Source organism: Alosa alosa, chromosome 17 (genome assembly GCF_017589495.1).
Source record: "Alosa alosa isolate M-15738 ecotype Scorff River chromosome 17, AALO_Geno_1.1, whole genome shotgun sequence".
NCBI classification, from domain to species: Eukaryota; Metazoa; Chordata; class Actinopteri; order Clupeiformes; family Clupeidae; genus Alosa; species Alosa alosa.
The window spans coordinates 16,369,167-16,441,255 of record NC_063205.1 but is presented as its reverse complement, the minus strand read 5'-3'; the positions used below and the strand labels follow the sequence as shown (position 1 = coordinate 16,441,255).

At 40.3% G+C, this 72,089-nt stretch overlaps 1 protein-coding gene, 1 long non-coding RNA gene and 1 pseudogene across 2 annotated transcripts in view; 2 read left to right on the top strand and 1 right to left on the bottom strand.

Moving 5' to 3' along the window:
- The first annotated feature begins 16,573 nt into the window (after positions 1–16,573).
- LOC125310524 lies at positions 16,574–34,484 on the top strand. The gene is made up of 3 exons (XR_007196312.1): positions 16,574–16,790; positions 23,052–23,242; positions 34,389–34,484. It is a non-coding gene; the product is annotated as an uncharacterized LOC125310524 (long non-coding RNA).
- Positions 34,485–42,324: 7,840 nt separating this feature from the next.
- On the top strand, positions 42,325–55,578 carry LOC125310502 (annotated as a pseudogene).
- Positions 55,579–71,106: 15,528 nt separating this feature from the next.
- Positions 71,107–72,089, bottom strand: part of LOC125311012 (kyphoscoliosis peptidase-like) — a 13,991-nt gene continuing 13,008 nt past the window's right edge. The window contains exon 7 of the mRNA XM_048268815.1: positions 71,107–72,089. This exon is cut by the window's right edge and continues 726 nt beyond it. Coding sequence (XP_048124772.1) covers positions 71,497–72,089 — 593 coding nt within the window. The 3' untranslated portion in view covers positions 71,107–71,496.

Genomic DNA, 72,089 nt, shown 5'->3' with positions numbered 1-72,089 from the left:
GTGTGCTGCACTGTGTGTTGTGTGGGCTGCACTGTGTGAGGTGTGAGGGGGTGGGCTGCACTGTGTGTTGTGTGGGCTGCACTGTGTGTTGCGTGGGCTGCACTGTGTGTTGTGTGGGCTGCCCTGTGTGTTGTGTGGGCTGCACTGTGTGTTGTGTGGGCTGCACTGTGTGTTGTGTGGGCTGCCCTGTGTGTTGTGTGTGCTGCACTGTGTGTTGTGTGGGCTGCCCTGTGTGTTGTGTGAGCTGCACTGTGTGTTGTGTGAGGTGATGGTGTGTTGTGTGAGGTGATGGGGCTGCACTGTGTGTTGTGTGAGGTGATGGTGTGTTGTGTGAGGTGATGGGCTGCACTGTGTGTTGTGTGGGCTGCACTGTGTGTTGTGTGAGGTGATGGTGTGTTGTGTGAGGTGATGGGCTGCACTGTGTGTTGTGTGAGGTGATGGTGTGTTGTGTGAGGTGATGGGCTGCACTGTGTGTTGTGTGAGGTGATGGTGTGTTGTGTGTGAGGTGATGGGGCTGCACTGTGTGTTGTGTGAGGTGATGGTGTGTTGTGTGTGGTGATGGGCTGCACTGTGTGTTGTGTGAGGTGATGGTGTGTTGTGTGTTGTGATGGGCTGCACTGTGTGTTGTGTGAGGTGATGGTGTGTTGTATGTTGTGATGGGTGTGTTGTGTGAGGTGATGGGTGTGTTGTGTGAGGTGTGAGGTGATGGTGTGTGAGGGGATGGTGTGTTGTGTGGGCTGCATTGTGTGTTGTGTGAGGTGATGGTGTGTTGTGTGAGGTGATGGGTGTGCTGTGTGTTGTGTGAGGTGATGGTGTGTTGTGTGTGGTGATGGGTGTGTTGTGTGTTATGTGAGGTGATGGGGTGTGTTGTGTGTGGTGATGGGTGTGTTGTGTGTGAGGTGATGGGGTGTGTTGTGTGTGGTTATGGGTGTGTTGTGTGAGGTGATGGGTGTGTTGTGTGAGGTGATGGGTGTGTTGTGTGTTGTGTGAGGTGATGGGGTGTGTTGTGTGAGGTGATGGGGTGTGTTGTGTGTTATGTGAGGTGATGGTGTGTTGTGTGTGGTGATGGGGTGTGTTGTGTTTGGTGATGGGGTGTGTTGTGTGTTATGCGAGGTGATGGTGTGTTGTGTGTGTTGATGGGGTGTGTTGTGTGTGGTGATGGGTGTGTTGTGTGTTATGTGAGGTGATGGTGTGTTTTGTGTGGTGATGGGGTGTGTTGTGTGTTGTGTGAGGTGATGAAGTGTGTTGTGCGAGGTGATGGGTGTGTTGTGTGTTGTGTTTGGTGATGGGGTGTATTATGTTTGGTGATGGGGTGTGTTATGTGAGGTGATGTGTTTTGTGTGGTGATGGGGTGTGTTGTGTGAGGTGATGAAGTGTGTTGTGTGAGGTGATGGGTGTGTTGTGTGTTGTGTTTGGTGATGGGGTGTATTGTGTGTTATGTGAGGTGATGGTGTGTTGTGTGTGGTGATGGGGTGTGTTGCGTGAGTGTGACGATGTGCCGCCTCAGCAGCACATCGCACTATGATTATTTGAATCATTTCATGAATGATTTGTGCGTGTTCTATATGTTGGGCGCGTTTCTTTGCGCGCGAGGAATGTTGCTTAATATTTGATCATGTGTTTTGGGGGTTGTGCTATGGGTAACTTTTGATGTCATGATGTATGCTTTAGATGTCTGCCAGGTAGGGGTGGTGTGCCCGTTTTGGGTGTTTAGACTGCGCCGGTTTCAGCGGAAGTAATTACTTAATTGGCCATTTAAACGCCAGCTTTTCTCTATGCAGGGGTCAAAGTTTTGTGACTGAATGTGCTCAGAGAGATTGACAGACACCAAAATGGCAATAGTGCGTTTGTGTGTGTGTGTGTTTGTGTGCGCGTGCAAAGAGCTCTATAACTGACAAGAGCTTGAATACACCAATACACCAAAGTGCCTTAGTATGATCCCTCTGACAGTTCATAGTGCCCAAAGTCAGAGTTTGAGAACCTTAGCAAATTCCATGACAGGACTCAAACAGAAACTAGGATTCACACTGATCTTGTATGAAATGGCATTTCTAAATTTTAACTAAAACTTGGAATAAGCATTAAATCATGCAGTAGGAACCACTCATTACACTTATGTAGCATCACATATTTGTTTTTTATATATAAAATATTAAACATATAGAGATCAGTGTACAGTATATTGTTGATTGACACAAATGGATGTCATCTGACTAAGCACAGTAGCACAAGGTCAGCCTCTGTTGGTGAAACACTGTCACTACACTTTCATTCAGCGATCCCTCCACACCACTGCTGAAGAGGCTTCATGATCCTCATATCAACCTGACTCATCTCATAGCATGTCTGAATGGGACTGAGGAAATGTATGCACGCACACACACACACACACACACACACACACACATTCTTAATCTTACACACAAAGCTCACAACAATGCTGCATCAGGGAGGGAGGAATGTATGCCGTCTCCTAGCAACAGATGCCCGCTGAAACAATGTTTCCCCTCAGCCAATGGGGAGAGAGCAGACAGCCACGACAGCATAATAACAACACTGCCAAATTAATGACTGCTTCCTGGTGCATCTGAGACCTTATAAGAAAACTAATTTAATCAGCCCACCTGTGTCTAGCCAAAAAAGAAAAAGGAATGTGTGAATGTCTATTTTAGAACCCAACAAGTTAAATGAAAAAGAAAGGCAACAGATGTATAGGCATAACATTGTGAAGACACCATTTTCTACAGTGTGTTGCAGTTGATGTGGTTGTGCTTCTTTAGTGAAGTGCAGTTGATGTGGTTGTGCTTCTTTAGTGAAGCAGTTCAGTTAACGTGCACTCCAACTAGGCCGAGTTTGCTGCTGATATTCTGGGGATAGGCTACAACATAGCAACATAGCATGTATGACTTTAGCCTTTTAATATATTTGCTGCATTGGATCAGTCTTTCTAGAACAGGCAAGGGCTTTCTAGCCTCACGTCAGCAGCGCTGCATCACCCATATAGCCTACATTAAAACAACCGGATGATGGGTAGTGCGGTTTGAAAATTGGTCAAAAACTTGGTGCTGATGGATGGCTGATGGATGATAAGTTTTGCTATGCAGTTATGGTTAAAATAATAGCCCATCAGCGCATCTCTAGTGTGTGTGCCTCTCTCTCGCTCAGAGGGAGGGGGAGGCTGAGGGGTCGATCAAGCATGGATTCTAAACTCTGGTAGGATCTACAATTAGGTGTTAACAATATTACCACACTAGGTCAAAGTACTCCCAAGTGCTATTGCGCCACACATTGTAGTTCTCCTGTTTATTCGCTTGGAAAATCGCCACGTTTCATGTTGTGTGGCCGTAGACATTTCTATCAACTACTGCGTGCAACTGTATTTAAATCGGGAAAAGCGTGGATGTTTTGATTACTTCTGACTGGCTCGTCAAAAGCCAGCTAGCATAGCAACATGCTAACACATTCGCGCCGCGCACAAGAGCGTTTGAGTGCACGTACTGACACGGGAAAGGTATGACTCAACTCGTGAAAGTTAAGGTAAGAACATATACTGTATTACTACTGACATTGGGTGGCGTGATCCTTTAAGGGGCCATGTCAACTCATCCCATTACCACCTATTTCATGTATAGCGCCATCTAGTTAAAAATTAAAAAGCAAAAAATTAGGTGTTTTAATCACAATATCTCTGGCTGACATGGTCAAAACTGCACGAAATTGAAAGTGTAGGATTATTATGACACCCTCCGAATGCATACCAAGTTTCGTGAACTTTCGTTCTCGGGGGGCCTTACAATAAAATAATTTATGAGTACATTTAGTGACCGTACACCAACTGAGTTTTCTGTGAATATCTTGAGAACCATAGGGCCTAGGATGACCAATTTTTTGCGTATGTTTGCCTCCAGGGGTCATGTTAACCCATTCCATATGCACACATGTGCATAAACAGATACACACGCACACACATACATTCACAGTAATCATACGTATGACACATACTCACACAGTAGACATATGTACGCATGCATGCACATGCACAAACACAGGCACATACGCAGGCACACACACAAGCACGCACACACACACCCACACACATAAACATAAACATGTACACGCACACATGCACACAATTCAAGAATTTCTCAGAATTATGAACAGGCAAGATGGGGGTGGGGTTGTATAAAATTAATTTTACATGTGAAATCTATGAACTAATCATGTTTTGGTACATGTTGTCTAGCAGATACCAGTGAGAATTGAGTGTGCACAATGCAATTTAGTGAGACAGTTAGAATCAAATATGCCTTTCAGCTAGATTTATTTTTGTGGAAAAAATGTGCTGGACTGGGTGGCGGTCATATTTTGTACTGCTCTGCGGTACATCTAGTTATTATACACAAAAGTTCTATACATATGATACTGTATTCATTGTTATTAACTAGTTTAAGGATTAATTTAGCAGGGGGATTGAAGACATTTCCAAGGTAGCAAAATCAGATTGGTAGATAGCGGACCGCTGGTGGTATGCAGGCGGTGGCATGCCACTTGTGGTCCGCTGTTGGACCACTATCTCTTTAAATTTAACTTGTCATGGTTATTAAGAAAAGTTAATCACATGATATATGGAGTATAACTGAACAAATTAAAAAGATTTTAGACCAATAGTGGCAATTTTTCTGCAACCCGCCAGCGGACTGCCAGAGAACCGATGAGCAAAATGCCAGCAGACCGCCAGCTATGCCTCCAATGGACAGTGGTCTGCCAGCCTCTTGATATCTGGGTTGTAAGACACTGCATATCAGTGGGGCACATCCAAATGGGTCGAAGGGACAGTGCCCTACCAAAAGATTTATTCATATCAGGTTTTATTTGTTTATGTAGGCCCATTCTGAAAGATCTTAAAGACTCAGTTAATCTTAGTAGACCCATTTCTTGGCTTGTAAACCACTGTCAGCTTCTCATTAGGGGCTGAGTCCCCATAAAGGTTTGACTCTAGAATGGCCCTGCAGTGCATGCATGCCTGCTATCAGAGCCTGAAAGGCAAAGAAAACAGAAACTGCTCTGCATGCGGAACAGATATATCAACCTTTGGAAGAAAACAATAAGACCTGAGACTGTGCAGGCTGCACGTTCTGAACAGACACGCCCACTTCAGCCCTGCACAGCTTCCCCAGAGTTTTAGCTACACCTGGGACTAATGACCAATTAACCTCACCCTTTATATTCACTTGAAGCACCTCACACCAACGTGAGGAATTGTTGTTTGTGACTCTACTAAGCCTGTATAGCCTACGATTTGATTCTGATCTCTCGTTTTTTGACCTGTTTGCCTGAACTTGGATTACTCTTTGGATTCTCCCTTGGATTGTTTATTGGATTTGTGACCAGCTACGTGAACTTTATTAAATTAATTTGCTTGCTGCATTTGAGTCTGAGGTTCATTCGTTACATGTATGACTTCATGAGATATGATATGACATAATAACAATAACTATGTTTGAAATAATTATATTTAAAAAATAATCAAAAGAGACATTACAAAAATGGCAGTAGCCTATACAGTAATTAAAAGAGCATTTTAATGAGTCAAAGTTCTTAAAGATCTGTGTGGACATGCCCAGTTAACTTCAGAGGCACTACACCTAATACGGCAATAGCATTTGATCTCACCCAGATTTAATATTGTGATGCCCCAGCCACTGATTTTGCAACTGTTGCAGCTGTCAGAAATAAATATAGCAGCCACAGCAAAAATGTTGTTGCCAAAGCTGCCATGTTTAGATGTGTGTGTGTGTGAATAAGTAACTTGATCAGACACAGCCCATATTACCTTGTATGGGACAGGGTCTTAGTGCTGAAGTTACAATCTGGCTAGGAGCTGCTGGCAGTCAAAGCGGGATAGCTTTCCGATCCAAGGGGTAAGTAAATGTTTCTTTTTTTAATATCTTTAATTATTTATATACTTTGAAATAATTTGGCAAAGTCTGTGGGACATTTCAATGAGTACTTGTGTAAAGGTTGCTACATGTTGAAAATATGACGTTGAATTGAGCTACAGTAATCCAGTAATGGGGCTTATATGATGTCTTGTATCAGATTAATACATTTCAAACTTTGCAATCTTAGTAGCCATATGTTTGCACAAATTATTAACAAACTGGCTCAGAGAGCTACTAGGAGACTATTGTCAGTAATAACTTCAAACAAGTGCTCTTTTGAAGTGGGTGTGAGTTCAGTCAAAAAATGAAAGGCACTCTGTTGGAAAAATGAAAAAGCCTTCAGTTAAACATGACAACATATTTGTACTAATTGCCATGTTTAAATAAAGACTTTTTGGTAACACTTTACTTGACGGGTGAGTTCATAACACATTCATAGCAGCTGTCATAAACTGCACATAAAGCATTCATGACTGTTTCATGAGACATGGCTCAACATTCATACCAAACCTTTCATGAATGTGGAAGATAGAACGACGACAACTTGTCAAAATAAAAAGTCCAACAATCATAAAAGCAGCATTGTCGTTTTTTGTTCCAAACCTCTTACCTGATCACGTCACATCTGAGTCAATGGGCTACTCCAGTACCAAAAAGACAGAACATGGTCAAGCAAATAATTTTTGTTTTATAAAAAATATTTGTTTTATGATGTAACCTTTGCAGATAATTTCTCATCATTTGCTACTGGGAATGTCCATTGTCCAACCATTCCAGGTTAGCAAATAAGGGTCAGCTGAATGTAGGCTAGTTTAGGCTACCTCCCAGTGTTAAACTCAGTGATTACGAATACTTCACAACTTGTATAGTAAAGTGACATTCGTTGTAGACTTCATAAGATACTCATGAAATATTTACAAAGGCTGAAGAGAAAAACGGCAAATGCTGCTTTGCAACTTGTTGGACTTTTATTTTGACAAGTTGTCATCATTCTGTCTTCCACATTCATGAAAGGTTTGTTATGAATGTTGAGTCATGTCTCATGAAACAGTTATGAATGCTTTATGTGCAGTTTATGACAGCTGCTATGAATGTGTTATGAACTCACCCGTCAAGTAAAGTGTTAACGACTTTTTCATACATTTTTGCTTCTTAATATCAATATTATGTTTTAACAGCAAAGTATTTATTGTATTTTCCTGTATTTTAACAGCACAGTATTTTTGTATTTTCAGGCCACCATTTAGATGCTGCTTTGTACATTTGTTTGGTTTGACCCATAACATATAACACTGTAAGAATACATTTTGGTTTGGTCAGATGCATAGGAAAAAGGATTGCCATATTGGTACAGCTCAATTTATATGTAAATCATATATTACTAATCTAGAGGGGAACATTATTTTAAAAATGTAGGATCTACTTATAATAACTTATTTGGGAACATGATACATGCCAGTAGTAAATGTACAATAGTAAGATAGTGTATATATATATAGGGTCCATTTCTGTCAGAATTAGATGTCAAATAAACTAAAGAATAGATATTATTGTTACCATTATACCGTTTTGGTATGCAGACTTGCATGTACAAAACTACAAAACTAGGTACCAGATATTATGTGCTGCTAGGTACCAGATACTATGTGCTGCTAGTGGTGAATATTGTGACTACTACATGGTGTTGCGTCCTGCTAGCTGAAGAACATAAAGCATGTTTCCAACTCGACATCCCTTACTCCTCTTAGCAAGTCACGTGTACATGCACTCCCCTTGGTAAATCAATGATAGTTTAACAATCAAATACAACAACACACACAGTCTGACTGATCTGAAATGCTTGAACTAACTGCAAAACAAAATAACAGTCACATTGAATTATATGTGTACCAAACACACAATATGCTTAAAGGTTGTATCAAAAGGCCCAAACATAAATGATCACATTCATCTAATCTTTCCTAACGATCTGCTAGCTGCCTGCCCAATAAGTAGGCCATCAAAAAACTACATCTCTGTAGGCAGCCTAGGCTCCGAGATCTGTACACAAAAACAATTGGTAACACTTTACATGACGGGTGAGTTCATAACACATTCATAGCAGCGGTCATAAACTGCACATAAAGCATTCATGACTGTTTCATGAGACATGACTCAACATTCATACCAAACCTTTCATGAATGTGGAAGACAGAACAACGACAACTTGTCAAAATAAAAGTCCAACAATCGCAACGCAGCTTTGCCGTTTTTGTTCCAAACCTCTTACCTGATCATCACGTCATATCTGAGTCAATAGGCTACTCCAGTGCCAAAAAGACAGAACATGGTCAAACAAATAATTTTTGTTTGATAAAAATGTATTTGTTTTATGATGTAAACTTTGCAGATGATTTCTCATATTTTACTACTGGGAATGTCCAACCATTCCAGGTTACACAAATACGGGTCAGCTGAATGTACAGTAGGCTAGTTTACCTCCCAGTGTTAAACTTAGTGATTACGAATACTTCACAACTTGTATAGTAAAGTGACATTCGATGTAGACTTCTTAAGATATTCATGAAATATTTACAAAGGCTAGTGAGGTTAAATGAATGGTATCCAGGTTACACAAATATGGGTCGGCTGAATGTAGGCTAGTTTACAAAAACGGCAATGCTGCTTTGCAATTGTTGGACTTTTATTTTGACAAGTTGTTGTCATTCTGTCTTCCACATTCATGAAAGGTTTGGTATGAATGTTGAGTCATGTCTCATAAAACAGTCATGAATGCTTTATGTGCAGTTTATGACAGCTGCTATGAATGTGTTATGAACTCACCTGTCAAGTAAAGTGTTACCAAACAATTGCAACCAACAAGTGTTGCCAACCACTCAAAGGCAAAATAAAGTGTTCAACCAATAACTGACATGATGCGCATTTAGGAGAGTTTCAATTGCATGGGAGGGAGGGGGAGGGAGTAGCGAGCTAGCTCTGTGTTTTGTTTGAACATCAACAGAAGTGACGTTACCCCTCCATCGATGGTACAACCTTTAAGCAGTGATTAATTTGACAAAAACTAAACTAAAGCATGTTACATTGTCCATGTTATTTTTATTGTGTACATGCACTAACAAGTGAAAAGTGATATTATGATATTTATCAAATGATGCATACAGTATAATATCTGGTAACACTTTACTTGAAGGCATGTACATAAAAGTGACATGACACTGTCATGACACATGAACCCTAACCCCAGACCCGGCGGCAGACACAAATTCACGGACGGGCATTACACCTTTCAAGGGGGGGCACTGGAACTTAAATTGATTACGGTAGTTTAAGCTTACACTTGACAAAACATTCCAATATGAAAATGTAGATGCAATTGTTGTAAAATGGTGCAGCTCCTTTAAGAGAGCCCTGTGCGCAGGAATGGAGAGAGAGAAAGCGAGAGGGGATATGTGTGTTAGAACTGAGATGCGTGTGGAAAAAGTAGACGTGCTGTTGAGACTGGAGATAGTCATATTCAAAATAATGCAAAAATAAATCCGCAGATAAAACCAAATTCCTCGTTCATTTGCTAACCACTTTCAGATAGAGTGTTAGGGAGTTAGCCCCGAAGTTACGGATAACTTCGGCCCTGGAGTGGTAAGCTCCCTGTTCTCCGACTAGGTCAGAAGAAAAAAACTGTAAAGGTTAACACTATCAAACAAACCCAGAAACTACTAGGCATACTTCTACTAACTACGATATGAGATATAGCCTACCTGCGAGCCGATAAGATATATTTGTCATCGGATGACAGGGGTTAGTGCAGAAGTGAAGTAGCCTAGACTGCGCCACGTAACCTCCTCTCCATTTAGGTGATGGGCTTACCTAATGTTCCTGATTGATTAGCTACGGAATAATACAGATTTTACCAGTTTTATTTGCTACTTGCTAGATTGACAAACGTATAGGCTAGGCCTACATTTAATAAGTGTTCAAAATCAATCTATGGGATTGGGGTGGTTGGTTGGAGCAGCCAAGCTCGTTCAGGGTGGGCACAGATGACTTCCAGGACGGGCCTGGCCCCCCAAAGCCCCCCCATGCCGCCGGGACTGCCTAACCCTAACTTGTCATTACAAAAATCGAATGACACTTAAAGCAACACCAAAGAACTTTTCCTCTGTCGCAGGCACTATTTGTTTATCCAGCACCAGCTTTGCAAATAACAATGTCCACAGACAATGTAGAATATGTTGCATGATTTTATGAAAGTATGATGTATTGCGACATCAGATGCAAGTCAAATATGTAGTTTCTCATGTCTCATTCCACCGAACTACAGATCCGCTACCCGATCCGGCAAACTTACATAGTGCGGTTTTAGCCGCTAGAGAGCCGCGAAGCGAATGCAGAAAGTGCCGTTCACCCTATTACGAGTTGATGAACCACTGAAATGATTTTGGAAACATTATTTTAAGGTACAAAAAACTTTTTGGTGTTGCTTTAATGACAGAAGAGTTATGTAGATATTTTCAAGTAAAGTGTAACCTAATATCTTAATCATTACATAAACAACAACTAAGGTGTTGTACAAGGTAACAAACAATTTTTTTTTTTATGGACAATTGAACCATCATATAACATCCAACTTTTTAAAACATTGCAACATTATGATTCCTTTATCTCTATGGATTGTTTTTAAACAACACAAAAGCCTGGTCAGACAGCCAGTCTCTTTGCCCTCCTGCCATCTAGAAGGTACAAGAACATTCAGACCTGTTCCAGCAGATTCAGATCCACAACCCATCAGGATGCTGAACAGTCACTACACTTCCTCATAATGTGTTCAACTTTCACACCTCCTCAGTGTTTATTGCACTTACCACTTAGTTTTTAATCTTGTTATCTTCTTCATACTCAGTCACACTGTAGTCTTGTTTAGTAATTAATATGAATTTTCAATACTACTATTTAATGTATTCTTTAAAGTTGAGATGGCTTTTGAGCATAAGAAATGTCATTACTGATAAATATTTATTTATGAGCACATGACAATAAACTTGAACTTGAAAATGAATTGAATCTACTTACTCACATTGAATAGTTATTATGACCGCCGCTAGCGAAGCTAGCGAAGCGGTCATATAGGGATTGTCAAAGTTTTTTTTTTTTTTTTTTTTTCCGTCATCTACTTCCTGAATTTTTGGTCAAAGATACCCGGGACACATGAAATTTGGTGGGTATGTAGCCCCACTAGACTTTTACGGAAAAATTTTGTTTCGTCCCCGAGGTCCACTCCCCCCCGTGCTGGGCCCCCCGAACCGCAAAAAAAGCAGTTTTTCCTAAATAACTACCTGAACCGTGGCACCGAGGATGAAGAATCTTTTATGGTATGTTGGTCTCAAGGGCCCACATCAATCTGGCCCATAATCACTCATTTGTGATTTGCACCCCCCCGGTAAAAAATGAAAATGCAATATTATTCTGCTTTAATCGCCCCTATCTTCAGTTAAGATGTTCAGAACTGCACCAAATTTTATTTGTATGATTGACCTGGCATTCTCTGGGGGTATGCCAAGTTTCGTAGAATTTCATCCATGGGGGTCTTAAAAAAAATAGATTATGTGTACATTTAGTGACTGTACACTCATTGGCCTGTAGATGGCGGTGCACACATATACACATGCACACACACACAGGCACCCACATACTATCGGTATTAGAACGGCCGATACATAATTACAAATTCAGTAGGATTAAAAGAAAGCCAAAATATATATTCATCATCATCATCATGGCTGCATTTCCAGTATTGGCGATAAGTAAGTCGTTTGTCCACTAGATGGCGTATCGTTGCAGTGAGACGTAATTTTGTTGGAAGTTAAACGTGGGTTGGAATAACAATGGACGCCTTCCTACAAGGACTATAGTTTACCGCAGAGAACGCCTAATAAGGATAGGATGATGTTCACATGAAATGTAATTCCCATTTCTTCTTGAAGCCGAAATAAATCTGAGGATGTTTATCGGACATGCTTGGTTTTACTGCAGGAATGCGTTAATCTTATAATATCAATAAGGACCTAGGTAATGTTACCGTTAAGCGTTGGTTGAGTGATGATGGAGGCCAATTTGATTGATTGCATTTGTAGAAAACTATAAATGCGGTTATACCAAGCAAATTGATAGCAGCACTGTAATTGTATCTTTCGACTGTCATTTGTTGCATGTGCTACAAAAATCATTCTGTGCAATGGAAGATTTACCAACGTTACACCGTCTGATAGGCTACAGTTTTGCCTATACATAAGTGAGACTGAGACGCCTGTTTATTTTGTTTTAAGTGCGTGCAGGGTGTGAGAGGGGAATCGATGTGCTTTGATTCCAGCTTGGTAGTTGTAGTCTGTGAAATTAAAAGCTGCGTGTGTGTGAAGTATCCAAACAATGACACCTTCATTTCATTATGGCTGCTTTAGCAACACACCTTAAGCTACTGTGTAGTGGGTCCCATTTAGAAGTGGCTACTTCATTCGCGCTTTCCTTGACTCATGGAGCTGATACGTAAGCCATTGCATTTTATTACAACTTTGACAATTTATGTTGTAAATAGGCCTACGCGATATATGGCAGTTTAAGTCCGCTTGTTACTTAATTTGTGCATTGACAATAAAGTATTACATGAACTAAAGATGACTAAAATCTTATGTAGAAGAAGAAACATTCACAAAAAATCCATCCATCCAAAATGACCTTTGTTTTTGATAGCTGTTGAAAACAGCACAGAACTGACGGAGATGACTACTTTTTAATTTTATAAATAAATAAATAAATAAATAACATTATGCTGATACCTTTTGCTTTTCCCAAATACAATGTAGCCTACAGGTGTAAGTGACCTTTCATCAATCCAGTTGCAATGGATGAACTGTGATGAACTGCCCTACTTGTGATTGTTTAGAGATGTTAAAGGTTTTATAACAATGCTACATCTTCTTTGGCTATTCTACAATCTATTCACCTTTTCAGCACCAGTAGGCTACTCTCTGTGCAGCCGCACACACACACTCAGGCATGCCAAACAAGCATACACAAAAGTTTCAAGAGTGGGGGATGGAGTAAAATATAGAGACAAATTGAAGTGTGATTTATTTTCGAGGAACGGATGTACAGGACTGAGCGGCGGTCATATTTTGTACCGCTATGCGGTACATCTAGTTTCCCAAATAGTTGATTATGTATACATGTGAATTTCACATGTATAAAAGTTTTGTACAAAAAAGTGTTCAGAGGCACATCACACTCACTCATTCTCACTCATATTCACTACAAGATCACACAATTGTAACCCAAGGTAAGGACTGACACTATTTTAATCAACTTAGCTTGGCTACTTGCACTCATCTCCACCAAATTTCAAGAAGTTTAATATGAACACGGTACCAATGTAGCATGTCAAATGTTGAGGATGTGTCTTTGAACCTTTATATCACAAGATATTAGCACAAGCTTGATTTGGTTTCGAATTTTGATTGGCGTTTGGTAGGCAATTTGTTTAGCAACCCAAGTCAATCTTTAGGAAATGTGAGCAAATCAAGTCTGTCGCATGCCACTTTTACAAACAAAATGTAAAGCTGTTCTGTTCTTCACTCACAGAAATGAAAACAAATGTAAGGGAGAGAGCTGTTTTTACAACACAACATCCAGGCAGGGTTGGACTGGTAATCTGGCAAACTGTAGCAGTTGTTTTCAAAAGATATTTTGTTTCTCTGAAAGTCAAAGGGGACAGAGTCAGAGGAGGAGGACACTTTGTTAAAATTTGTGGGGAGGGATAGTCTGACAGTCATACTCAATTCTAGTCAGAATTTGAGTCTGATACTGCTTGATTGGGACAAGATTACGGGGCGTGTTTCAACCGACACCAGGGGAAAAATGCCTCTGCACTCAATTGGTTAGACCTAACCAATCAGAGCAACGAAATAGCCTACCGAGAATCCTGAACCAAAATGTTATTTTTCTCACTGTTTAGTTTCATTTAGTTTTTGATCATTTTTTAAAGTCAATAGGCTATCTTGTACAACAGACGTGATAGTGACATCTAAATGTAGGCTAAAGCTTCTCCAGTGGCAACAACATTTTTTGTGTAAACAAAATAATCAACCGAAGCACACTCAGTTGATGTGATAGACTAGGCATTGTTGCTCATCCATCCATCATCGAACAAAGCCAGCCCATACAATTTGATTGGTTCGAACTGCTCGTGTTCGGGCATAGTTGCTTCTCAATGGAACAAGTCTAGACTCTGAGAACTTCCCGACCTCAAATTTTGTGGGCGGGATTAAGTTGGGGCTGGCTTTCCAGGCTAGATCACCTAAACCTAAAATAAATGTTTTATTTATAAATGAGGTCAAGCATTGGTCTGAAACTAAGCACCAGGTCTGCTGACCACTCTGGTGTCCCTTACACCTGTTCTGGAGTTTGAGATTAGTAAGCAGGGAAATATCCCCTGGGTTGTTGATGTCTGCATCTGTGTCTACTTTGTGATTGCTAAGCTATCTTCAGGGAAATATCCCCTGAAGATAGCTTAGCAATCACAAAGTAGACACAGATGCGGACATCAACTAAGCCCACAACATGTCTATTGGATCCAATACCTACTACTCTTTGTTGCCTGTTTTACTGATTTAGCTCCTGTCTCCACATTTTTGGTGAATCATTTGCATTAGACTCTGTACCATCTGCTTTAAAACAATTATCAAACCACTACGCAAATCTAACCCACAAGTTCTGCTAGAAACTGCTAGAAAAGAGAAGAAATTGCTGACCCAATTATTTTAGTAAATATTCAAAAAGGCCTAAATGTACTACTGATTGGTACATGTATGTTCCAAAAATATTTAAATGAGTTTATTTCCTATCTGTCATGGACATAGTATTATAGCTAAAAATGAATATAAAGAAGTAAAAAGATTCTCTGTAGAGAAGGATAATCTGAACACAGCAAGTGTTTGCGGTCAGAGAAACATTAGCTTGTCCATCAGCTATTTTTCCTCATTATTTTAAAAATAATGCATTAAGGATCCAAAGATTATTTTTTTATTCCTCTTTTTAGTCAACTTAAGCATTCACACCCTTTGACATAACAACAAAAAAGAAGTTGCTCACATGCACAAAAAACATGGCGGATTTTCGTTTTTTCTTCAGCAGAAAGTGAAGAATTCTGAAAGGTTTCGGCACTAATATCTGTTCAGATTAAGTTTTAGATTGAAAAGTTGTGTTTCATTTTCATAATCTTGGTTCAGTGAACACATACAACCGTCAGTTTATTAGTTAACAGAAATGTTGTGAATATGACGTTCAGGCCTATAAACTATAAGTTTTCCTGCAAACGCCATTTGCTTGTGGAAGAAGATAGTGCAGTGGTCACAGATATGCATTAGCAGGTGGGACACCGGGGTTCACATCCAGTGTGATGCATTTTGGCAGTGTGTGTGTGCATGTGTACCAACGTCTCTGGAGAGAAGGCACGCAATTTGAACAAGAAATCGGTTCTCAAACGGAAGTTTTGATTGCAACAATTAGCTAGTTCATGCACCAGGGTGTAAATAGCATACAGTACTATATACATCAGGGTACGAATAGCATCCACTTCTAACTATACATTGATGCAAACAGCATGAGACCCTATTCAGAGTGTCTATTACACAGCTGAGCAATTCACACCCTGTTACGTAACAACAAAAAAACATGTTGCTTGTTTTTTTTTATTATTATTACATTGTGTGATCAATATGCCAGAATAAATGCACAGGGGTGCAAATAGCATACACTGATTTGTACCAGATGGGGTATTACTAGAACACATTGCTGTGTGCACCAGGGTACAAATAGCATACACTGCTAATTGTACCAGGGGTGCAAATAGCCTTACCCTTTAATTTTTATTCTCGGGATCTACTGGGCAAGTCCTAAAGAACTGGTCTGTCGCGATCGACAGGTTGGCGACCACTGATTTAAGCTATTATTTTTATATTAAGCTGCCTGCTTTTGAAAAGATACTATTTCATCTGATCACTGATGAGTGTGTCTCCATCACTCCAGGATAGTTCACAGAATAGTTATGAAAAAAAAAAAACAGTCGGTTTTACCTAGCTTGAGTTGCTGCAGCCAACCGTTAGAGCTTCCAGATAGCTACAGTGCTACACTCAGGGAGCATGCTCATGAGCCCCCATGTTCATGCCCCCAGAATGTAGCGCTGTAGCTGCCTGGTTGCTTTAGCTGTTGGCTGCATGAACTCAAGCTCAGCTGACCTAGTACTCGGTGATCTCGAGAAATAGAGGTCTCTGTGAAAAATCACCAGATTTTTCCTTTAAGAAAGAGGAGCTATATACTGACATGTTGAGTTGAAGAATGCACTTGGAGTGCATTCAGGAGTAAAGTGAATGTTTGTATATTAATTGATTTTATGCCTGCAAAATAAGAAAACACTTCCCTTGAATGACAAAATTAAGTATTTTGTCCTCGATGAATTCACTACTTTGATGGTGTCCACGAGAAAGATAGAGAATTTGTGAATTGATTTTCAGATACATTAAATCAAATTATTTCACAAAAATGCACATTTAAGCAAGGCTTTCCATCTCTTAGACAATATTGAAACACATGAGACAAGAGAAGATGGGTGTTCTCAACACAAAGTTGAGGAGTGGGAGGGGAAACATAAGGAACAATGGTGTTCCATGCAGTCAAAACCGACAGAGAATGCCAAGGGGAGCCTTAAGAGAGAGGCAGAAGAGCAGCAGGAAAAAGCACCTGTTTCCAAGCCCAGCAGTCTTCAGCCAGATTGATGCTCATGCCATCAAGGCTGGAGAGGAGGTGAGATAATTGCATTATCATTTGACTGTTATCTTGATAACTGATAAGAAAATATAATAAAGTGGTGCTCAGAGGTCCAAAGTGCCACACCTTCCCAAGCCTCTCGAAGCAAGGCCAGCGGTAACATTACTCCTTTCTATACTATCTGAACTGGGAATTTCTGGAAAAGTTCTTGACTGGTTTGAATCTTACCTTAAAGTGCCCATATTATGAAAAAAAGACTTTTTCTGGGATTTGATGTGTTATTGTGTGTCTCTGGTGCTTCCACACGCATACAAACTTGGGGAAAATCCATGCTGTTTTGAGTGAGATAAGGGTTTCTGGATGTATCCTGCCTTCAGCCTCCAGGGTGAGCTGGTCAAATCGGCAAGGCTTTTGACGTCACAAGCCGGAAAAGGATTTATACTATTCAAATCGTTGAACAAACGTGAATAAAAGGCACACAATAAGGTTGGTGTAAGAGCTATCTGTTTCTATCTGATTCATTCTAATTCCATCACTTACATATTTCCTACAACTAGGTGAGATAGCTAAGCTTATGTTGTAGGCTACTGAAGTTCCACTGTTAGATAGCTAGCTAGCAAGCTAACCGTTTTACATAGAGATTATGGTAAGTGTTAGCTACGGGCTATACTATGTAAAACGAAGGTGTAGTACATGTAGATGTTAGGGGATTTTGAATTGGTGTGTTTCAGACGTTGCATGATCAACACCCCATCTCTCCACACCAAGCCTGCGAGTTCAACTGTTTTTTAAGCCTACATATCTCAGAAAATAATGTAGATACAAGCTTAAACCTTTGCACAGTAGTTGTTGGGTAATATTTAGCATTATTGACATTAAGTATGAAGCAAAGCCAAGATGGTCAGGCAAGGCTGGAGGCATTTGTTGATTTGGCACGAATTACCCTGGTAACAGTTGGAGTGGGGCGTGGGTAAGTGAGCAGCAGCTCATTAATATGTAATGAGCAGCAGAAACAGCACACTTTGAAAGGGACTGAAAAAGAGTGTAATAGAGGTAGGTAAGAATCTTTTCCTACAAGCTATTTCCAGCAAAGAACTTCAGAAACATGTTTTCTTGAACTCATAGCTATTTTAACTTGTTGAAAAATAGTCATAATATGGGCACTTTAAAGGGCGTTCTTTCTATGTGTCTTGGCAGGGACAGCTATCTAAGTCTCATGACCTAACCACCGGTGTGCCTCAGGGATCAGTATTAGGACCCTTGCTTTTCTCTATTTACACCACTTCCTTAGGTGAGACCATTCGCTCCCATGGATTTGACTATCACTGTTATGCAGACGACACCCAACTTTACCTGTCTTTCCCACCTGATGACTTTAGCGTTTCCCATCGGATTTCTGCATGCCTTAAGGATATTTCAGCCTGGATGAAAGATCGGCACCTTCAGCTTAAAGTGATGGTTCAGAGTAATTTCACCCTAGGGTCCTTTGCACAATGACCCCGAGCCAAACACCCTCCCAGGACCTGTTTTCCCTTGGTTGAACCCTGGTCAAGTAGCGCTGTCAGAAACGAATGAGTTTCTGCAGTCGTAATGGTACCAACTTTTATCTCGTAAATTACCCCACTAATAATGCCCTGAATGGTACGAAACTTCTACAGTAGTACAACTATGCTCTTGGATGCTACTATCTGCTACTATATTACATTACTTCCCGGAAAAGTCCTGGCAGGAAGTAGCCTATGCATAAGGATGTAGATCCAGGAATGCACTAATATTTTGTTCGTAGTACCAGTTTGCAACAATTATTAGTTTACATTAAGTTGTAAACACTTCAGAAAAAAAATATAAAAAACTTGATATACCAAAAAACGATGTAATCGCTTCCTACCAGGACTTTTACAGGCTTTTCCCAAATCACGGAAGTAACGTTGACGCAGCGGTATAATAGCAGATAGTAGCATCCATCAGGCAAGTGTTATTTAAATAAACTGGTGTATTTACAAACTTTTCAATGCCTCGTTTTATGAGTAAAGAACCAACACAGTCCTCAATGATCACACACTATTGCTGCCAGTTCCACACTGCTGTGATAAATAAAAAACACATTTGTAAAAAACAAATTTTAGGAAATAGCATGTACTAGATTTTTGGCCAGGCATTGTTCGCGTCGGGCCGTTTTACAACCTCGTCCCTGCATTAACTTCTGTGAACAGACCACCATGTCGTCCATTACCCCTTACTTGGATACTTCACACACACACGTTTTTTAATCGCATAGACTACAACCCAGACGGCACACATAAATCTTACCGATGTCGGGCCGATGAATGCCGTTACAGTCTAGAAGACATCGCATAGGAAGCGTTTGCTCATTGGCAAGACATCGCCGCGATGTCGGCAAATCATTGAAAACGACAATGAGCCAATGTTTCAACGACTCATCAAAGCTATGCCCACCCCCGGCTTATACGACCTTTATTTATTTAGGTCGGAACTTGAGATTGCACATTTTACACTAGGCTATAAATGATTAGATCTATAAAGACACAAGAAAGATGCCAGAAATATTTTCAATTCATTTTATTGAATGTTTAAAAATGTCTGAATGATGAAAAAATGCTGTTAGAAAATGTTCCCCCAAAAATCAGGTTCTTCTCCTGCAAAAGACAAAAACAACAATTAATTCACCGCAACACTTTCATCTTTAAAGTCTACCCTTACCGATTGCTGTTAATGAATTTTCATAGATGCAGAGAACCACTACCGAGCTTGGAGAAATAGATTTCAAACCCATTAGCATTACCTCAGCTGATATTTCAATCAAGCAGAGGTGAGCTAATGCCATTACTTGGCTAGCACGCTAACGCCGGCCAAAACACGAACTCTGGAAGTTCGTGTGAAAGTTGGGACTGAAACGTAGCCTACATTTGCTTTGGGAACTTTGGCTGATGCATATATCTGTGCATTTCCTCTGTGCAAAGGCGTTATGATGACACGACCAGCAAGTTAGCTCAGCCAAGACTGTAACGTTAGCTAATAGCCTAGCTCCCACTCCTCTCCGTACAAAAATGACAGCCTTTCCTGGGTTCTCACGGTCAAATAATAACTTGCTATTCTTACACCCAAGCATATTGCTGTCCTTGTACCGGTAATCATGGATGCTGTAGTGTTAACATTTCGCCATAGCCGCTAGCTAGGTTTAACATATTTTCCAGTGTTAGCTCAACTAGCATGCTAGCTAACGTGAATTAGTTCACAACGAAGTTGTAATTACCCCAAAACAGCTCTTTATAAAGTAATGTACACCAAGTTATGGCTTAGCCTAGCAGACAAATATATAAACCATAGACTGTATATAGAACTGGACAGTGTGCCGTCTGTTAAGAGTGATGCGAGCGTTAGTCCAGAGCCCCCTGGTGGCTGGCTGCAGTACAATGTGTAACTCCGCCCATCCCCATGTATTTCAATGGCCAAGAAGTCAACTTTCCGTGTCACTTTTCTTACCTAAAACTATTTTTGTATCTACAACTTTTTATTCGAAAAAATAGTTTTCAAGATGCTTCAATACACACAATTTTTCTTTTCTCGCTGAAATAATTTTTTTTAATGTTATATTAACAAATCTAAAAAGGGCGTGTTTACACCTATGATTGACAGCTGGCTGGCTGCAGACACGTCCATTATGTTTTACCGTCTATGCTGCAGACACGACCACGTCATCACTCCCTTATTTTAACGACACCAGATTTCGACACATAATCTAACCTAAGCGTTGCTGTTATTATCATTAGGCTATATCTTATCAGAGTCTGACTAAATACATATTGATAGTCATACATTGTGTAATTGTTTGTAAGAGACATCGTTGTTAGTTGTGATAGATTCTTTGTGAAAAAAAGATATGTGCTGTTCTTTCGTAGAAAGTATATTAGCTCATAGCATGCTAAATCATGCTAGCATTAGCCAGTTGATAGGTAAAGAAAAAGGGCTCTGCTATATTGATCCGAAGTTACATTAGCCATACTTACCATCATTTAGGCTACAGTCCTACTTATTTCAAATGGTTTAACGTAACCAGTGATTGCCGCCATCATCATCATCGCAACTTCATTTGAATACACTTAAGTCACTGGGAGAAGGCAATGTTACGTTTCATTAACGTTAACTCTTGCTTAGTTTTGCTCGAATGGCAACAAACGTCACCTAGCCTGCTAGGTCGACATCCTCGGTTTGACCACTTATTAATTAGCCGACAAATAACGTTATTTGGTTTTTAGTGAACATATATTAGACCATAGCTTAACGTGAGGAGGGATTCAAAGTTACAAATGGCCAATTTGCTTAGTATGCTCAGAACAGCGGTATCTGTGAAGGTATCGTTGTTACCTGCGATTGCACTGCTGGAGAAGCATTTTGCATTGGTATGATTTGATCAGGTCTTGCCAGTGATGTGTAAATCCTCCCGTAGACGTACCCCATTTCAAAATACGTCTAAATTGAAAATTTAGTATTGAATATCAATAATACACAATGTCAAATTAATTAACAGCCTAATGAAAATAAAACATACAAACCACGCATAAGTGCTTAAAAGACCAAAAACTATCACAAGAACGAAGAGCACTGGGCAACTCATTCCACCAACATTGAACCACTGAGGAAAAGAGTCTTGAATTTGACCTAGCGTTTAAGATTGGTCGACACAACAGAGGCTCATCAGAAGACCGCAGTGGGCGGTTGGGGATTTCCATGTTCTGCTTGATGAGGGGTCAATTCGGATATCTTTTCTTCATTTCCTCGACTAATTCTTTGCGAGCATCCTCAAGGCCATCATCATTACATCCTTCAGGAAAGTTTGGAAGATAGTTCAATTCTCCCTTCTTTGCCTTCTTTATGTTCTTGTTCGCCGTTTCCCTGCATTTATCGCCACATCAAGTCATCCAGACGTCTGCGTTTGGTTCTGTAATTGGCCATTTTATATTTAAGGCTATTTTTCCAGCCACAATAACGACTGGCTGAGCCTCGCTCCTGAAGACAGGGGTGCTTGCTAATCAGTGCTGAAGCAACACTTTCAAATTGTGCATTATTTGGGTAAGCTGTGTACTGATAAATGCACTCAGCAATTCTTTCAAGGATGTCATGCTTAAGATCTTTGCCAACCCTTAGATGTGTTCCATCCTTCATGTACAATAGATCAGCCTGTCTAAGTCTGTATTCCACATCTACAGAAAAGCTTGGAATTTCAAACTGCTCTGGCCACTGTGTCTGTCTACCCTGAGGGGATAGTGGGAGTGGGAGGATCTCAGTATCTGCAGTTCTAAGTGTGTCACTACAGATTTCACTTAACACAGAGGTTTCCAACACAAGGATAGGGATGATTTTCACGGTAGCTTTATCTGGGAGATCTCCCATATCGGTCAGGTTAAATAGCTGGTAATTGAATCCAGGATCTTCATATTGCAGACAGCAATTGTAATTAATGCCTAGCGATTCTTTAAGTTTGATTATCAAATCATCCACCGTAGCAGGCCTTGTATTTAGTACGAACTTTCTGATTTTTTTCTCGTTGCCTATCTATGAATCACTGTAGTACACAACGCAGTAGTCTTTTAAAAATAACTTGATAAGTTGGTTATGTAATTTCATTGCTCAATGTGAACTTGTGTCAATGTGAGCAACGGTTATCCTGATAGAGTTTATGGTAAACATAGGCTTTTAAAACATAACTATTGCCAAAATGCAACCAAGGGTCTTTTTGTAAATGGGTCAAACTCTCGTTTAAAAGCGGAAATAGGACAGAATCGCCACTTTTAATACTGACTGTGTTGTTGTTTTCAGGTCAAATGGCCTTTTGAATGAGAGCGCTAGGGGCACTACTATTTTAATGCGATCATACTATGATCCATCAAAATATGTAATGAATATTTTTAAAACACAATTAGCCATTTTAATGCAATCATAGTACAACACAGTCAGTATTAAAAATGCTGATTCTGTCCTATTTCCACTTTTAAACGAGAGTTTGACTCACTCACAAAATGACCCTAAGGTGCATTTTGGCAATAGTTATGTTTTAAAAGCTTATGTTTACCATAAACTGTCAGGACAACCGTTGCTTTCTTTAACACAGAATGTAACGCTTGAGAGTCACAATTAAATTGTCCCCAAATTTGTATCCTGGCAGAGGGAAAACATGATTCAGCTCTTGCACTGTCACCACACACTGAGAGGAACCAGGGATGTCACAGAGTTCAAATGACCTAATGTTCGTGGTACCATGTGATTTTATCTTTGCAGACAAACAGGATCTCTGTGTTAATTGCCAGAATCTGTTGGATTTGCTTAAATGTGGGGAGGCCTGAGCATGAACCGACTGAGACTATCATATCAGGGCAGTATCTTACTCCATCTATAGAGACGGATGAGGCAACAAGAACTGCTGTGAGACCAGGAACTCTCTGAGAGATGACCTGTTGGACATTCTCTGGGTAAGATGTAATCAATGCTGTGGTCACCTTGTCCATTTCAACTGAGGGTTTAAAAAATGAACTTGCATCTAAATGGTAAGCAATCATTTTCTGGTGGTTTTCAGCCAGTGTGAGAGCTACGTTTCTGAAATTGTGAGCATTACGAATTACAACTTTGAAAAACTTGTGCTTGCCCTCAAAGTGCATTGTCCAAACATCAGAAAGTGGGCCAAATGCCTTTATCATTTCAGGATAATGCTCCACAAAATGGTGTTTAGGGCATAATCTGAAATTTGGGAATGTTGCTTGCAACACTTCTCTATGCTCTGACACTTTACAGTCAAGGATGTGTATTGATTCGTCAGTGTGTCTATTTGCTACAGCCAATTCCACAATCTCTTTGAGAAGCATCAAAACGTGCCACGCATTGTCTCCCTCTGGAACTTTATGTCCAATGAGAAGCGGGAGTAGTCTGATTAGAGCCCAATTCTCATGCCCATTTCCACCTCCCTTTGGTCCCTTTGGAAAAGGCATGGGGAATAAGTTGAGGCTGGTCAGTTTTATCATTTGAAGCATAGGGAAATGTTCGAATGGCATTGTTTAATGCTTCCAGCGTAAAATATTTCTTGGAAATCAAGTCTGAAATGCAGAGCGACAACTCTACTGGAACAATACCTTCGAAAAGGTCATGCAGGACATCAGGGGGGTAGCCCTGAACAACATGGAAGTGCTCTAGACTGTCTGTTAAGACACACCCTCTTTTAACACCATACAGCCTGAACAGAGTGGGATCTTGCTGTACCTCCTGAACCTGCTGGTTGTGAGTATGTTTTGTGCGGGCTGCAAAAGTGCCTGAACTTACCTCGTTCTCTTGTACTTCACTCCTCTTCACCATGCAGAACCTGCAGAACCTATCCACGACAAAACTCTCATAGAATCCTGCAAGTGAATGAGCACCCAAGTTGTCAGCAGCCACATATGACAATGTTCCTTTGACACATTCTCCTAACTTATCAACATAAACACCATGTGTTGTCATGCACAACTTGCCTCGTTGCCATGGCGCCGCCGCGTTCGGACGCCTTTTTGGTTGCTCTGCCTAACTTGTGCTTATATTTACTCTTTTACCTTTTATTAACCCCTAATTTTTTGCACTTTTCCACTGCACTGATTACGTATGATGGCGTTACACTCCAAACATCGGAAATTAATTGCCTTTTTGTTTCGGGATGTTTTAATTGACGATTCTACCTGGTCGATTGAGATTCTCGAGATGCATCAGGGAACCATGGAGACGATCTCGGTAGAAGAAAAAAAACACAGAGGAAAACGAGCGGGGCCCGTAACAGATTGAGGAATAGAGCTCATAGGCCTCCACTGCCTAGCATTCTCCTAGCCAATGTCCAGTCTCTTGTGAACAAGATGGATGAACTAAGAGCGAGGATACAGTTTCAAAGAGACATCAGGGACTGTAACATTCTATGCTTTACTGAGACATGGCTAACTGAACTTGTACCGGACAGTGCCATCACTGGAGTTTTTCTCTGCTGCTCGCTCTGACAGGACTGAGGAATCTGGAAAATCGAAAGATGGCTGTGTTTGCATCATGACGAACAGCAAGTGGTGTGATCCTAGAAATGTCACCGTTCTCTCAAAGTCCTGCTCGCCTCATCTAGAACATCTAGCGATCGTCTGTCGACCCTTCTACCTGCCCTGTGAGTTTACTTCGGTAATATTCAACGCTGTCTACATTCCTCCACAAGCCAACACAGATGCTGCGGTTTCAGAATTGCAAGTGTTAAATAGACAAAAACACACGCACCCTGAAGCTGTGCTTATTGTGGCCGGTGATTTCAATCAAGTACATCTGAACCGGTCCATGCCTGAATTTACTCAACACATTCACTTCCCTACACGTGGTGACAACACACTGGATCACTGCTACACACAGTTCAAGAACAGTTACAAAGCGAAGTCTCTACCAGCTTTCGGAAAATCAGATCATGCCGCTGTTTTCCTACTGCCTATGTACAAACAGAGAAGTCGGAGGGACCCCCCAGTGACGAAGGAGGTCAAGCGCTGGACTGACCAATCGGAAGCCAGGCTACAGGACGCCCTTAGCAACGTTGACTGGGAGATGTTCAAGACGAACTCTGCTGACATCAATGAGTTTCACGGAAGTATCATTGAGTTACATCAATATGCTAACTGATTCCATCATCCCAACTGTAAAGATCCGAAGCTTCCCTAACCAGAAGCCATGGGTGGATAGAGAAGTGAGAACGGCATTAAAGACACGCACCATGACTTATAATGCTGGGCTTATTTCAGGGGAAATGACGGATTACAAAGCAGCATCTTATAGTTTACGTAGAGCTATTAAAGATGCTAAGCGGCGCTATAGAGACAGAGTTGAAGCTGATTTCTTGGAGGGTGATCCAGCACGAGTGTGGAAAGGACTCCGAACCATCACTGGCTTTGAAAGAAAGTCCCTCCTATGATGAATGTGAGTAAAGCCCTCCCTGATGAACTTAATGCTTTTTATGCTCGCTTTGACATGAAAACACAGACTATATTGGACTAGCTGCAGCATGTGAAGCAAATGAGGATGCACCTTTCTGTGTCTCTGAGGTCGATGTGAGCAATGCCTTTAGGAGGGTAAATTGTAGAAAAGCTACTGGACCGGATGGAATTTCTAACAGGGTTTTGAAATCCTGCGCTGCTCAGTTAGCTCCTGTGTTCACTTATATCTTTAACACATCATTGGCTCAAGAGACAGTTCCTACTTGCCTCAAGCAGTCTGTTATTGTTCCAGTACCGAAAAACAAAAGTCCATCATGTCTGAATGACTACCGCCCAGTAGCCCTGACGTCTACAATGATTAAGTGTTTTGAGAAGCTTGTGAAAACATTATCTGCTCATCCCTCCCTGCCTCCTTCGACCCCCTCCAATTTGCTTACAGAGCCAACAGGTCTACAGAGGATGCCATCTCAAACCTCATGCACACAACCTTAACTCACCTGGAGGAGGGGAATGGGAATTATGTGAGGATGCTGTTCAGCTGATGATGCTGATGACTTTAGTTCAGCATTCAACACGATAGTACCTCTCACCTTGGTCACAAAGATGAAGCCCTTAGGACTGAACACCACCCTGTGTCACTGGATATTTGACTTCCTCACCAACCGTTCACAAGTGGTTAGAGTGGGGGGTCTGACATCTGACTCATTAACCATCAGCACTGGTGCTCCCCAAGGCTGTGTTTTGAGTCCACTGCTGTACAACATCTACACACATGACTGCAAAGCCAACAGTAGTCATACCTCCATCATCAAGTTTGCAGATGACACAGTGATCTTGGGCCTGATTAGTAACAACAATGAACAGCTCTACTTGAGGTTGATGAGGTGGCACAGTGGTGTCAATCTAACAGCTTGACACTGAATATCAATAAAACCAAGGAAATGGTAGTGGATTACAGAAGGCAGCAGCAGAACTACAGTTACACCCCACTAATGATCAGCGGGCAACCTGTAGAGAGAGTCACAAGTTTTAAATACCTTGGTGTCCACATTACTGAAGACTTAACATGGACTGTTAACACTCAATATGTTCTGAAGAAGTCCAGACAACGACTCTACTTCCTTCGTCAGCTAAGGAAATTCAAAGTTTCTACATCCATCATGAAGGCCTTCTACACTTCAGCGGTTGAGAGTGTTCTTACTGGTAGCATCATCACCTGGTATGGGAACTCCACAGTTAGAGATTGTAGTACTCTGCAGAGAGTAGTGCGCTCAGCTGAACGTACTATAAGAACTCCTCCCTGCTCTACAAGATATTTATTCCAGAAGAGTACTCCTAAGAGCCCAAAAGATTCTGAAGGACTCTTCTCATCCTAACAATGGATTATTCCTACTGCTGAAATCAAGAAGACGCCTATGTAGTCACAAAGCCAGAACTGAGAGACTCAGGAGAAGTTTTTATCCCCAGGCCATCCGAACTCTGAACTCACACTATACTGACTTTGCACACATTCACTCCACAGCACTCTCAAACATTTCCCAACTCTGAACTCACACTATACTGACTTTGCACTCATTCACTCCTCAGCACTCATGACCCCACACACACACACACACACACACCTACAAGACTTTTAGCACTTTTACATCCCTCTCCCTATGCTACAGACCTTTTATTTATTTTCTTATTTCACCACACGTCAAAACACACACACACACACATATATCTGACTTTCTCCAACTTTTGCACATCTCCATAGAACTTTTTATTTATTATTTTTCATTTCTCCTCCATCTACCCATGTCCTTGATTGCCTAGCCTTTCTGCCCCCACCCCCATCCCCAACACACACACTTACATCATCACTGTCATCACTTCACATACATACAGCACACTGCTTGCTACAGTAAGCCTCCTCTACATACAGTACTTGCTGCACACTGCCCCCCACACATACACAGCACATTGTCTTCAGGATCTTCTCCAACACACATCCTCTACATACTTACAGCACACTGCCCCCACCTACCCACACACACACTACACACACATACACACAGTCACTGCTCCACTCCCCTCCCGCCCACACACACATCTTCACGGTCATCACTCACATACATTACATACAGTACTCTGCTTGCAATAGTAAGTCCCTGCCCCACCCCCTACATACACAGCACATTATTTCATCAGGAAGCTTCTCCAACACACATCCCCAACATACTTACAGCACACTGCCCCCAATACACAGCACATTGTCTCATGATGAAGCTTATCCAACACACATATTGCACACTGCCCTCTCCCCACATACACAGCACACTATCCCATCTCCCCTGTCATCCCCCAACACACACACCAAGACCCCTGGCAGTTGGGTTAGCCCCTTGAGCCGTGGATCTGCCCAAGGTTTCTTCCTTGGTAAGGGAGTTTTTCCTTGCCCCTGTTGCTCTTGGGTGCTCCTTGTTGGTGCCCCCCACCCAATCCCAATCCTCCCCCACCCTTTTTTATGCAGCCCTTGCCACTTAATCTACTAAACCCCTCTTCTACTGCACTTTTTACCCCCCCCATTAATGCACAAATAGGCACCAGACACCAGACATAATTTCACTGCATTTCTTACTTCCAGTAACTATATGCATGTGACAATAAACTTCCTTGTATCCTTGTATGTCTCTCCATATAAACCAGATCCTGGAGGAGAGGATGGAGAATTTTTGCGTACCCAAATTCTTTCACATCAGAGACTTTACACAGAAGAGCATGAATAGAATGAAGTGTGGACCTATATTTTGATGGCACATTAGCGAGCACCCAATATACTGCATTCATTTTGTGCTTTTTTCTAGAGGTCCCTAAAGGATTTGAGATCTCAAAATCATCCGTGTAAAGTCCGATGGCAATTTTAGAACCCTCTCCACTGAGGAGGACATTTTCTTTATAGTTTGACCCATCTCTGTATGTACTGTATCCACAAGCTACTGTACATTCTGTTGAACTGAAAGAGCCTTTTCTAAAATGTCTGCCCTACTCAGCATTTTCTGCAGCATTGGAATTATTGGAACGTACACTACACTAGACTTCTTGTCATTGTTAATGACATACTCCACTGGTCTAACAACCTCAAATTTTTTGTTGATATATGCTGCTCTTCTTTTTGTTGTTGACAATGAGCAACCCCTGGCACAAAACCTCATTAGTACACTGCTTTCTGAGGCAGCCCTAACTACCTCTCTAACCGTGTCTTCATCTACATCAGTGTGTTGTTTGAGGACCTCCTTGACTGAACTGTGCAAAAGTGGCTGGGACAATTCACAAATTTGTACAAGCTCTTGTATAAATTCTTGCACAGATGTTGCTGGGATGTGAAGGATCATTTGCATCTTTAAAAACAAAGCGGCCAAATTGTGTTCCAGCTGTTTCTGTAAATCAAGTTCATCATCATCACTGGAACCCTCACTACTGTCTAAATCAAAGGTGTCAGTTAAAGGCACATCTTCTACTACTTCAAACATGTCAGCATTTAGACTAGCAGAGATTATTTGAGGCTTAAACATTCTCCAATTGTCTGCTCTGTGCTCTTTACATATGTGTGCATTAAACGTGGAGTACACATTGGTACTAAAGCCACATCCTTGGTATGGACACTGAACTCTGTGATTGACTCTTAAAGGAATTATCCGGAGTAAAATGCACTTTAGATCAATTTACGGATGATTGGGAGTACATACGTTGAGTTGACATCAAAATCATGTCATTCGGATGTGTTTTGAGAAAGTTCGATTTTACCGTTTTTAGTCAAAACTCGTTAGCCTGTTAGTGACCAGGGCATGTCATTTTGCCGCTACAAAACGCTATTTTTATACCTCTTCTACAGTTCCAAACAACATTACACTTACATGGTAGTGAGTAGAGGGTCCCTAAAGCCAAACCGAAGTATCCCGAGGTCTTTATGTGGTCGTATAGAGAGTCCAGAATGAATTTCATCAAGCCAGTACCTTTCCGGAAATGTTGCTGCTGCAGCTGGCATCTTTAGGGGAAAGTCCATAGGTGTGGAGTAACACGCTCTGGAAATTCACAATTTCATCGCCGTTTTTCTTTTTTTTTTAAAAAAACATAGTCCAGTATTTCTTTCGAAATTGAAATGAAGTTGTATGCAACAGCAAACCCTAGCTTACTAACAGGTTGGAATTTTGAAATGACGTGACGTGATGTCGTGCAACGACGTGATACAATCGACTCCTAAAGATGCTAGCTGCAGCAGCAACATTTCCGGAAAGGTACTGGCGGTAAAATCGAACTTTCTCAAAACACATCCGAATGACATGATTTTGATGTCAACTCAACGTATGTACTCCCAATCATTCGTAAATTGATCTAAAGTGCATTTTACTCCAGATAATTCCTTTAAATGTGTACTGCGCAGGTGGGTGAAAAAGGCTGCTGTGCAAGGAGCAAAGAATCACATAACAGACAGCTAAGTTTGACAATTTGTTGTAGATCTTGGGCTTTTGTGTGAATTTTAGATAAATGAACCTTAAAGGTCTCATCTCATCGTTTTTTCATTAATTTTGCCATGCCCAGAGGAAACTTTTGTTTCTCATTTGTATCCCTTCTGTTGCTTAAAGAGGCAAAATGGTGATTCTCTTTTAAGGATCATTTAAGTATTACCCAGAGGAAAGAAAATGTTAAAATGAGAGCTCCTCTCTTTCTCAATTGTTTCTCCTAGACAATAATGAGATCACAGTGATATAAAAATGAGATTATTGCTTTTGTCTCCCGCTTCTCAGGTTTGTCTCTGGAGCAAAAGAGTTAAGTTATCAGTGTAGACTCCCTTTAATCTACAAATGAGATCTCATCAATATTTTAAATAATGCTCAGTGTTGTCTAACTCTCCTACTCAAGCGAGTAGGACGCATTTCACACTGCTCCTGCTTCACCTATCCTTTTAGCAATTTCCACTCTTTTTCATTCTTTTATTTCATTTACAAGCTAGTTTAGCAAAAACAGTGAAACCAGTACATTTAAATCTGAAACTTTAGTGGTTAGTTTTTTACTTTAAATGAGCCAGCCAAGTCAATGAACAAAAACTGAACGGCAATTCACCTTGAAGTTGGATTAAAACAAAATGCGCTCCTCCGGCCAGAGACCCAGGAGATCATGCCGAAAATGTACTGAGCTAGAACAGAGGATTTCTACTTTGGAATCAAAGATGCATGCCCTTCCACCAACGACAGATGAACTACGAGAGGCATCTCATGAAGTGAGTACAGCAACTACTGGAAATGCAGAGAATGTAACCCAGCAGTCTAATATCACTGCTAATAGAGCAGATGAATGCATCGACCTCACAAAGGGAAATGTGAGTACAGAGCCTTGGCACAGGCAAGGTGCCAGACCAAAAAACAAAAAACGTAATACAAGAACTGTAATTACCTCAACACCAGTAAATTCAGATGTTAACTTCAGGCCTCGTATCAGAAATACAGACAGATCAGCAAACTACTACAGGGCTTGTGGTCCTAAGGGAAGCCCACAGCCCCTAACACTATGGAACAGATTTGAATGCCTCCGGACGGAGAGAGGAATTTCCCAGGGAACAGACCCAAAGCAGGCAGCGATCAAACCACAACAATAGAAAGATGGGCACAGACAAGAAGCAGCACTCGACACCTATTCATCCCACAACCCTCGTTCTAGGCGACTCTGCTGTGAGACATATATATGGGGAAAGGATGATTGTATGTTGTTTCCCAAATGCTTCAGTGTCTGACACAAAAAACAAGCTTGCAGAACTGGTGTCAAAATATGCAACTATCAAGCGCATCATTGTGCATGTTGGAGGAAATGACAACTACAGAGAACAGCTGTATGGCAAAGAAGATTTCAAGGAACTTTTCTCGGCCCTATATGAGCTTGGAATACAAATTTTCATCAGTGGCCCACTCCCAGCAGAGGGAAGCTTTGTATTTTCCAGACTATTCAGTTTAAACACCTGGCTCGCAAAAACATGCTTTTCAGTTGGGATGAATTTTATTGACAATTTTAACCTTTTTTGGAATTGCAGGGAATACTTCAGACCAAATAGCACAGAGCTGAGTTGGACTGGGGCCAAGATCTTAACCGAATACTATCACCTCTCTCTCCTGCACCCAACATTTTTTCTGCCAACCTTGAGCCGAGCCTCTGATAAGCGCTCAGTGGCCATACAGACGGAACAAGCGGATGACATCAACAACTCAGCTAAACCAAAACACTCTGCACAGGCTGAAACAGAGATATGCCCAACCCCCCCTGCTGTGGGGTCCTCTGGTAACCACCCGCTAGCCTCCACTGAAATGCAGCCCTTGGAGAAACATAAACAACCAGCTCAACAATGCCCAGCCATGTCCACTAGACAAGATAAGATGGGTGCTGCTAAAATTACTCAGTCAATCACTGGCGTCAAACTCCCTGGAATCTCAGCAAACAAATGGATGTGATGAGCATGAGGAGATAGCACCTATCAAAGCTGCTGAGAGGCTATCAGAAAGGAAGGGTCATGTTGTAACACCAGTACCAATACCCCTCCCCACCTCCGTCGACTCCTTGTCACCACAAAGACACAACAACATGGAATACACTACTGGAATACATGCTGAAAGCGGAGCGTCTGCAACAAACTTCCCAGAACCTCAGCAGGCAGATGGAGACTCTGGATCAATTTTCAACCCCAACCTCCTTGATTTCCCATCACCACCCACACCCAATCACATCCCCACCCAATCAAACTCCCCAGGCCACACAAACCCCCCTAATCTCCACCCTGTCATCCCACCACCCACTCAAACTCCACAGGATCCCCTGAATACCCATCACCATCCCCACCCAAGCACATGATGTTCCCTGCAAAAATGGAGAGACTGCTACCAGTAGCCATGCAGAGTATTACTAGCCCAAGATCATTAGCACCAAAGAAGCGAAGGGCACCTCCACCCCCTCGCCCTCGCCCTCCCCCTCCCCGTTTAGAAGGATCTCTTAAGCAGCAGCAACCTCTTAGTTCATTTTCTTAGCCGGCATATAGCATGGAATGTGCAGTGGAAAATACAGATGGCAGCAGCAGGGGACAATTATATGATGACTGTATTACATGATATTCTCAGGGTCCCTGCAATATAAATGGTACTGACCGTAGTTTTGAGAACATGCCGGGACCCAGTAAGCCCATGACATTCCTTATTCCTGTATTGACAAGAAATAGAACACAAATGCATCGAGCTTATAGGGTAAACCAGTCCAATCTCCTACCCGTACCACATCAACCTCAGATTTCCCCCATGGATCATATTTCCCCAACACTTACAGCAAAACTAGCACTCCTAATTATCAGATCTCTTTCAAACAAATCATTCTTAATTTATGATCTAATTTGCACACACAACCTTGATTTTTTACTTTTAACTGAGACATGGTTAGATCAAGCAAACAGTGCTGCTACTCTCATCGAATCAGCTCCCCCAAATTTCAGTTTTTTGAGTGCTACCACAGCAAATAAAAGAGGAGGTGGGGGGATAGCCACAATTTTCAAGACGTCTTTTCAGTGCAATCAGTCTTCATTCGGTGACTTTACTTCATTTGAATATCTGTGTGCATGCATTAAGTCTTCTCCTCAGATTTTATTACTGACAATTTACAGGCCTCCAAAACATTCAGCTAAAGTTTTTTCTTGAAGAGCTAGGTGAACTGCTATCAGTTGTTTGCATAGAGTTTGACTGTCTTATTATATCAGGGGATCTAAACTTGCATGTGGATAATCCTGAAAACAATGATGCCAACCCAGATAGCAATTTCCTTTGGGCCGGATCCGCATAAGAGCCTTTAGATCTGCCTGTAGCGGACATACGGTATATGACTGTGGGCCAGGTCTGCTCCTGATACAGGTTTCAGCTCTGCTAGCAATGCTGTTTTATCACAGGTTTACAGATTTGTCCCAGGTCCAATTTCCTCAACTCAACTGGAAGTCAGGAGATGCGTTTAAAATACAAAACGCTGATTTGGCCCAAACCTGTGATACGGATATGAGCCGAAGGACCATTTTTTCACAGCAGACCCAGGTGGTAATGATATTAATTAAGGTGCTGATTCTGCTAAATTGACTGTCCTTTCCCTCATTGTCAACTGGCTGCTAAAGAGAAAAAAAAGGTATTTTGGAATGGCACAAATTTAGAAACCATGGGGGTGCACTATGTTCCCATGGCCACTTCATTTCTACAGTAAGGCCGGAAAAGAAGATATAGTTGGCTTAATATTGATTATGTTCGTTTTATTATTTTTATTATTACCTAGCAGTGGTAAAAGTAGCCAATTGTTGTTTGTGTCAGATCTAACAGTGCTATGAGACAACCCCATATTCTTGCCACGCATGCGCAGAAGTCCAAGCAGGAACGTTAATCAAGGATCTTTGGTTTGCTCACTATCAATCTATTATTTTCCAGCAATATGGGCTACTAGCTTAGATTAAGCAAAACAGCCATCACAATAACTATTTTGGAAAAAACAGTGATAACGCTAACAGGATCACTGATGATAAAAAACTAGTGTAATTGTGACTTAGCCTATTTTCAAAAAGGAATAAATGGCTAATGTTTATTTTGTGTTGTTTCAGATTGACCATGGAGATGACTGAGAAAGACAGCCTGGATATCGATGGAAACAGTGGAATTAACACGAACTTTGTCTGGGATTGCACTTCTACAGCCAGGTTGTTGAATAAAAAAATAATAAGACACTTATGTTTAAAGATTTTTTACCCCCCTCTTGTGTTTGTAGCCTAGCTTATGTTTATCAGTTGAGCTTAAACGTTATAAACTTTAGCCTGGGTGAACCTATAACGAACCTGTTAGCAAATGTGTAGCAAACAGATTTTTCAGGATAATTAATTACCAATCACATTTCACATGTCAAATAAAGCCGGCTGATGTCTAATAAGCGGGTCCATTACCACACACAATAAAGCGGACCCGTATTGCATATGATAAGCAGATCTGGAACACGTCAGTAACACAGACTACCATACTGAACTGGGCCAGTCTTAGCCCTTATTGGTACCAGATCCGTCAAGCGGATCCAGACCAATTTTGGACCCGATGTGCGTTTGGGCCGGATCAGGTCCATTATGCAGATCCGTGCCGGACATTGTGGTAGGTGTGGCCCAGTTCCGTCCCAGTGTATGTTTGCTATCTGGGAAAGAATTCATTGCACTAATCGATACATTCTCCCTAACACAGCATGTACAGGGGCCAACACACTCTCTGGGCCATACCCTCGATCTTGTTATTACAAAGGGTCTCGATGTCTCTAAAGACCTGGCCTTATCTGATCATTTCTGCGTGTTCTTTGATGTGTCTATGTCCCCACACACTCAAAACACAGCTATGATGGTAAAAAGAATCATAAATGATCAGACAAGTGCTCTCTTTGAGCAAGCACTTTCACTAAAGTCAAGTCAACTGTCAGACTCTGAAGACTTATTTGATCACTTTAATGCAAAAATGGCAAACATTATGGATGACATTGCTCCATTACAATTCAAGAAAGTTAAGGACAAACAGAAAGCACCATGGAGGCAAAATCCAGCAGTTAAACTTCTAAAAGAGAGTGTAGGAAGACTGAAAGAAAAATGGCGTAAATACAAACTTCAGATCCACTATGAAATCCATAAAGAGATGCTCCGCACATATAACTCTGAAATATGCAAAAGCAAGACAGTCTTTCTTTTCTAACATTATCAATAGAAGTTCAAATAACACTCATATTCTATTTTCAACTGTTGATAAGTTAACAAATCCCCCCTCACAATTAGCGCCTGAACTTCTCTCAACTAATAAATGCAATGAGTTTTCATTTTTTTTTAAGGTAAAATTGACAAAATCAGACTCAACATATCTGCTCAATTACAAATTCAACAACCTGAACTTCCAGCAACAAACAGAGGGAAACTAAACTTGATGTCAGAGTTCAGCTTGATAGACTACGAAACACTTGAAAAAACAGTACAGAATCTCAGCTCTTCCACATGTGTCTTAGACACTCTGCCTACCACTTTCTTCAAAACTGTTTTTCACCTCATAGCGGCGGATGTCCTTCAAATTGTAAATGTATCACTGCTGTCTGGCACATTTCCTAAGTCACTGAAAACAGCTGTTGTAAAGCCACTTCTCAAGAAAAATAACCTGAATGCCTCCATGCTAAACAATTACAGGCCCATATCCAATCTACCTTTTATTGGCAAAATTATTGAAAAAGTAGTCTTTAATCAATTACCCATTTGATGTTAGGAAGGTGGTTATTTTGATTACTTTCAGTCTGGTTTTCGGGCAAATCACAGCACTGAAACAGCTCTCATTAAAGTTTCCAATATCATACGCCTCAACACAGATTCAGGTAAAACATCAGTCCTAGTGCTACTGTACCTTAGTGCAGCATTTGACACTGTTGATCACAATATTTTACTACACAGACTAGAACACTGGGTTGGATTTACAGGCATAGTTATCAGCTGGCTAAAATCATATCTACAAGAAAGGAGCTTCTTTGTTGCCATCGAAACTGTACCTCAACACCAACGTCCTTGACCTGTGTGGTGTTCCCCCAGGGTCGATCTTGGGGCCACTATTATTCAACCTCTATATGCTCCCACTTGGACAAATCATTCAAAATAATTTGATTTCATATCATAGCTATGCAGATGACACACAAATTTACTTAGCTCTATCACCAAATGACTATGGTCCTCTTGAATCTATGTGTCAGTGTATAGAACAAATCAACACCTGGATGTCTCAAAATTTTCTTCAGCTGAACAAAGAAAAAACTGAAGTAATTATATTTGTTAAAAAGGAGGAAAGACTTAGGGTTGCCACTCTCCTTGACACAAAAGGGTTGAAGGCAAAGGATACTGTTAAAAATCTTGACAGTGATCTAAATTTCAACAGCCACATGAAAGCGCTAACTAAATCAGCTTTTTACCACCTCAAAAATATTGCCAAATGGGCTGATGTCAAAGCATGACTTAGAAAAACTCATTAATGCATTTATCTCCAGCAGGGTTGATTACTGCAATGGACTGTTCACAGGCCTTCCTAAAAAGACTATTAAACAGCTTCAGGTGATACAAAATGCAGCAGCTAGGATTCTAACAAAAACTGACCACATTACTCCAATTCTTAAGCCCTTGCACTGGCTTCCAGTAAGTCACAGAATTGACTTTAAAGCACTATTACTTGTTTATAAATCAGTAAATGGAGCAGGACCTAAATACTTGTCAGACATGCTTCAGCAGTACACACCTTCTCGTCCTCTCAGGTCCCAGGTGAAAAACCTGCTAGTAAAACCTACAGTTAGAACTAAACATGGTGAAGCAGCTTTTAGCTGCTATGTGGTTCAGCTGTGGAACCAACTTTCGGATGACATCAAAAAGGCCCCAACTGTAGCCAGTTTTAAATCTAGACTTAAGACCAAACTGTTCTCAGATGCTTTCTGCTAACTGTGCCGAGTTACAAATTCTGAATCTGCCTTGATAATTATTCTACCTTGTCTTTTATTACTTTTTTTACTACTTTTGCCTTTGTTTTTGCTTACTAATTATTCTTTATTTTTAAATGATCTTTACCTTTTAACTATTCTTTGACTATATTGCCCTTCTATGCTTTTATTTGTTATTATTGTTTGGTTTTGTTTATGTAAAGCACATTGAATGACCTCTGTGTATGAAATGCGCTATATAAATAAACTTGACTTGACTTGACTTGACTTGACTTGACATCACGGGTGCGTTAATAGGCGAGTTGACACAAATTATAGGCGAGTTGACACAAATTATTCACTTTGACGAATTTATGTAGTTTCAGTCCTAGTTACTTTACTTTGGGCCATGCTCTTCCTTACTTGAATCACCTTTGAAAATAGAGGATTGAAGTAGCCTATGGGTGTTTGGGAATGAATGTTGACTCAGATGCTTTTTGAGACTTTGAGCAGAAATGTCCCAGCCCGGTGTTTAGGATGCATCATAGACAGGTTATCTTTCAGGTAGCCTATATATTTTTCATTAAAAAACTATCACGTAGCGAACGTGTTGTGGCTAACTCACCTAGCTCCTGTTAGTAGCCTAGGTTATGGTCATAAGCAAATGAGATAACAGTCAGTCAGATAACAGATTGCTTTGTATAACCGCATAGTTTTCTACAAATGCAATCAAATTGGCCTCCATCACTCAACCAATGCTAACGGTAACATTATTGTACCTAGGTCTTATAGCTATTGATATTATAAGATTAACGTACCTGCAGTATAAAACAAGCATGTCCGATAAACATTCTCAGATTTATTTCGGCTTCAAGAAGAAATGGGAATTACATTTCATGTGAAAATCGTCCTATCCTTATTAGACGTTCTCTGCGGTAAACTACAGTCCTTGTAGGAAGCATCCATTGTTTTTCCAACCCACTTTAGATTAACTTTCAACAAAATTACCTCTCACTGCAAGGATGTGCCATCTGGTGGACAAAACCAGGGCTCGAAATTAACGATGTCCCGACGTCCCGGGGACGATAAAAAAATGCTTCCGGGACACAATAGAATGATGTCTGGGACAGTAGAAAAAATGGCAAAGCAAATTTCAAAATAGGTACTTTTTTCCTAAACTGTTCACATGGGAATCTAAACGTATCTTTCTCGTCTGGATAAAATGATACAACATTTGACCTGGCGTAACGGACAGCTGGCAAAAGCAGCGTCAGCCAGCTGATCTGTAAATAAGTGGTTTTGTAGCCTACACGCAGCTTTACAACACTGTTTAGGCTACTGCTCTTCAAATCATGGTAGGCTACAATGTTATTTTTGGTACAAATATAGTAAGATACCCAAATGGGCTGGGTGCTTGCGTTTCCTTAGGAATCCGCCATTTAATTGGTTAAATGAATATTAAGTGGCGGTAGGCCTAATGGGTCACCTTCCGATATAGAGGTTAACTTACCTAACTAGCAGGCAGGTAAATGGCATTTGTTTTCATGACAGACGAGATGACAGTCCTCTCTGACTAAAACGCTGCGTGTTTTCTGTCAGTGACAGACAAACGTCACCAATATCATGCTGAGCTAAATAGCCTACTGCAACTGCGATTTGACAAAACGATAGTGTTGCAAGGTAGCCTATAACAATGATAACAGTTATTTAAGTTAGCATTTGACATTTCGCTGTGGCAGTTCTAAAGGCTAGGGGTGTCCAAACTGCGGCCCGCCACGCACTTTAATCCGCCCGCCGAGCATTTATTAGTTTATCATAGATCCGGCCCGCCACGCACTTTAATCTGGCCTGCCGAGCATTTAGGTTATCATAGACCGCTCGCTATGTTTTCCATCAATAGACGACGTTGTGGCTACTGCAAACTGCTTTACACTCTTCTTAGAGAACGTTTACAATGTCAAAACAGCTTGTTACATCGGGATAGTTGCAGCAGATCTAACTCCGCTTTGCTACTTTATTTAATTGGGAACGCATTTGAGTGTGCACAAGAGGGTGAGAGCACGGCAGGAGAGTAGCCTATCTGACAGCTTCGTGGTAATTTCCCACGCTAATTGTTTTCACTGAGATCTGTGGCCATGACATCACACCAAACTGACATTGAAATTAAAGACACGTGAAAATAGATTATTGACGTAATGTTTTACAACCCTGTCAGTCAAAACGATGGACAATGAGAACGTCTAGTGCAACCTCAAAAAAGAGCCAAAAGCGCAATCTCTGAAAATGAGTGTTGTGTGAAACAGCAGATGATTAATGTTAATAAAACGGTGTTTAATAAATTGTTCAGATCTGACATGGTGGACCAGAACGAGTTAATTAAGTGATGCAAGTTACTGATTATTATGCTGTTTATTATGTAGAATGGGAAAAAAACAAGAACTTGAATTTGGGACACTGGTGGTTAAGTCCGGGACAGTGCCAAGTAGAATTCGGGACAGCTTCGGGACACTGAGAAAAAAAGTTAATTTCGAGCCCTGCAAACGACTACGTATCGCCAATACTGGAAATGCAGCCATGATGATGATGATGAATATTTGGTTTTCCTTTAATCCTACTGAATTTGTAATTATGTATCGGCCATTCTAATTGCCGATACCGATATGTGCGTGCCTGTGTGTGTGTGTGCGTGTGTATATGTGTGCACCACCATCTACAGGCCAATGAGTGTACAGTCACTAAATGTACACATAACTTGGCATACCCCCAGAGAATGCCAGGTTAATCATACACATAAAATTTGGTGCAGCTCTGAACATCTTAACTGAAGAGAGGGGCGATTAAAGCAGAATGAAAATGCATTTTCATTTTTTAAAAATCATCCTCGGTGCCACGGTTCAGGTAGTTATTTAGGAAAAACTGCATTTTTGGGGTTTCGGGGGGCCCAGCGCAGGGAGGGGACCAAACAAAATTTTTCCATAAAAGTATAGTGGGGCTACATACCCACCAAATGTCATGTGCCCCGGTGTTTCGGGGTCCCGGGAATCGTTGACCAAAAATGACGGGTAGATGACGGGGAAAAAAAAACTGCATGAAGTACTGTATGAAAAAAAAAATTACTGCATGAAGTACAAACCCTTTGACTCTGAAGAAAAACTAAGCAACAAGAATACTATTCATCATCTCTCCGTCTGCCTCTTCCTTTATCTTCTCCTTCTCTTCTTCCTCTACCTGGGCCTCCTCCTCTACCTCCTTCTCCTCTTCCTCTACCTCCCTCATCTCCTCTTGGAGCTCCCCCTCTCATTCTCACTCTTCTTCTTCTTCTTCTAGCTCCTTCCATTTTTGTTGAAGACAGGTGAACTCAACTGCTGCCTTTTATAGCACACCTGAGTGCTGCATTTTCAAATTAGCACATGTGTGCTTCCACAACTGGTGGATGTGATTATCCAATTTGTTCATTAGTGTAGTCATTGGCAATCCGGGGCTTTGTAATGACAAGGAAGTAACCTCACAATCCTTATCTGTGTCTAAGGTGCTAAAATGTGTGTAGATATTGTGTATTGTGTAGACTGTGTAATATTTTGCAAAAAGGGTGAAGCAGATTGTGCTAATCTGTGGAGGTGTTTTGTTCCTTGGAGTAGAATTTTGCAAATTGTGTGGAAATATTTATTTTAGTGTGTAAACAATCGTAAAAAACTGTATTAGGCTACTGATTGAATTGACATTGTTGTTTATTTTTGCTATTCTCCTTATTATAGTTTGACCAACATTCTAATCTGTTCCCTGTTATATTTTAAATATTATGTTGTTTTTGTATTTGTGTGTCACTTTGGACAAAGGCGTCTGCAAAATCCCATAACCATAGCCAATTACACAGCAATCTCTATTTTTTTATTTTTTGTTGGTTCAATTGGTGTGTATAAGAAGGACTATACATCTGCACAACATATATTGGATAAAACAACATGAATATTCTATTTCTATGGATTCTTGTGGATATTTCAAGACCCAATATGCTGCATCTACTTATTGCTGGATATACACTGCAGCTAAAAGGGAGGGAAGAACCAAAGGTGGAGGGGAGGAGGGTATTTTAGATTAAATTTAATTGAGACACAGTAAGATTAATTTGACAATGTAAAGCACTATACAGATTGTAAATGAAAAAGGTTTTCATGTATGGATTCCCAAGAGCTGGTGGGAGGTTGGGGAGGGGGGTAGGTGTACAGTGGAAGGCACACTGTCTCATAACAGGTTTTAAGGCACTAGCACTTTTGTTTTATTAATCTATTTTCTATTTTTATTTCTAGTTTAAGTTTAAGGAGGAATAATGAATAAGTCATTGTTTCTTATTATTTGTGATACCTAATGTTAAGCTTTAACTTCTTTACTGTATTGTCCATTTTGTACTTTTGGTAGTGCAGTATGTCCAGGCATCAAGGGAGCTTAGAAGAAGTCACTTAACACCAGTAATAAAACTGCTGTGCGCTTCACTTTTGGAACATTGCCCTAAACTTCACTATTTCAATCACTGCCAAAACAAAACTAATGATACATGCTACAAGTGCATGGTTGGCATAAAGGATGCACCACACTAATATTTGATGGAGATATTAATTACATACAATTTATTTCAGGGAGCCTACAACTGAATGGGACACAACATTCATTAACTGATATTTACAAACCACTGAAAACTCAGACCACTGCCAGACACATCTAAATACAGCCAAGAAAGCCCTTGACCATAAAAGCAAAAATGCTCAGACAAACAGACATATGAGGCATACATTGCACTATAATTAGGATATATGATAACAATAGCATTTGTATAACACTGGCATCAAAGTGTATGCTTCTTATTCCATATTTTTTGCTTTGTTAAAAAATAAAAAGATTTTTTATCATAATGAGCATCTCCAAATATCACATCTTACTTTGAGGTAAACCATCTGTTTTGCTGTTGTAGCAATTGTAACGGTAAGGTTGAGGTCATGTTTAAATAGATCCAAACACATCAATCAAACACATCTTGCCTTATTAGAGCTCTGTTTAGTTGACAGAAAAGGGTCAATAAAAGGACCTGCTGGGAGGGAGTTCTGCAGAGGACGCCAGGAGGGATCCAGTACTCAGTAAGTCTTAGATGGACACAGAAAGGAGATGGCTCCTATTACAGTGTCATTGCAAACTGCATCTCTTCATCTCTAAAGCAACTAATAAACTTAAGATTACTATATTGCATTTATTACATTACTAAAATAGATGTCTTTGTATGTTTTTAAATCATTTTTAGATACTCATAACAACTGTGGACATTTCATCTTCTTTTGGGAGGAAAAGGTAAGGTAGCCTATCTGATTTATCTGAAACTGTTAAAACTGTTACATTCTAGTAAAGTTGCATTCTAGTAAAGTAAATATTTTGAGGGACATTTACAGATTATAGACTATGTGTAGCTCCTTTCAAGGTCTTATCATGCAATCTTTGCAGACAATGTCCAATATGCCTACACCATTAATTACCTAATATCACTAGTTAGCCTATGACTCTTAAAAGGAAACGTAGGCTAGATTTAAACATCCCCAACCTCCACCGTAATTCACTGATTAGATTAGATTCAACTTTATTATCATTGTGCAGAGTACAAGTACAAAGACAACAAAATGTAATAAAATTTTGTTTATTTTAACATTTAAATGTATCAATCTGGCACACTTTGAAAAGAAAATCAGTGGTTACATTTGATTATTTGTATCTATGGATAGAAATATTGGTGCTGTAGCCTAAACTATTTTGCACTTCAGAATTTTAACCATGGACACAAAGGTGGAATAGTTATGATGATTCTGCAATAAGTTTATGACCACAAAACATATTTGCTGAATTTCACAGGTCAGAAATTGTACATTTCAGCCCTCCATGAAATTATGCAGCAGGCCTCGTGGTCACCTGTGTTGTTTAGCTACATAATATTTAGCTTATTATTTTGCCCATCTATACTCTTGAGGACATCTATCTCTTGTGCATCAACCTAGCTGTTTAACGGATTTTATACAATTGCTGATGACAGTCACTCAGAGGCTATTTACTAGGGGATATGATATTTGGTGATAACACCTACATAACCACAATGCTAGTGTTCCTAACACCATTCAAATAATTAATAAAATAAGTAAATAAGCTACAGTTAAATCACTTTTTGTTTGTTTGTGTAGGCCTATTCTGAAATATTTCTGAGCCCCCCAAACATAGCCTAGCCCCCATGCCAAGCAAAAGGGCGTAACACAATCTGTTACATTAGTTTATCTTGCAAAGTACTTACATTAAAGTAAATATTTGTGGAGATTAGTTCCATTTTGCGAGTAACTGTATGTCTGTTTGTAGCATTGCACCCCAGGTGCTTTGCCAATTTTTATCATATTTCATTAACTGATACACTGACTTTGATCTCAAAATGACTGTAGACACAATCATTTGGAATTGTTGGAATATTATGGTAATTGTTTAACTATTTCAAAAGAGTTCTGGCTTCAATGATCCACAATATTTTTATTTTGAATAGGCCTGAACAGTACAAAAATGCATCTTTCTTAAAATTTAATTAATTTTCATATACAATTCACATTTTCATATTTGAGTGTACAAATGCATGCAGAGTTGACATGTGAACACTTTTTTAAAAATGTATGAAACAAAATAAACTTAAGTGTTTTTTTCATGCCTTTAAAACATTAAATACACATACTGTAGGAAAACAATCCTGACTCAGGTTGTCATAATTCATGTGGCACAGGGTTTACTATTAAATCACTTCAATATTTTGTACGGCGTGTTTTGGATATGTGTGTGTATTCAGTGGTTATTTCAGGATGATTGGGGATGGCATTTTCAGGACAATAATGCACTAAATAAATTGGTTAAATTATTATTTAGATATCAAAATACTGTTTTGTATTTGACTTGTTAATGAATTGCAGTTTGAGTACCCTACAATGATAAGCTCCATATAGAGATCTGGCAAACAACTGGGGTTGCGTCCCCTATTGATTGTCATCCACTTTATTTGCAGTACTGTGTCTGTACATGTCTGATTATGTAAAGCATTTTATGTTGAAACTGTCTGCTATTCATGTTTATGATTAATGCAGTAGCCAGCAACCATGGGGGACGGTGAAATGGCCTGCTATGGCAAAGCTGCCATCTACCTTCGTAAGCCTGAGAAGGAGAGAATTGAGGCCCAATCCAAACCTTTTGATGCAAAGACTGCTTGCTATGTGGTTGACAAAGAAGAATTGTATCTCAAGGGTACAATTAAAAAGAAGGAAGGCGGCAAAGCTGTCGTTGAAACGCTTGAAAGCAAGGAGGTACTTTAGCAAGGCTGTTGAAATAGTTTTGATGTTAAAATGAAATTTTCACAGAAAGTTTCATGAATACATTTCTTTGTTAAAGGCGTTTTCTACATTGGTTTTAGGAAAGGACAGTGAAGGAAGATGAAGTGTTCCCCATGAATCCTCCCAAGTTCGACAAAATTGAGGACATGGCCATGATGACCCACCTCAATGAAGCCTCTGTCCTGTATAACCTCAAAGAGCGTTATGCAGCATGGATGATCTACGTAAGCATTACACTTTTGACCAAATTAAGAAAATAAAATAAAAATTGAAAAGTTGGAAAACCAATCTTCTTCATTTCTTCATTCTAGACCTACTCTGGACTTTTCTGTGTCACTGTGAACCCCTACAAGTGGCTCCCAGTATACGACCAAGAAGTGGTGAATGCCTACAGAGGCAAGAAGCGTGTGGAGGCCCCACCCCACATCTTCTCTGTCTCTGACAACGCCTATCAGTTCATGCTGCAAGGTATGTTTTCAGTTTTACAGCCAACACTGAATGATATGAATACATTATATATTTGATTCATTTACGTAAAATAAACCATTCATGTACAGTAAATCTCTATTTTCCCCCACAGACAGGGAGAATCAGTCTGTCCTGATCACGTAAGTGTCAATGCATCACTTACAACTTTTTACAGGTTTAATAAATGGCTAAAGCTTTGCATTATCTACTCTTATTGCAATATCTTCTGTTCAATACAGCGGAGAATCTGGTGCTGGCAAGACTGTAAACACCAAGCGTGTCATCCAGTACTTTGCAACAATTGCAGTGTCTGGTGACAAGAAGAAGCAAGAGCAGCCAGCCAGCAGTGGAAAAATTAAGGTATAGGATGCCTTGCATATTTATAGGTTAATTATCACATAGCAACAGTCATCAACTTCAATAACAATATATCTATGGACTTGCAGGGCTCTCTTGAAGACCAGATTATTGCTGCCAACCCACTGTTGGAGGCTTATGGTAATGCCAAGACTGTGAGGAATGACAACTCTTCACGTTTCGTAAGTTTAGTCTTTCATCTAAACTCTTACCTCTGTTTTGTCGTTTTCTGCTCAGGGATTTTCTTTTAACTAAAACATGTACTTTGTTTTATACCTATTAGTATTTTTTGAAAAACATTTTACTTTTTGTATTAGTAAAGGCAGTATGTATTGTTACTCTTAGGTCTATTACTGAATATTTATTGAATAATTTTATATATTTCCTCACTTGTAAACTGCATTGGTTAAAAGCATCAGCTAAATTAATCAATGCAATATCAAAATGTAATCTCAAACAGGGTAAATTCATCAGAATTCACTTTGGCACATCTGGAAAACTGGCTAGTGCTGATATTGAGACTTGTAAGTATAATTAATCTTTGTGTTTAAAGAAATGTTCCATTACTGCCTTAAATATATCAAATGAAAATGCACCCTTCCCTGTTTAAAAAGACCTGCTGGAGAAGTCTAGAGTGACATTCCAGCTTCCTGATGAGAGAGGCTACCACATCTTTTACCAGATGATGACCAACCACAAGCCTGAACTGATAGGTAAGGTTAATATTTTGAACCATTGTTGAAAAATCAATACATGTAATTCTGAATTCCTTCAATCATTTTTTACCCCTACAGAAATGTCCCTCATCACAACCAACCCCTATGACTTCCCAATGTGCAGTCAGGGTCAGGTCACTGTGGTCAGCATTGATGACAAAGTGGAGCTGGATGCCACAGATGTAAGTTGTTCAATAATGTGTTTTCCCCCGTTCAATTTCTTGAAGAAAGCTTTAAAATAATCAAATAATGTATTATTCTAGGATGCCATTGACATCCTGGGTTTCAGTAATGAGGAGAAAGTCACCATTTACAAGCTGACTGGTGCTGTGCTCCATCATGGCAACATGAAATTCAAGCAGAAGCAGCGTGAGGAGCAGGCTGAGCCTGATGGCACTGAGGGTAGGTTACAACACTCTATTGAATCAGTCAGTTAGTAGTAATTACAAGGTACTTCTACACCATGGACAAAATTGTCATACCACCATGTGACTAAATCAACATATGCATATTATGTTTATTCATATTCTAAATTTCCTTCTTTATTAAGAAAGTATCTATCTTCATTTAAAGACAAACATTTAGAAAACAATGGTCACTCAGATACCTTTATGTTTTTTGTGAGACATATGATATAGCCTTTAACCTAACATTATCTTGAATAAATGTTTTGATTTAGGGAGAGGGTATTGAGGTGAACACATTCTTTCATATGCTGACCCAAAAGTTTGGAGTTTGGACTATTAAATTGGTTATAAATGTCAAATCAACAAAATGCTACACTGTGGCACTTTTTTTAGATGCTGACAAAGTCGCTTATCTCCTGGGCCTGAACTCCGCTGACATGCTGAAGGCTTTGTGCTACCCAAGAGTGAAAGTTGGAAATGAGTATGTCACCAAGGGTCAGACTGTGCCACAGGTATTATTTTAAAAAGTTCAGTAAAGATCCCAAACCACTTGTCAAATTATGGACAGAATTCCTTGTAGTAAAACTGACCTGCAAATGACCAGCATTTGACTTTTTGGTCTCTGAATATAGCATGATCATTGTTTCAATATTCTGTTTCAGGTCAATAACTCAGTTGCAGCCTTGTCCAAGTCCATCTATGAGAGGATGTTCTTGTGGATGGTCATCCGTATCAACCAGATGTTGGACACTAAACAGCCAAGGCAGTTCTTCATTGGTGTGCTGGATATTGCTGGCTTTGAGATTTTTGATGTGAGGACAACACTTTCACCAACATTATTCATTTCTCATTTCATTCCAATTCCATTCGCAAATAATATACAAAAATTCTCCAACACAGTTCAACAGCATGGAGCAGCTGTGCATCAACTTCACCAATGAGAAATTGCAACAGTTCTTCAATCACCACATGTTCGTTCTGGAGCAAGAGGAATACAAGAAAGAGGGCATTCAATGGGAGTTCATTGACTTCGGCATGGATTTAGCTGCTTGCATTGAGCTCATTGAGAAGGTCAGTGTCAGTCAGTCAAATGAGTCAAGTGCTAGATTTGTATTGTTTTAAAATACCCACTTTTAAAACTAAGCTAATTTTCCCAACAGCCTATGGGAATCTTTGCCATCCTTGAAGAGGAGTGCATGTTCCCCAAGGCCTCTGACACCACTTTCAAGAACAAGTTGTATGACCAGCATCTTGGCAAAACTAAGGCCTTTGAGAAGCCAAAGCCAGCCAAAGGCAAGCCTGAGGCCCACTTCTCCCTGGTGCACTATGCTGGCACTGTGGACTACAATGTTGGTGGGTGGCTGGACAAGAACAAGGATCCACTGAACGATTCTGTTGTGCAGCTGTACCAGAAGTCGGGAGTAAAACTCCTGCCTGTCTTGTACCCACCTGTTGTTGAGGGTAACAAAAAACCCAAACGAGTCTACAAGCTAATGCAAAAATATCCCATTTATGAATTTTTATGTATGTAAATGATTGAATCTATCATTTGTATGTCAACAGAGGCTGGTGGTGGTAAGAAGAAGAAGAAGGGTGGCTCCATGCAGACTGTGTCATCACAGTTCAGGGTGTGTATATTAAACCAATAACAACAAATCAATCATCTAATAGAATGGTGAAGAGGATGTTTTGATTGCATTCTTATCTCAACAGGAGAACTTGGGCAAACTGATGACCAACTTGAGGAGCACCCATCCTCACTTTGTGCGTTGTCTGATTCCAAATGAAATTAAGAAACCAGGTAAAGGGTGTTAGGTATAGCCAATGAAGATATATGCATTATTTGTGTATTAAATTGAGAATATGAGATCTCATGACCTGTTTTTGACATGCAGGTTATATGCAGAACTTCTTGGTCATCCACCAGCTCAGGTGCAATGGTGTACTTGAGGGTATTAGAATCTGCAGAAAGGGTTTCCCAAGCAGAATCCTCTATGGTGACTTCAAGCAGAGGTTAACTGAGAAAGCCAAGTATTACATAAAGTATATTCAGTACTACATTTAGACAGGAAAAAGTAATGCTCCATATGTACATTTATTTATTCTATCCAGATACAAAGTGCTGAATGCCAGTGTCATCCCTGATGGTCAGTTCATTGATAACAAGAAGGCTTCTGAGAAGCTCTTGGGATCTATTGATGTTGATCACACCCAGTACATGTTTGGACACACAAAGGTAAATAATATGTTCCATGCAATCTATTATCTGCTTATCACGAGTACAAACAAGAGCTAAGCTTTTTCTGTGTCAAGTTCATGCTGATATTTTCCTTTATCCCTCAGGTGTTCTTCAAAGCTGGTCTGCTGGGTACCCTTGAGGAGATGCGAGATGAGAAACTGGCTTCCCTGGTCACAATGACTCAGGCTCTCTGCCGTGCATACCTGATGAGGAGGGAGTTTGTCAAGATGATGGAAAGGAGGTAAATTTGTATATAAAAATAACTCAGAAGTCTGAAAGACTGCTATAGTATGAGTAGTATTAATTGTATAGTCCGCCTCTGTATCCCTCTAAATTGATAATGCATTGCTGTTTGCTAAAGGAAACGTATTTATCAAAACTATGTCTGAGAAGTTCCTATTACACTTTCTACTAGAGATGTAACATTGTCAATTTCACAATATCGAGATAATAAAATGTCATCGTGGACATGTGACAGTATGAAACGATAAGTCTGTAGTTTCAGCTGCCATGGAGCAGAGCGAAGGGAAAATGAGAATTACAGAGACCTATCGTTCTATGCGTGCCTATCAGATAGATAGATAGATAGATAGATAGATAGATAGATAGATAGATAGATAGATATTACTTTATTCATCCCCACAGGGAAATTATGGTGCTAGCACAGCGGAAATGGTAGACTACGGTGTTGGAGAGTCAGTACACAACATGGGTACATTTTTTCATGATAACATTTCGGCTGCGCTTCCTCCGGTGTATATTTAGGTCTCTTAAATAAGAGTTGAGCTGAAAACAGGATCTGTCCATTTTTAAGATGTACATGCTACACACACACACAAGAGTTTCAATTGTCGGAGAACTCGTCTATGAACGCACCATTAGGCTACTTTCTGTCTAATGTAGGCTATAGACAAATTTCAGAGACAGACTGAAACAAAGTACCCCAGCAAAGGTAAAACTGTGAAGGAGATAATAACCTACATTTAAATTGACTTCAAAATAAATATTGTCCATTTCACTATACATAAATGACAACATGACCTGAAATGCAAGACTAAAAGAAAGAAACAGGCAGTTTTCCTATATGCATGTTATCTTGTAAATATCAGATATAGCATCTGACCCATGATTTTTGCCTAATACCAAGATTATAATTTAGCATCCATAATATGTCATCTAATGACCTATTAAGGCAAATATAAGTTGGCATGCATATTCATATTGATCATCCATTACCCCACACAGTGCGAGACTGCAGTGATCTGATGTTTTTCTTTTCCAAGTCTTAATTTTCTTTTTTTTTTAAATATCACAATAAATATCTTACCGTTGACTTGTTACTTTAATATCGTATTGAGAGATTGATATTGTTACATCCCTACAAATTGCAATGAATATTGTGCCGTGGACTTGTTACCTAGGTATTATTGTATTGTGATATTTTGATATGGTTACTTTCTACCCATTTCATGTAATCATAATTCTACATAGAATATTAAGGATATATTTCACGGTTCTTGTATAGAGAGTCTATCTACACCATCCAGTACAATATACGGTCATTCATGAATGTCAAGACCTGGCCTTGGATGAAGGTTTACTATAAGATCAAGCCTCTGCTGAAGAGTGCTGAAACTGAGAAGGAGCTGGCCAACATGAAGGAGAACTATGAAAAACTCAAAGCGGACTGTGCAAAGGCAACAGCCAAGAAGAAGGAGCTAGAGGAGAAAATGGTGGCTCTAGTGCAAGAGAGAAATGACCTTGCACTGCAAGTGGCATCTGTAAGTGCATACTTTACCATTTCAATATTCACTACCCATACCATTACCCAGTCTCAGCACTGTGTTGTGCTTTCAATACAAATTAGATGTCATGCTTCCATCTTATATTTATAATAGGGAAATGAGGGTCTCAATGATGCTGAGGAGAGGTGTGAGGGTCTTATCAAAAGTAAGATCCAGCTTGAGGCCAAGCTCAAAGAGACAACCGAGAGACTGGAGGATGAAGAGGAAATCAATGCTGAGCTGACTGCCAAGAAGAGGAAACTGGAGGATGAGTGCTCTGAGCTCAAAAAGGACATAGATGATCTGGAGCTGACCTTGGCCAAAGTGGAGAAGGAGAAACATGCCACTGAGAACAAGGTTGGAAATTATAAAGGGCTGATCAATGTAGTATGTCAAAAAATAAATTATCTTTATTATATATAATCTATATATCTATCACTGTTTACTAATGTAAAAAATTATATGGGCAGGTCAAGAACCTAACTGAAGAGATGGCCTCTCAGGATGAGTCCATTGCTAAGCTGACAAAGGAGAAGAAAGCCCTCCAAGAGGCCCACCAGCAGACTCTTGATGATCTTCAAGCAGAGGAAGACAAAGTCAACACTCTGACCAAAGCCAAGACTAAGCTTGAACAGCAAGTGGATGATGTAAGAATAAAAATCAACATGACAACTTCTCACACTGATTTTGACCATTTACCACATACTCACCTCACCTTACACTTCAAATTGGCAGCTTGAGGGTTCCCTGGAGCAAGAAAAGAAGCTCCGTATGGACCTTCAGAGAGCCAAGGGAAAGCTTGAGGGTGACCTGAAGCTGGCCCAGGAGTCCATCATGGATCTGGAAAATGACAAGCAGCAGTCTGAAGAGAAGATAAAGAAGTAAAGGTGTTATCTATTACAAAATATCACTGTTCAATTCCCATGTATGCAGCCAACTTTAGAAATTATTCTTCCTTTTCTTCAATCATTTTTTAATCAGGAAGGACTTTGAAACAAGTCAACTTCTTAGTAAGATTGAAGATGAACAGTCACTTGGTGCTCAGCTGCAGAAGAAGATCAAGGAGCTTCAGGTTTACTTATTCTCCACCAACTCAAACTCTGAGCGTTTTTGCCATTTTCTGTCTTACTAATATAATACAATATTTTTTCCAATAGGCCCGCATTGAGGAACTGGAGGAAGAGATTGAGTCTGAGCATGCAGCTCGTGCCAAGGTTGAGAAGCAGAGAGCTGATCTCTCCAGAGAACTCGAAGAGATTAGTGAAAGGCTTGAGGAAGCTGGTGGTGCCACTGCTGCTCAAATTGAGAGATGAAAAAAGCGTGAGGCTGAGTTCCAGAAGTTGCGCGTGCGGACCTTGAAGAGTCCACCCTGCAGCATGAAGCCACCGCGGCCAGCTCTGAAGAAGCAGGCCGACAGTGGCTGAGCTGGGAGAGCAGATTGACAACCTCCAACGTGTCAAGCAGAAGCTTGAGAAGGAGAAGAGTGAATACAAGATGGAGATTGATGATCTCTCCAGCAATATGGAGGCTGTTGCTAAATCTAAGGTTGGTGAGATGTTTACCCTCATACTATCTTGTAAACAAATCAACTTACAATAATTTAATTAACTTTTTGCTACTAACGGACATCATGAACAGACAAATCTGGAGAAGATGTGCCACACTCTTGAAGACCAACTCAGTGAAACCAAGGCCAAGAGTGATGAGGTTGTTCGACAGCTCAATGACCTCAGTGCTCAGAGAGCACGGCTTCAGACTGAAAATGGTGAGCTTGGCCGCCAGGTTGAGGAGAAAGATACTCTTGTGTCTCAGCTAACCAGAAGCAAGCAGGCCTTCACTCAGCAAGTTGAGGAGCTGAAGAGACTGAATGAAGAGGAAGTCAAGGTACTGATTCAGTACTTGCCTATATCCATGAAATTAAGAAATTGGAGTACATAAATCACATTTGGGGAAATGCTTTATACTGTAAACACCCTTACTTGTTCACAAACAGGCCAAGAATGCCCTGGCTCATGCTGTTCAGTCAGCTCGCCACGACTGTGACCTTCTAAGGGAGCAGTTTGAGGAGGAGCAGGAAGCAAAGGCTGAGCTTCAACGTGGCATGTCCAAGGCCAACAGTGAGGTTGCTCAGTGGAGGACCAAGTATGAAACTGATGCCATCCAGCGTACTGAGGAGCTTGAAGAGTCCAAGTATGTGCTAAAGATGCAAAAAACACGATTTTGATATGTATTTTGTCCACTGAAACCTTCTAAAAATCATCATATTTTCTGTCTTAAATCTGAATCTTTTTCCTTCAGAAAAAAGCTTGCCCAGCGTCTCCAGGAGGCTGAGGAGCAAATCGAGGCTGTAAACGCAAAATGTGCCTCTCTTGATAAGACCAAGCAGAGACTCCAGGGTGAGGTTGAGGACCTCATGATTGATGTGGAGAGAGCCAATGCCCTAGCTGCCAACCTTGACAAGAAGCAAAGAAACTTTGACAAGGTAATACCTCCAAAAACTCATTCAGATGTGGAATGTAAGTGAATAAGTATAAGGCTTACACTAAAACTGTTTCTAAAAGGTCCTGGCAGAATGGAAGCAGAAGTACGAGGAGGGTCAGGCAGAGTTGGAGGGTGCCCAGAAAGAGGCTCGTTCTCTCAGCACTGAGCTGTTCAAGATGAAGAACTCATATGAGGAGTCTCTTGACCACCTAGAGACCCTGAAGAGGGAGAACAAGAATTTGCAACGTTAGTCAAAATAACCCAATACATATTTCACTTAAACATATTTTTAAATTTCCAGATAATATGTTTACTTTAATATAACTGCATATTTGCAGAGGAGATCTCTGACCTGACTGAGCAGCTTGGTGAGACTGGAAAGAGCATCCATGAGCTGGAGAAGTCCAAGAAGACTGTTGAGACTGAGAAGTCTGAGATCCAAACAGCCCTGGAAGAGGCCGAGGTAGAAATTCAGATAGGCTTTCCTACACAGTGAGAAACGGAAATGATGTTATATATATATTTATATATTAAATTCTTTATTATTTTGTTTAGGGAACTCTTGAGCATGAGGAGTCCAAGATTCTTCGTGTCCAACTTGAACTCAACCAGATCAAGGGTGAGGTTGACAGGAAACTTGCAGAAAAGGATGAGGAGATGGAGCAGATCAAGAGGAACGCCCAGAGGATCGCCGACACGATGCAGAGCACTCTGGACTCTGAGGTCAGGAGTAGAAATGATGCCCTGAGAATCAAGAAGAAGATGGAGGGAGACCTCAATGAGATGGAGATTCAGCTGAGCCATGCTAACCGACAGGCTGCTGAGTCCCAGAAACAACTGAGAAATGTACAGGGCCAACTCAAGGTCAGTTATGCAATAAAATAGTACAAGGATCCTGTCTGATCTTCTCACCATAATTACTATACGGTTAATATGTAGTGTGACGCATATTTTGTTCTTCCGTGTTATTTTATTAGGATGCCCAACTGCACCTTGATGATGCGGTCAGAGGACAGGAAGACATGAAGGAGCAGGTTGCCATGGTGGAGCGCAGGAACACCCTGATGGTGGCTGAGATTGAAGAGCTCAGAGCTGCCCTGGAGCAGACAGAGAGAGGCCGCAAAGTGGCTGAACAGGAACTGGTTGATGCCAGTGAGCGTGTTGGCCTCCTGCACTCCCAGGTATGAGAGAAGGGTGTTCAAAAATGAATGAACTTAAAATTTTATTGAAAGTTTATAATTGACAAGATCTGATTTTTTGAATTTTAGAACACAAGTCTGATTAGCACCAAGAAGAAGCTTGAGGCTGACTTGGTTCAGGTCCAAGGTGAGGTTGATGATATTGTCCAGGAGGCTAAAAATGCTGAGGAGAAGGCCAAGAAAGCCATTACTGATGTAAGCAATGTTTTGTTATGAACTTTGGTACTGTATTATGAGGAGCTAAATACTGCATGTAGCTAGTGTGATCTAAAACACAGTGTCCCATCATTTAGGCTGCCATGATGGCCGAGGAGCTGAAGAAGGAGCAGGACACTAGTTCTCACCTGGAAAGGATGAAGAAGAACCTGGAGGTCACTGTGAAGGATCTGCAGCACCGCCTGGATGAGGCTGAGAATCTGGCTATGAAGGGTGGAAAGAAACAGCTCCAGAAACTGGAGTCTAGGGTAAGTAAATATGGGTGAGATATTCAGAGCGTAATAAATAAAATGAACACATTGTGAAATGGAACTCCTATGTAAAGGTTCGTGAGCTGGAAAGTGAGGTTGAGAATGAACAACGACGTGGTGCTGAAGCTATCAAGGGAGTCCGCAAATACGAGAGGAGAGTGAAGGAGCTCACCTACCAGGTACAAATTTTCTTTAACCACTATTGAACAGCATTTATCTCGAGGAGGACAATGATTGACAGATTGATTTTCTTTTTAGACTGAGGAGGACAAGAAAAACGTCAACAGACTGCAGGACCTGGTTGACAAGCTGCAGCTGAAGGTCAAATCCTACAAAAGGCAGGCTGAGGAAGCTGTAAGTAGTTTCTTGTTTTGCCAAAATGGTGAAATGTCTTGCTTAATAAAAATGATGATTTAATTTCAAAAAGAATAAAAGAACAAAAAATGATGAAAAAATGAAATGAAAAAAACATACTCTCATTATTAGGAGGAGCAATCCAACTCCCACCTGTCTAAGTTCAGGAAGGTTCAGCATGAGCTGGAAGAGGCTGAGGAGCGTGCTGACATTGCTGAATCCCAGGTCAACAAGATGAGAGCAAAGAGCCATGATTCTGGAAAGGTAAATCTAATTTGCCATATGTCAATGTATTATAAGCCATCATATGTTCATACTCAATTTCATTTAATTCCTCAATTTCTCTTTCTCAGGGCAAGGAGGCTGCAGAGTAAATCCTATGAAATTGTCTGACCAGTTACTCATTTGGATTAATATCCTGATTACTGTGATCATTCTGTAACTCCTACACAATAAAAGTCTCTTCAGAATATATCAGTATATTGTTTTTAATCAGAATCAGAATTAATTGTGATCAGAATTTGTTACAGTATACCAGAATATTTTATTATGAACCAAAAATCTCAGGTCACTTCTGAGCCTGCCTACTCACAACTACACATTGTGGGCACTGTACTGATACATTAGAACAACTTATGCTTAGTGATCATGCATTTGTATGCATAACTTATTATAACAGTGACCTTCATAGAAAGTGTTACCAAATTAACATCCGACGGTCGTTGCTGCCTGGCTCAGTGCCTTATCGGCCAAGTAGGACGACTGTCTAGCTTTCCACATACGTTACTCAGGCTTAATCAAAGCTAGCAGTACTGTATGTCTAGGGAACACCTGTTTGAAATTATTACTGACAATAGTGTCCTAGTAGCTCTCTGAGCCAATATGTTAATAATTTAACTAAGGAAAATCCAATGAAAAAAAAAAAACATTAAATCACTGTGTCAAGGCGTTCTTGAGATATAACACTCAAGGTGTTTTTGACCTTAACATTTGACCTTTGACCTCCAACATCAATTCACTTCATCTTTGAGTCCATACAAACACTCACACCAAATTTCAGGCATGTATGTCAAGGCATTGAGATATCGCACTCAGAGTGTTCATTGACTTGACCTTTGACCTCCAACATCAACTCACTTCATCTTTGAGTCCATACAAACACTTGTACCAAATTTGAAGCATATGTGTCAAACCGTTCTGGAGATATAATGCTCAAAGCATGAGATATGGCTGTGACTTTTATTTTGACACACAGGAAACACTTAAACAGGATGTGTAGTTTTAGGGAGCACCAGATTGTATGCATTAGAAGCTGAGGCGGTTGAATTCACAGGTGACACCTGTGCCAGTGTTCTAATTAGCCCAGGAACTACTCTGGGAGCTTAAAGGTCCAGTATGTAGGAAATAATGGAAAATAAACTGTAACCTTTCCAAAAATGATCAAGCCAAAAGTAATGGCTTATTTGACAACATTACTCTAACCCGTAAAACCTCGTAAAACCCATGAAAAAAATGAGTTACGGGGCGGAATCTCTTAAGAATTTTCCGTCTGAAGGAATTTTTGTTTATGTTTTGAAGCGATTAATTCTAGAAATAGTATTAATAATGGGCTAGCACGCCCTCCCTATTTGGGTTGCCAAATTAGCAAAGGCCAACTGTCAACAGCTGTCAGTTGTAGTCATGAACTTCTCACGAGAGGCAGGCAAATTTACAAAATTAAAACAAGAAACAAATTAAGTGGACATCGGAGGAGCTTCCTGATATGGTGACGTCTTAGATCAAGCGAAGAATATCAAGTCTGACGCAGAGCTGGCCATATTTCTCCACAACAGGTAGCCTAGGCTAAACTTCATCTGCATCGCTGACTTCAGCTAAATATGTTACGTTGGTTAGAGAGGTATTTTTTGTTTTCATTGTTTCCTTAATGTGTAGCTGGGTCATGGTTGGAGAAACGTTAAAGCAGCTGCAGGTCAACTAACGTTAGTTAAGTCTTCATTACATCTGGCAACCCGGAAGAGGCTTGCGTCTGGTAGTCTTGAGAACGTTCACCAGTGTTTTGATTTTGCCCTACAGAACGTTCGGTAACAATCCTACAAATCGCACCTTTAACAAGCGCAGCTGCCTTTAGGCCATTATGACATCACAGCCTTTGAAGTTTATGGGGGAAAAATTAGCTTAACATTTTAATTTTCATGAGTTCATACAAACCTTCGTACCAAAAAACCTTGTGTGTCAAAGCGTTCTTGAGATATAACACTCAAGGTGTTTTTCACATTGACATTTGACCTCCAACATCAATTCACTTCATCTTGGAGTCCATCCAAACACTCAATCCAAATTTCAGGCATGTACTGTATGTCAAGGCATTTTTGAGATTTCGCGCTCAGAGTATTCATGGATTTGACCTTTGACCTCCAACATCAGCTCACTTAATCTTTGAGTCCATAAAAACACTTGTACCAAATTTGAAGCATATGCATCAAGCCGTTCTGGAGATATAATGCGCTAAGAATGAGATATGGCTGTAACTTTTATTTTGACAGACAGGAAACACTTAAACAGGATCTGTAGTTTTAGGGAGTGCCAGATTGTATGCATTAGAAGCTGAGACAGTGGAATTCACAGGTGACACCTGTGCCAGTGTTCTGATTAGCCCGGGAACTTCTCTGGGAGCTTAACGAGCGCAGTTGGCTTTAGGCCATTATGACATCACACAAGTTGGTATAAACTTTTTGAAAAAAGTAACTTTGCCAAGAAGAAGAAGAAGAAGATAAGAAGAAGAAGAAGAAGACATCACAAGTCTATGGGGGGAAAAATAGCTTAAGAAGAAGAAGAAGAAGAAGAAGAAGAAGAAGAAGAAGAAGAAGAAGAAGAAGAAGAAGAAGAATTCCATCCACTATAATAATCTGCAAACATATAAGATTGCAAAGTTTGAAATCTGATACAAGACAGTGTTTCCCATACATTGACTTATTTGTGGCGGCCCACTACAATATCAAGATTGACCACCACACAATGATTTTCCAGGTTGTACTAAATTGTGCTTAAATCTGGTTAGCATCATAACCACGCTGCGCTGATTTGTTGAAAACTGTTGCATTCAAGTTAATTCTGCAAACCTGCCACCACAAATAGAATTCAATTCTGTGGGAAACACTGCAAGACTTCATCATATAAGTCCCATTACTGGATTAGATCAATTCAATGTGGCACCAGCAATGGCGGGACTGGCTGGGGCACCTGCACCGTATGCCGGTGACCCAGGTTCGATTCCCGCCCCGTGGTCCTTTCCGGATCCCACCCCAACTCTCTCTCCCACTCACTTCCTGTCATTCTCCACTGTCCGGTCTGTTTTTTTTTTTTTTTAAGCCTTTTAAATCACACACAATATATATATATATATATATATATATATATATATATAAAAAAAGATCAATTCAGTGTCATATTTTGAACGTGTAGCAACCTTTACACAAGTACTTATTGAAATGTCCCACAGAATCTGCCAAATAATTTCACTAGTGAGCAAGCATATAAATAATTAAATATTATTTTGGATCGTAAAGCTGTCCCATTTTGACTGCCAGCAGCTCCTAGCCAAATTGTAACTATATCACTAAGATCCTGTCCCATTCAAGGTAGTATGGGCTGTGTCTGATCAAGTTACTTATTCACACACACACACACACACACACACACACACACATGGCAGCTTTGACAACAACACAGCAACAGAATGGACCTACTACATTAACAAATAAAACCTGAATGACCATCTATTTTTACAAGTGGATAAATCTTTTGGTGGGGCGCTATCCCTTCAACCCATTTGGAGAGTCCCACTGATATGCAGTGTACAGTTTATTCCCATCTGCTGTTAGACTGATAAATTCATCACCTCTGCTCTGATCTGTAGACTGCTGATACACTGCACTTTAGTCATGAACTCGCTCATGAACACCCTGAACACTGATGTCATTCGCTGCAATACGGCAATGATACAGTAGATATTTCTTAAGATAGGATGATACATTTGTTTTATCCATAATTAATTCCTTATTTTGGTTACACTTTACTTGACAGTATCGACATAAGTGACATGACACAGTCATGAATGTGTCATAAACATGTCATAAACGTTTATGACATAATGCTTCTGTTATTAAATGACATTCGTTTTTTGTCATAACAAGTTAGGGTTAGGATTATGGTTAGGTTTAGAGGTTAGGTAAGGGAAAGAATAAAGTTTAAAAGTGGTGTAGTGTTCTTTCTGTGCACTGGCCTATTGGTACCATACCCTTTAGCTTCTCCTATATGTAAAAACATGTTAAAATGTATTGTAGAGTTCCATGGTCTTAACTCATTGAGTGCCTTTTCCTTCCATACGTTGAGTGCCAAAAACGTAATATTACGTTTTTAGCTTTTTTTTTTAAATTACAAAACTAGACACTCCAACACACCTTATATGTGATTTTGGGAACTCTGTGATGAATGGAAATGAAATATACGACAATCGAAAACTCATGAAAACGCACAATCTGGACATTTTATCATAACTCGGTTGCCGCTTTGGGTCGAATCAGTGACGCATGCACGTCAGGTCAAAACCAGGCCATTTTCGTGGGTCTATCACTAGGTGGCAGTCTCGCTGATCACTTCCCAGAAAGTTTACACAAGTAAGTAACAGGCAACACTTCATATTTCATGAAAGACGTTATATCTCCATTTCTAGAAAAAAACAGTGATTTTGATGAAAACTAGACACTGTTTAGCTTGGGATTTCTCAGGAACAGAGGCGTGTAGAAATACACGGTTTGCAGAACCCAAGAGCTTAAAGTCTCACCTTTAATCGAGCCATTGTATGTGTTCATAGCTATAACACAGAATATGCTGTGGCTGTACAAAAATCATCAACAATGGTCTAGATTGCTGGCACTCTAGGACAAAGTTCCCGAAAACAGCTTGGCATTCAATGAGTTAACCTGAATTAACTATATTTCAGGAAATTATCTAAAATGTAGATGGTAATAAATAAGTAATACATAGATAATAACTAGTTAATAAATATGAATAATTTAGAAATAAAGCTCATTCAAGGTAAACATCAGTTAAACATTAACAAGTTAACATTAAGTTAACATTAAGTTAACAAGGTAAACATTAAGTTAAAAGTACTTAATATTAAGGTTCTAAAATAGTCTAAAAGTGCCTACTAGGTAATATCCACAGTACATGTAAGATAAGTGCTAAAATTGTGTGGTCATAATACTGTAAGTGCTAAAGTGCAAAAGTGCAATATATTAGGGTTAGGGTTCATGTGTCATGTGTGTTTGAGAAAGTTCGATGTTACCGTTTTTAGTCAAAGCTCGTTAGCGTGGAAGTGAGAAGGGCATATTATTTCGCCGCTACAAAACGCTATTTTTATACCTCTTCTACAGTTCCAAACATTGCACTTACGTGGTAGTGAGCTTTGACTAAAAACGGTAACATCGAACTTTCTCAAAACACATCCGAATTACATGATTTGGATGTCAACTCAACGTATGTACTCCCAATCATCTGTAAATCGATCTAAAGTGCATTTTACTCCGGATAATTCCTTTAAGGACCCGTATTGAGACCCAAGCTCTTACAGTTGTGTTTTACCACTGTTTTATAAATAGGCCTATGTAGCCTACTACTTTGTTGACAGACAATAGAAGACAATAAACGGTAGGCTAATGCTGTGCCAGTGTTGCCAACTTAGTGACTTTGTCGCCATATTTATCGAGTTTTCAGACCCCCCAAGCGACTTTTTTTGTAAAAAGCGACTAGCGACAAATCTAGCTACTTTTTCTGGCGTTCTTGGAGACTTTTTGAGACTCTGATGTGATGGCATGTAACGTCCCTTTTTACTCTTCTGAGTGAGCAGTGAGTTTGGCTGTGCTGTGTAAGAGTCTCTCCATTGTGTTCAAACCAGCATGCATCACATCAAGTCAGATCTGCATGAAGACGAACACGTCTAATGACTGCAGGCGCTTATGGAACCTATAGTATCTCGTAAATTACCCCACTAATAATGCACTGAATGGTACGAAACTTCTACAGTAGTACAACTATGTTCTGTACTCATAAAACGAGGCATTGGAAAGTTTGTAAGTACACCAGGAGTTTATTTAAATACCGATGGCTTCTACTCTGCTGCTATCTACCGATGCATCGACGTTACTTCCGTGATTTGGGAGAAGCCTGTAAAAGTCCTGGCAGGAAGCGATTACATCAAAGTTTTTGGTATATCCCGTTTTTATTTTTTTTTCGAAGTGATTACAATTTAGTGTTACCTAATAATTGTTGCAAACTGGTACTACGAACAGATACTAGAATCTTTGGTACATACTGTATGTTGTCTCCTAGCAACAGATGCCCGCTGGAACAATGTACCACCTCAGCCAATGGGGAGAGAGCAGACAGCCATGAAAGCATAATAACAGCACTGCCAAATGAATGACTGCTTCCTGGTGCATCTGAGACCTTACAAGAAGACTAATTTAATCAGGCCACCTGTGTATTGCCAAAAATAAAATAAAAATGTGTGAATGTCTATTTTAGGACCCAACAAGTTAAATGGAAAAGAAAGGCAAGAGATTTATAGGCTTAACATGGCAAAGACACCATTCTCTATCCAGCTCTATCGAGTAATCGCTCGGTACCTTACCTTCCTGTCCTCCACAGATCGTAGGCTACTCAGCTCTCCACCCGATCACCAGCATCGATGTAATCGCTCAGCTGAAACAAAGGAGACTTTTGGCAGTACGGAGCAAACTACCACTGCTAATACACGTTGTTGTTCGAGGCAAAAAAGGAGCTACTCACATTGCCGGGTGCAGACCAAATCTGCCACCCGGAATATAGCTTTTGCGTGGATGCCGAAATCCTGGAACTGCTCTGCTGTGTGTCCGGCTGTGTGTCCGGCTGTGTGTCCGGCTGGGTAGGCCACCTCTGGCTCGGCCGCTATGTCTTTTTGCAGTTCTCCGCCTGACTTGATACCTGCTCTGTGCCTGTCGATCCTGCAAATATAGGGAGAAAAACACTCCCACACACCTGTTCCCCCTCATTCAATTAAGCAGCCTCCTTCCTATAGGTTCTATAGGTCTTTGTTAATTGTCAGTTTGATTTGGGACAGCCGTGACTGGAATATCAAAGTCCACACCTGAAAGCAAAACAAAACACAGGACACAAATAAATGCATTAAAACGCTACAAACAAAAATTCTTGTATATTTCTTGTATATTTAAGAAATCGTCTAGCAAGCTAGCTATCTACTCCAATATAAGGTTAACTTGGCTAACAAGTTCATCTTAAAGTACCTCCTCGACATAATTGATTGAATAACTTCAAAATGAATATAGACCTTAATGTTAGACAATTTAGGTTGTTGAAACTCAGTGGACCCAATAAAGTTTGTACAATTAACATTAACTGAATTGGAACACAGATCTTGCCTGACATTAGCTAACCGAAGACGTTATGCAGCATACTAGCAGTTACCAAACACGTTTTCACCGACCCCTGTGGAGTCAACTGACACTTAACTTGAACAATGCTGAGTTTGCAAAAATACATTTGTTTGGAGACTCAGAATATAGGCTAAGGCACATGTAAAAAGGATAGAAATTGGACGCATGTATCGTGAATGATCAGGTCATAACTTGGACATTGTTGGGCAAAAGCCACATTTACGCTAGAAACGTAGATATTTAGAAACGTGTTGATTTATTCTGTCTGTAATGGAGCACCACTATTTTCTCAATAATGTCATTGCCAGCGCTGAATATGTGTGGTGATGGTAGCATTTCTCAAACTCAAGTTAACAGCAGTGCAAGGTCTGGACAGGCTGATGCTACACACCTGTTAAGCAGGTGTTGGTTGAACATTTTATTTGTTCCATGGTGTTGAAATTCGAAATGTGTTCCCTCCAAGGGGACTGTCAGACCATCAAGCAGGGCTGTGTAGCTATTGTTGGTAGATTGTAAGATAATGTGTCATATGTCAATTAAATTAAGTGTCAAAATCGTTTGATTAACTAGTACCATTTGTGTATTGAATAAGTATATTTCATAAATGTATACTTCATATTTATATTATAAATGTGTTTCTATCCTCTTTAGTTACAGGTATTGAGAAATGTCCTTGCTTGATGACTGGATCAGGAAATGCCTGTGAGGCTTGGGTATTCAGGCAAGCTACAGGTCAAAGATGCGTAACCGGATGTCCAGTGACCGCTGTTTTCCAGAAGAAAAAGGTCATAAGTTCCAGAAGAAGGTTTAAAGGACATAAAATGGCCAAACATTTGAGGATTTCGCAAGGTGTAAGTTTGTATTATTACTATTATCATTATTATTATTACTATTAATGTGTTTACTTCTCTTACATATTACATACAATGATCACCTTGGATCTTTTTATGCTATTTGCAACTGCCATCACTTATGGTCACCCTACTCACACACTGCTCTTCTGTCCCTTATTACAACATAGCGACAGATAGAGGCATTACAATATTGTGTCTAACTATAACTGGACTCCTCAGGATTGATACAACTACATGAGTCGTCATACATTCACCCACTCACTCATTTTCCTGTTGCTCACATTGTTCCTTCCCCAAATGGTACACTCACCTATTAGCCTGATGTCGTCATACTCAATTCCTGTCAGAATTTAAGTCTGATGCTGCTTCGTTGGGACGTGATTATGGGGTGTGTTTCAACCAATACAGGGGAAAGAAATGCTTGCCAAATGCCTGTTATCTGTTGTACAGCACTCTGAACTGAATCTTCTGTATTAAAAGTGCTTTAGAAATAGAGGTTATTATTATTTAGAGTATTGATTGTATTTTCACAAAATAATTAATATCCCTGTATCTGAACAGACAGAGACTGTACATCTGAGGAGGGAGGCAGCCATCAAGACCCCGTGCCTTTATTTTGGTGAAGATGATGATTCTCTCATACATGTATGGTAAGTAATACTAACCAAGTGCATGATGAAATTGCAATAAAGGGTGATGGCTCATCAATGGTTTATTGTTATGCCCATTTTTAAGCTAAAAACCATTAAGCCAGTTCCCAGCTCGTACCTTTTCTCAAGCGTCAACCTAAAGCAGCTTTTTAAATTTTGTACAGGATATCCATGGCAAGGAGGTGTCAAGAGAAAACCACCCCTTGGAACATGAGGACATCGGCATCGTTGTGGATGGAGGCATCATTTTGGAGGAACCTTGGTCTGTTGCACAAGACTGTGTAGTGAAGCCAGAGACTTTCTAATGAGGAGACACAGCACTCGAAAAATCCTCCATACAAATGCATGGGGTTAGTTTGTAACGCCGTTGTATACACATCCCACCCCTTCCTCGGCAAAACGTCAACATGTGAATACATTGAGCCAATCATGTGGTGTGATGTGAATACATTGAGCCAATCATATGGTGTGTTGTGCAGACATCGTGCCAATCATGTGTTGTGAACCCGGTGCTGGAGTAAGGTTGGTGTCGCAAAGCCTTGTGCACGAGCATTTCTGCCAAATAGGATGCCCAAAGAGTGCCCAAAAAGCGTTGCATTATGGCCGCCGAGTGAAGGGACTTGCCTAAAAGGACTTTGGTGAAGCTAGGGGTCATATACACTATTACATCATCAATGTTGAGCTTTTCAATACTATTACGAATTCATGCAAAAAGTTGTCATTCGGATGGTGATAAGCTCCTACCCAAGGTTCTCAATCTTAAGAACCAAATCATTAGATGGGCAAGTGGGGCTCTTCTTTCTCTTCCCTGCTCTCTCTCTCTCTGTCTTTCTTTCTATCGTTCGTCCTCTCTCGGCACACTTTTACACACACACACACAATATCTTGCTGTATGGTGTTTGGCTTTGTATCAGGCACAAATTCGTGCAAAAAGTGGTCATGCAGATGGATGGTGAGAAGCTCTCACCCAAGTTTCTCTACCTTTGTGTTTTTGGGCTCTGTTTTTTATTTATTTCTTTCCCTTTTTCTTTCATTCTCTCTTTCTTTCTCTATCACACTCTACCTCTCTCTCATTATCTACTGCTGTTGCTCCTTTATTTATAGATACATTGTCCTCATTGCAGTTTTGATTGAGAGCAGGTTTATTATTATTATATTTTAATATTCTTATCAATCTTGATATTTTAGGCACACAAGACCAGTGAGCAACCAATGTTAATACATGCATATCTCATGCGGAACTGTGTTTTCCTTGTTGGAATTTGCATGTGCATTAATAAAGGTAAAGTTATAATCATACCATTTGTGTTTTGAGTTTTAATTAAATTTAACCTTAAAATCTAACCTTAATTTTTACCAAGAAAATAATATTACATTTTACTCAAAATATTTGATTAGAGTTTGCTTGGCTAGATTTAGTTGTAACTACTCAATTTAGTTTAGCTTTATTTGCAAGAAAATATTAAGCAAATTCAACTAAATCTAATGGCTGGATGTAGCTAAATTAAATTAAGGGGAAATGGTTACCTAAATAAAATCAAGTAATTCTGCATGTCAAATGCATGTCATTTTTTTCAGTGTGTATAGAGTCGTTAGGTGGGCTTAACATAATGATTGATGGCAGAGTTGCAACGGTTTGACTTGAATTCCCTGCTACTTGAAAACAAATAAGTTGGATGTTGCTGTTGGCGAACAGTTAAGCCAACGAGTTAAGCTTTTATTAAGTTGGCAAACGTTTGAGCCAACTAGCTGGTGGGAAACGCATGGGACTCATAGCGCTGCCGCTGTCCAGTCCTATTGCGTGCAGAGGGAATTTGAAAGACAACTGATTATCCCGCCCCTCGGACTGAGCACTGCGAACGGTGAGAGCCCAGACCCTACATTTTAATGTGGGTCTGGCTCATCAGGCTATCAGCGTCAGCGACTACACCAAAAACTAAAGGTGTTTTCTATACACCAATCCGCCGCAAACTTTATGGGCGCTGCCATCTTGCCTGCCGCCATTACTGCGTGCCTGCGGAGTGTGACGGTGTGACACTTGCCAGTGCCTTCTAATGGCTTTTCAATGAAAGCATCCTGTCAGAGAATATCAAATAGGAGATCCTGCTCATGAAAAAATGTCAGGTGAAAGGGAACATTGGGTAGATGTCAGGCAGTGGCCAAAACTTACCAATGAAGGTAATTTATTGACAACATAATGTATTAAGACGTGTATTAATTAATGACAACAATAAGCCGAATGCTATCATTAGTAGCTGTGTTGCTAATATCACAAGCTTCAGAAGTTGCAAATAACTATTAGCCACGACCACTTGTAGCAGTTAAATACATGTTCTTACAGGTATTCAGGATTATTTTATTAATCGTATGTATTTCATCCACTTTTAACGCACATCTTGGTCCTCCACTCGACAAGGAACTCTGTGTAATCCGTAAGCCTGTAAACATGGGCACTCAATGTGCAACAAAGGTTTGTGAATTTCACAAACGGTTTAATTCTAGGTCTGTATATTCTTACTGTTGTTAAAACAGCCGACCACACAACACGCTTTTCCTGGCATCACTGGACAGCATACGTACTAAATAAAAATTAAGAAAAAGAAGATTTCGCATCTACAGCTAACGTCTGCTACAGCCGCCTACAGGACCAACACATTACTTCGCTACTTCCTTAGCAGCAAGGCAACGCAGTAATGCCGGCGCTGCTTTACTTCCGTGTTTCGCCGGATTTGTGTGGACCTCTCCAGAATAAGTCCCGCCTCCTAACTTCCGTATCCATCCAACCTTTGGTCGTCAAATGTCTATGGGAAATAACATGGCGTTTTGAAAGATCGTACCTGTCAAACTCTAGGTGACAAAGTAGAAAAAGCTGGTGGGCAGATTTGCCTACACACTTCTGCCATCTAGTTTCCACTGGATTTTTTGATTGTCGGTGCCGTTTAAGTAACTAGATGGCAGAAGTGTGTCAGGCTAGTATGGAAAGAGGAGTGTTTACATGTCCATTTAAATTATAGCCTTTCTAATGCACCTTTGTGCATTTAATCCGAAATAAGATGGAATGTGAGGAGACTGCTATTAACTTTAAAGAGGCTTAGGCTATCTACAATAGAAACTATCTGTAGCCTATGACGCAAATAAACCTCATGTCCGGGTCATATGGATGTCTGTTTTAGCTTATTGTTGACAGCAGGGTTTTTTCACGATTTAAAATGATACTTTCTAGATTTTAATGGGCCATGTTGAAGAGCTGATGTCCGTTATTGTTCGTGCAAATATAAACTGATTCATGTCCCTTGCATTTTGCAACTGTGAGGTCCATGGTAGGCGCCCGACAGAAATATTGAGGTGGGCTATGAGACATACGTTCACACTCGGTATCATGTTTCAACACACTTTAGGTCAATATCACACCGGAATTCTCCTTTAAGGGGATTTCCCGAGCTGATGCTGATACATATGACTTCCTGGAAGAATCAGGAAGAATCAAAGCATAGGAAATGCAATGTGGAGCCCTTGCTTTAGCTATAGCTACAAGGTGGATGTCTTCTCAAAATGTGAGTGTCCAGTGGCAATTTACTCCAAAATTTTTTTACTATCTTTATTCATTGGCTTCATTTGAAGTGTTTTTATCCAAATTGACTTGCAGATGCCAATTAACTGCAGGGCCAGTCTCCATGGAGGTTTAAGGGCCTTGATCAAGGGTACAATAGATGGCAGCTGGGGAATCGAAATCACAACTTTTCAGGCTATTGCATGCCAACCTGGCTCCTTAACCACCATCCCAGATGCACATTAGCATGATCATTATTCAGTGATAACAGTGCCCACACGCACTGTGACTATACAGCCTGAGCCTTTCACTCAACACTGCAGTTTCTCTGCCTTGACCTGCTGAGCTGTCAATCTGACAGTTAATAGCACATCCCATTATCCAATGACAAGGCATTTTACAATGGCATAACCAAGGCCTGTCTGACTGGTTCTTTTATGCTGTGGCCATAGCATCGATCCCACATGGTGAGTTATGACAAGCCGTGCTCTCCACATCACAGCAGGGAAACGGCCCCCATGAGGGAGCCTTGCTGGGGAGGACAGCCCTGGGTCATAAGTCATGCCCTCTAGTCCCTGTTCACTCGCATGGTGCTAGAAAGAGCTGTGCAACAGACTGGATCAATTGAACCCTGTTGCCAAATCACCCACCTAATCAACATCTGTTCTTCTATAAGGTCTTATGAACGTAAAGGTTTATAAGTTTACATTAATACATGGCAAATGAGACACTGACATTCTTAAGATTGGAAAGTTGTAGAATTCATAGAAAGTAGAGAAAGATAGATTGAGAGAAAGACGTATAGGCCATGGGAGATACAGATACAGATGAGCAAAAAGACAGCAGTTCCTGTGTGTGTATGTGCATACTGTACCACTGTGGCCCTTACTGCTGTGGGTTGGGATTTCTTCACAGTGGTCAGCATCAGGTGGAGAGGTGAGTGAAGCTGTACCACACACATACACAAATACACATATACACACACACAAACTCTCACACACACACACACACAAACTCACTCACAAATACACATACACACTCTCTCTCTCTCTCTCTCACACACACACATACACACTAGTCTGTGTGCTGCCAAAATGTAGAGCACCCTGTGGGACCAGAGGGGCCATTTTGTGTCTGAGTGCTTTAGGGGTCATGCAGCAGTAAGAAGAGAAGGGGAGGAGAGGATGAAGAGAAGGAGGAGCGGATGAAGAGAAGGAGAGGATGGCAGAGGGGAGAGAGAAGATGTGGGCAGAGAGGATCATAAAATGTACAAAGACAAGAGGTGAGGAGAACATGCAAAGCTTACTCAACCTTGGTCTTATAGGACAACATGGACATGGCCTACTGGTTAGCACTTCGGACCTGTAACCGGAGGATTGCCGGTTCGAACCCCGACCAGTAGGCACGGCTGAAGTGCCCTTGAGCAAGGCACCTAACCCCTCACTGCTCCCCGAGCGCCGCTGTTGATGCAGGCAGCTCACTGCGCTGGGATTAGTGTATGCTTCACCACATTGTGTGCTGTGTGTGTTTTTCACTAATTCACGGATTGGGATAAATGCAGAGACCAAATTTCCCTCACGGGATCAAAAGAGTATATATACTTATACTTAAAGCAGCATGATAGAGTTTTGGTGTAAAACTAGTGATTTACCGACCAAAAAACATACAAACCATTTTATATTGTCATGTGGTGTTCCATCCCAGTCCACAGAGCTACAGCTAGTGCATGTTGCATCAGTCATGTTTAGTTAGATAGATAGATAGATAGATAGATAGATAGATAGATAGATAGATAGATAGATAGATAGATATTCAAGGTCTCAGTAGCATACAGACATCACACACAACATGCACTTACAGCAGAAATGGTAAATATAAGTATAAACATATAACCAAACTCCACTGTACAATAGAGACAGTAGAAAATAAGAAAAACGAACTAAACGAAATACTAAATATACTATATAAATTAAATTAAAAAATCCACAGTGTGCTTGAGGGTGATCAAGCATGAGGCGCTTGCAGTGCCGGGACTGGCCTGTAGTTCTGTGTGCATGGTGAGGTGCAGTTCCACTTGTAGTTACAATTAGTGGTCAATAGGTGGCAGTGACTTGCTTCAAACATAACATAGCAGAGATTTTTGATACTACACTGACAAAGACATAATGAGCAATAATCCTGTACACACTCATCAGTTTTACGTCAGTCCTCCTATACAGTGTTATGCCATCTCTGTTCTATTTTAAATCTTTAATTATGTCTAAAATATTTCTTCTTCTTACTATACTCTATTTATAGTTAGTGCTCTTTATTGCTGAGCCAACCTACTGCTTTTCCAACACATTTCATTTTAATGTTGAACTTGGGTTAATTTGAACATGAACATAAAGGTCTGGAAAAAATTAAGAGACCATTGCAAATTTTTCTGATGTCATCCTATGGTGGCTGAGTGACATTCTAGTAGTAATAGTAAAAACTACAGTTTTTGTCTTTAGTGTAAACATTTTACAGAAGCATACTTTCTTACTAGATGTGGCACTAAAACCATTAAAGCTGTGAGTCGTCCGGTCTGTTACACACAGCTAGACAACCAGTGGGAATTATATATAAATATATTGATGAGAGTATCACGTGTGGACTATATATACATAGTTCCCCCATCACAACACATACACATACTTCCGCGCATGCGTGTGCACACACACACACACACACACACAGACCATGCAGGAAACGAGGAACACTGGAGACAGTCAAACAGGGCGCTATAATATATATGTTCAGAGGTATATATATATTCAGAGATGTTCGGTAAAGTTTAATCAGAGTGATTAAATCAGAGTTTAATCAAGTGACTGAGAGTAAGCTGTGTGTTGTAGGTTGTAGAAAAATGGCCTAATAAGTCCAACCAACAGTGATATTTCAGCTCACATCTCCGTTTCCATTTGTGAGCTTTCTAATGGCGTTACAATATGTATAAATGTTTGCCCAGCAATGAGATTATTGTGCTTGACACAAGATTGCCAGTTTTTAAAATTAGGGCCCAAATTGTAATACTAATTTGGATTTAAAATAGTAAAATAGGGAGAAATCCTTGGAGTTTTAAATCCAGCTATGCTAGAATAACTTTGTATACCAAAAGTACTTAAAAATATATGTTGTTAAAACATGTGAGAGTTGAAATCAATCAATTGTTTCAATAATAAGATAAATGAAACACATATAAACGTGTGACATTTCAACATTAGTTTCATTAAATTGTGACAATATGTGATCTATCCAATCGTTAAAAAACTGGCATATCACAGGGACAACAGCAAAACAACCAAAAGAGATTAAAACAAACTTATGTAGAAATAATGAAATTATGTGGTGGCTTCATGAAAGTACACAAAACAAATACAGTTGATTTGTTTAATACACTGAAAGCTTCGACAAAAGGAACTCATTGTAACAAAATCTACTGGCAAATCTGAGTTGTGATAGTACAAAATAGCATTTCAAATAGCAAGTTCACTGGCTTCATTCTACATTCATTATAAAAGTTATAAAAAAAATCCCCCCCCAGCATTCTTTCACTCATGAAGCTATAAATATACAAAAATAATTTGTACTAAGTTTAACATGTTTCATGCACACATCCATGGAGACATGTGTTTTATCACATGTAAGAGAATGGCAAGGCCAAGGTCAGAAAAAGGAGCCTAATTATTAAGATGGTGATGGGCCTACTACATGATGAAAGGTGATGCTAATGTACAGTAACGCACACAAATTAAACCTAACAGTGCCTTGATCATTTGGCGAATTAACAGATTAACAGGCAGGTGCTCCACCTTCTCATCTCATTCCATTTGGTGTCCTGAGGACGTCAAAGCACAGCAGGATGTCCATCTTTCCCTGTGCTCCCCCTGGAAAGCTGGCGGCGAGTTTGAGCTGGGGGACAGTGCTGGTGTGCACCTCCCCCTCCCACATCTGGCTCTTCTGGTTGAGATGCAGCTCTGTGTGGTCCTGTCCTATGACGTTCACTTTTATCGCCCTGGGGACTTTCACGCAGAAACGCACCTTGGACTTGGGCTCCAAATGACCCGTGCGTGGTTCGAAGAGAACACATCCGGCATTCCAGGTTGAGTAGCTCTCGGGGAATGGAGGCCAGACACTGTCCCAGTCACTCCGCAGCAAGTAATCACATATGTGGGATAAAGAGGTAGAGGTCACAGGCCCACCGAACAGGCTGAGTCGGTAGACCCCTGCACCCGGCAGGGCCACGCTGATCGTGACGTCTTCCTCATCACAGGAGAGGAGCACGTAGCGAGAAAGGGGGTACTTAGGTTGCTGACGCTCCTGTCTGGACAGATCAGCTTGAAGTTTCAAACTGTGCTGATTGCGAAATGTGATGCTGCATTGCCCCTGCTGAGTGTTTATTATGGCCC